Raw genomic sequence first — 70,623 nt, 5'->3', positions numbered from 1 at the left:
TCATTTTTGTTCTCTCATGGGTGTACCGTGGAGTTTTCTAGAAGGCTGCATGATATGTGATAGTGCAAAACACTGAATACAAAAGCAGATCTGAGACTCCAGCTGTTTCCCCACGAAGGCTTCTATTTAAAGCGGTTTTCAAAAAAAAAAGAAACGAGGAAAAAGGAAAGAAAAAGTAAAACAATGCCCCTCTTATACTGATATTATTTTTTGTTTTGGAAAATATGGCTCTTTTTCACAAATACATGTTAATTGTGTTAAGATGCAGGGTTTATTAGTTTTTATCCATTTATTTAAAAATGTTTTAATGTTTATTTATTTTGGGGAGAGACAGAGAGACAGAGCATGAGCAGGGGAGGGGAGAGAGAGAGGGAGGCACGGAATCCGAAGCAGGCTCCAGGCTCTGAGCTGTCAGCACAGAGCCCAACGCGGGGCTCGAACTCACGGACCGTGAGATCATGACCTGAGCCGAAGTCGGATGCTTAACCGACTGAGCTATCCGGGCACTCCATGGTTTAATAGTTTTTAAGTGAGTTAATGCGTAAACATTTCCGTAAGTTTCTCAGTGTTAATTTCTTTTTTTAAAAATTTATTTTGAGAGAGAGAGAGAGAGAGAGCACACACGAGCAGGGAAGGGGCAGAGAGAGAGAGAGAGGAACAGAGAATCCAGAGCAGGCTCCACGCTGTCAGCACAGAGCCCTACAGGGACTTGATCCCACGAACCGTGAGATCATGACCTGAGCTGAAACCAAGAGTCAGTCACTTAACGGACTGAGCCACCCAGGTGCCCCTCTCAGTGTTAAATTCTAAATTGGTAAGTATCTCCTGATGTAACCCACATGAGCAAATGTTCTTTGGGGTGCTCAAAAATTTTTTCAGAGTGTAAAGAGGTCCTGAGATGGAACTGTTTGAGGACAGCTGGTCTAGACTCTACCTCCCCTCTAGGAGCGGGAGTGGGGAAGTGGGGAGTGGGGATCTGAGGCTGTGGCCTCAAGTAAAGATGAGGCCATGGGCCAGAAGACTGCAGGGGCAGCTGTGCCCTGCAGGGGGCAGCCCACTGAGCCCTCTGGTGCTGGGTCCCCTCCTTTCCAGAGTCCCGTGGCTCCAGCAACGGCCAACCCTCTGCTGCCCGTGGGGGAATCCCAAGGTCTGAGCAGCCGGCTGGACACAGGATCCTCTGTGCTCAGGCTGGCAGTCATCGACATTGTCTCGGGAATTCATCCTCACGGGACAACGAGTCATCAGGACCCACCTCAGTTAGACCTGGACTGGTCCGGTAGCAGGCTGTCCTTTCCCCTCTCTGGGCCTCTGTCAACCCCGAGCCCTGACATGGGAGCTGATACCGCTCCCCTCCATTGGATAAGTCATTGGGTAACTAATGACTCATCTCTACATCACTTCATCCTGAGAGTAATAACCTCGGTGACACAAACGGCCAGGGTTCAGGCTCTGGGAGGGAGATGTTTGCCCGGCCAGAGAAGGCAGGTGGCCATCTCACAATTTTCAGCGGACCTTATTGTTGCTTACCGTGTGGGGGCCAGAAGCTGTGAAGCAAGCCGGGAGGTGCCCTCATCCCTGCCCCCAGTGACCAAGTGTCGCCCTGTTCATCCACCTGCCTGTCTATCAAACATTAGCAGGACCTAGAAGCCACTATGAATCTACAGAACATGCACAGCTTACTGTGTTGTTTTTTAAAAAATGTTCATATACATATATATATATATATAGAGAGAGAGAGAGAGAGAGAGAGAGGCAGAGCGGGCAGAGAGAAAGAGAGAGGGAGAGAGAGAATCCCCAACAGGCTCCATACTGTCAGTGCAGAGCCTGACGTGGAGCTTGAACTCACGAACCGTGAGATCATGACCCGAGCCGAAATCAAGAGCTGGACATTCACCCTACTGAGCTACCCAGGCGCCCCTGCTTACTGTGTTTTTGCATTGGGTGCTCGTGATCTCTTGACATCCTTATACATTCATTCCCCATTCATTCACTCCTTCCAAAATTCATTCAACAAACACTTCTTCGTGCCCACTAGAGGGCAAATGAATCTCTGTGAAACCTACAGAGACATCAGTACCTGCATTTTTTTTTTTTTTTCAATCATTGTCAAGATACCAACCTATTCTGGACCTTCCCCTTGGTTCATTGTGGTTCACTCATTCTGCAGCGGGGGTAATATGATCCTCGAGGTTATTGTAAACCAAGGCCAGAGATCTCTAGATATTCCATTTAAATCCTTTCCATCCAGGCAGTGAAGGAGGCCCCTCTCTGCTGATTGCGGGGAAGAGAACGGAGACCAGAGGAGGAGAAGCCGGCAGATTTCTTGACCTGACTTCGCCTCTTCAGACCAAATTTCCAGAGGTGGGAGGAAAGGCGGGGATAGCTGGTAGCTACACAGTTTGAGGGAAAAGCCAGAATGAAAAGGGTTAATTGCCAACGAACCTGAGGAGGGAGATCAGAACTGTGGTTGCCTTTGGGGGTGAGGTGGGGACGGGGATTGAGAGGGCAGGGGCGTGAAAGAGCTTTCTGGGGTGATAGTTTGATTGGGATTGTTGACTGGGATGTTTGTTTACACCGGCATTCGTTAAACTTCAACCAGCGTTCGCTTAAGGTTTGTATATTTCATTGTATGCACATTTAACATTTAGGAAAAGGAAGCTGTAAGCAAATTTCAAACTCTAGTCAGTGATAGGCATGTTGATTTAGAAGGAAGTGTATTGACATCTGGAATTTAGTGACGGTGCAATTGAAAAGCACCAAAAATGAGATGGATGGATGGATGGATGGATGGATGTAGGGACGTGTGATAAACCAAGTATAGTCACATGTCAATGGTAGAATCTAGGTGGTGGTTATATGGTGTTCACTATGAAACTCTTTGATGGGGCGCCTGGGCGACTCAGTCCATTCAGGATCTGACTCTTGATCTCAGGGTCATGGGTTCAAGCCCTGTGTTGGGCTCCCTGTTGGGCGTGGAGCCTACTTAGAAAAATCTGGGACAAAATTTTATAAAAGCTATGTCTGAACATTTTCCTAATAAAATGAAAAAGGGTTTTCCTTCCATGCTGTATCATCTTGTCCGGCTGCCCAACCCCTTTTGGATGCCTTTGCTGTGTTTTATGAATTTCCAGCCTCAAGAGTCCCAGTATTCGAAGGCAGAACACAGGACACTCAAAGCCTAGCCTCCCTTGCAGCTTGGGTGCAGGCCGGTGACCGGTACTCCTCAAACCGCATCCGGACTCCAGCTCAGAGCTGGAGCACCCACTGCGTTTGCTCGCGCGAATGGTGGCGGAGGCCAGCTTCTATGCCGGTTATGCTTTCCCAGACCTCGCAAGGGTGAGTTCCCGCCCCAGAGGCGGTCCGGGCAGGGCAGGGGCAGGGGCATCGGCAGTACCTACTCTTTCCTCTTCAGGCCAGTGGTGAAATGCCAGGCATCCTTCCTGGAAGCTGAGTGCTCCCGATGATTCTGTGAGTCCTCCTTATCCTTTTAAAAAACTCATTAAAAAAAATTTTTTTTTAACGTTCATTTATTTTTGAGACAGAGAGAAAGAGCATGAATGGGGGAGGGTCAGAGAGAGAGGGAGACACAGAATTCCCAACAGGCTCCAGGCTCTGAGCTGTCAGCACAGAGCCCGACGCGGGGCTTGAACTCACGGACAGGGAGATCATGACCTGAGCCGAAGTCGGACGCTTAACCGACTGAGCCACCCAGGCGCCCCTACTCATTGTTTTTCTTTGCTGAAAACAGCAGTTGCCAAGGAGGAGGCCTGAGAGGTGGGCCCGGAACAACCCTCTTGTAGATAACAGGTGGGGATCCAGATGTGCCCACGTGCCCCTGGGAAGCGGAGAAGCTGAAAGGCCTGGTGGAGGAGGCTTTCCAGTTCTAGAACCTGCATGTCAGGAGCTGGGATGCCCTTCTGCTGTTCTAACGACACGCAAACAACTGAAAACCAACAGCTCCTCTTAGATCTGTTGGAGAAGTGAGGCCACAGGGCAAGCTACTGACCCCTAACTTGGAGAAATAGACATGGAGAGAGAATGGCAATTTACTGGTGCAGAAACCTCCGTGAGAGCCAGTCCTGGGATTGGAAAACCCAGTCTGTTATTGATGAATGGCTGGAGGCTCGGTGTGGACAAGTCTGAGAGATTAAAAACCCCAGGGGCACCATCCTGAGGGGACCCCACACCTTTGTGAGCTTTACCTCCAGAAGCCCTACCTGGATTCTCACAGTGACGATCATCGATCATCAGAGAAAAACACCCCCGTGCTTCAGTCAGGGGGAGGGGGCAGGAACCATTTAGAAACATGCCTCTGTTTTTCTTAACCAAGCCTGCCCTCAAGAGAAACTACTTAACTTCAGCCTAAACTACTGTGGTTTTGTAGAAGCCTAACTATCTTGGGGCAAGGGAAATAGCCAACTCCGTCCCGCTCTAGTTATCCTCTAGTCCCCACCGAAGGGGGTGGAGAGGGCTGAGAAACGCTTGTGAAGGTCACAGCCCAGAGGATCAGGTTCATTAAAATACTGTGACCCAGGGGCGCCTGGGTGGCTCAGTCGGTTAAGCGTCCGACTTCGACTCAGGTCATGATCTCGCGGTCTGTGGGTTCGAGCCCTGCGTCAGGCTCTGTGCTGACAGCTCAGAGCCTGGAGCCTGTTTCAGATTCTATGTCTCCCTCTTCCTCTGACCCTCCCCTGTTCATGCTCTCTCTCTCTCTGTCTCAAAAATAAATAAATGTTAAAAAAAATTAAAAAAAAAATAAAAATAAAAAATAAAATACTGTGACCCAATCGTAGAATGCTTCCCCTCCCCCACACCTCACCACCACATCACTAAAGGCCTATTTACCAGAGTTATTTTATCCCCGACATCATGTCCAGCTGTCAACAAAAAATCACAAGGCACCCTAAAAGGCAAAACACAGTTGAAAGAGACAGAGAAAACATCAGAGCCAGGCTCAGACATAGCAGGGATGCTGGAATTATCGGTCCAGGAATTTTAAAAGAACTATGATTGGGCGCCTGGGTGGCTCAGTCGGTTAGGTGTCCAACTTTGGCTCAGGTCGTGATGTCACTGTTCCTGAGTTGGAGCCCCGTGTCCGGCTGTGTGCTGACAGCTCAGAGCCTGGAGCCTGCTTTGATTCTGTGTCTCCCTCTCTCTCTCTGCCCCTCCTCCACTCATGCTCTCTCTCTCTCTCAAAAATAAACATTTAAAAAAATTAAAATAACTATAATTAATATGCTAAGGGCTCTAATGGAAAAAACAGACAATATGCTTAGGATGGGCAATGTAAGCAGGGAGAAGAAAATTCTAAGAAAGAATCAAAGGGAACGCCCGAAACACCGTAACAGAAATGAAGAATGCTTTTGATGGGTTCATCAGAAGACCGGAAAGGGCTGACAAAGAATCAGTGGGCTTGAGGTTATGTCGATCGATAACTTCCAAAGAAGAAAAACAAAGAGAGAAAAAAATAAACAGAAACCAATTCCCCACCCAAACCAGCACAGAACATCCAGAATCGTGGGACAACTACAGAAAGTGTCACGTCTGCTTAATGGGAATGAGAGAAAGAAACAAGAAATACTCAAAGCGATCACAAACGAGAATTTCCCCGAGGGAACGTCAGACGCCCAATCACAGATGTAGGTAGCTCAGAGATCACCAAGTAGAGTAAGTGAAAGCCTGTGGCCCTGGGAGCCAGCCCCACTCCCAGGGGGCCGCATGGGGTCCGGCACACATCACCTGTCACGGTCAAGGAGCAGACAGCCTGTCTGTGGACAGAGGACTCCATCATATAAGCCCCAGGTACAGTTCTGGAGAGAAACAGGGAGAGAAAGAGATGTGAGAGACTGGGCATTCACCCAGTAGGGGCTGGATCATCACTCTGGACCACGTGGACTAGAAGAATAAGGAATGACTGACTCGCCTTTAAAATCTGTTGTTTCTGGGAGCAGCAGGACCAGGGCTCACAAAGATTAGGTCATGATATAACATTTAAGATCCTTCTTTTCTCTACTTTTTCGAGAAGCTACAACAGTCACCACGTACCGTTGTGCTTCCTATGTGCCGCTGCTCAAACCTGCTCTTATGTATTATTAGTCACCGGTGTTGTGCCCCCTTTTTAGAGGAGAAAACCGAGGCTCGGAAAGGATGCGTACACGTCTCAAGGTCACAAATTTGAATACTGATAGAGCCAAACTTGAACCCGTGCAGCCTGACTTTGGAGCCTATATTCTTAACCCGGGTTATGCAGCGGATCAACGTTCAGTCCGATGACAATTTTTTTTTGTTTGTTTCTTCATTTCTTCAGTAAATAGCTGCTGCTACTTATGGGGCGAGGATAGACACAGCAGGAACACAGCAGGCATACAAGGAGATTGCTATGTTCTTGCTTCTCCGGTTAGCACTATTGAAGACGCCCCATTTCTACTTGTCAGCTACTGAATGCATGTTAGTACCTACACTGGGCAAGACACTGTGCAAGATTAAGGAGTTAGACACACTCCTGCTCCCAGGTATTATCTTGCTCAGAAGCCCTTCATTCATTCATTCACTCCATCATTTATAAAATGTTTATTAACACCTGCTCCTGGCAAAGCGACAATAGGGGGGTGGGGAGAAAGAGATAAAAATGAATAAGACAGAGTCCCCAGCCTTAAAGAAACTCCGATGTTTATAAGAGAGAGAAACCAAATACCCCGCATAATTACAGCACATGTTAGAAATTGATGATTCCCAAGAAATGCATAAACAGAGAACGGGTTAGCCTCAGGGCTGGGAGAGGCCATTTTAGCAAAAGTTTCCCAGGAAATGAATTAAAGGTAATCTAATTCTGTTGGGAGAATGATGTTCTTCTTGTGAGTTCTGAGTGCTTTTATTTTTTATTTTTATTAAATCTCAAATGGAACCAGTTGGGAAAAATACTCCCACAACCGAATCCCCAATCTCAGCCGCCCCAAAGCATCCTTCAGACTCTCAAGGGAGCTGAAACAGAAAGAAAATGAACGATGTGTGAGAGCCTTCTGGTCTTCTGGTCTGGCTGTGTCCGGGATGGTCCTCAGGCCCATCACCCCAGAAAGCCAGCCGGGAATGCTCCTGCGCAGCCTTACTGAGAACTTTGCAGAACGAGGAGGGGTGGGGAAAGAAGGACACTGGAGCAGATACGGGCAGGCCTTTCCTGAAACCTCACCAAAATGGCAGGAAGGAACTTTTACGCAAAACGCATACATGCCCAGGAATGGGAGACCCCCGAGAGAAGGTGACAGCAGCAAAACTTAGAAATGTGGAGAGCAGAGGGAAGCGTGGCAAATCGCTAGCAGACCTGAAAAACACTTCCCAACCTGGAATCACCAATGGGGAGAGCCAGGCAGGGGTGAAAACCAACTCAGTAGTCACTGCAGAGCTCCCCCCGTCCCCCGCCGCCACCCCCCCCCCCCAAGGCTCTGGAACAGACAGTGGCAGACATCTCCATAATCGGAGGCTGGGGTGCAGGGGCTCCTGCTAATAAAATAAAAGTTGGTTGGAAGTCTGTTTATGAAGCTTTAGTCTTTGGAGAGAACACAGCAGAGACTGGTGCACAGACACAGCGTTAGGGGCTGGGGTACCGTGCTGGAAACAGGTGCTTCGAGGGGGCGGCTTGCACACGACAGGCTGAGATGCTGGCCCACCCCTCCTCCGCCTCCCTCTCAACTTCTGACCCGTGATGCTGGCCGCCAGGAGGAAACACCTGTCGGAAGCCTGACCGGCCCCAAAGGAAAGACTTCAAGACGTGGATTTGGAGTTTCCCAGCTAAACAGCCCAAAGCTGTCACGGCGCCCATGACGCTCCTGTCCCCAGGCCTCCCCCAGCACCTCCTATCAACCCTTCATGCCCCCATCCTTAACTATGAGCAGAAAAGCATTACCAGACATCTGCAGAAAACTTCTCACCATGAACGAGGGGAAAAAATAAACATACTGAAACAGGAAACTTGGACGAAAGAGCCTGTTTGAGGAGAAAGTATTTCAGAAGAGTACACTACGTTTGGGAACCTCAGAACCATGGAAGGATAGTGCAGTCATGGAACAAAACCAGGCTATGATTAAAAAAAAAAAAAAAAAGGAACGTTCAAAACAAACAAAAAGCTCTAGGAAGCTGCAGATTTGATAGCACAAACAAAAAACCAGAATGTAAGTCTTGGCAGAGAAAGTTGAAGATATTGCACAGTGAGTAGTATAAAAAGAAAAAACAACAAGGAAGTGTGCATGATAAAGAAAAGGTGAGAAAATTTCAAGGCCAGTCCATGAAGTCCAATATGCGAACAATGGGAGTTTCATAAGGAGATAGACGGGGACAGAGGCACCTGGCTCAGCCTGTTAAGCATCCGACTCTTGATCTCAGCTCAGGTCATGATTTGTGGGCTTGTGAGTTCGAGTCCTGCCTCGGGCTCTGTTCTGTCATCGCAGGGCCCACTTGGGATTCTGTCTCTCCCTCTCTCTGCCCTCTCCTCCCCCCCACGTCCCTTGCTCTCTCTCTTTCTCTCTCAAAGTAAATAATAAACTTAAAAAATATATTAAAAAAGAGATAGATGGGGGCCGACATGAATTATCAATGAAATACTTAAAATTTCCAGACCCAAAGGACATGCCTTTCCAGGTTGAAAGGACTTTTTTTTTTTTTAATTTTTTAAATGTTTATTTATTTTGGGGAGAGACAGAGTGCAAGTGGGGCAGAGGCAGAGAGAGCCAGAGACACAGAATCCAAAGCAGGCTCCAGGCTTCGAGCTGTCAGCACAGAGCCTGACGCGGGGCTTGAACTCATGAACCACGAGATCATGAACTGAGCTGGAGTTGGACGCTTAACCGACTGAGCCACCCAGGCACCCCTGAAAGGACTTTCTGAATGACAAATAGAATGGATGACAGCTGAATACGGACACCCGGACACCCGGACACCCGCTGGGTCTTGTGAAATTACAGACGACTAAATACAAAGACTAAATACAATATGACTAAATACAAGCCCCCAGGGCAAAGGAACAGAGCACATACAAAGAATCGGGAACAGAAGTGACTTCCATTTTCTCAATAACACTAGAATGCAGGAAATTCTGCTGGAAAATAATTTCCGCTGCAGATTTCTCGATCCAGCCAAGCTGTAAGCCAAGTGTGAGGCTAAAATAAAGACATTTGTAGACATGCAAGGTCTCAAAAGATTTTCCTCCAAGGACCCTTTCTTGGGAAATTACCGGAGCATATCTTGCAACATACAAGAGGGAGTAAGTCAGGGAAGGAGAAAAGATCGGCGATATAAGAAACAGGAACTCTAGGGGCGCCTGGGTGGCGCAGTCGGTTAAGCGCCCGACTTCAGCCAGGTCACGCTCTCGCGGTCGGTGAGTTCGAGCCCCGCGTCAGGCTCTGGGCTGATGGCTCAGAGCCTGGAGCCTGTTTCGGATTCTGCGTCTCCCTCTCTCTCTGCCCCTCCCCCGTTCATGCTCTGTCTCTCTCTGTCCCCCCCCAAAAAAATAAACGTTGAAAAAAAAAAAAAGAAACAGGAACTCCAACAGAGAAGAGGTACAAATTCCAGAATGAGCCGGAAGGGAGACCCCCAGGACTCCTGCTGGGCACTGGCCATAAGGGGCAACCAGTCCAGGGTCCAGTAGGTCAGCAGGCTGTGAGAAGCTTCTCCAGCATGATAAAATAGAATAGCTGAGGTGTCCATAAAGCTTGAGAGGCTATTTCAGCAATTGGCAGAGTGTTTGATTTTTGAAATAGTAGTAAGTACATAAAAAATGAAGCAAGCGTGGGGCGCCTGGGTGGCTCTGTCAGTTAAGCGTCCGACTTTGGCTCAGGTCATGATCTCACGGTTCATGAGTTCAAGCCCCATTTCGGGCTCTGTGCTGACAGCTCAGAGCCTGGAGCCTGCTTCGGATTCTGTGTCTCCCCCTCTCTCTCTGCCCCTCCCCTGCTTGTACTCTGTCTCTCTCTCTCTCTCAAAAAGAAATAAATATTTAGGAAAATTAAAGAAAGAAAAGACAATGAAGCAAATATAAAGCCTAGATTTTAAATCATTAACTCCAGAAAAAACAAATTTTGTGCAGGAAAGGAAGAGTAAGCATGGTAACTACATGGATATTATAATAATATAAGCACTACATAATAATCAAACCAAAGTTATGACATAACCACCCAGGGAGGAGGAGGAGGACGCGAAGACTGTACTGGGGGTGGGGTGGGGGGTGGGAATTAAGAGGACCTGACCTTCATTTTCCATGGTGGAAGTCAAGGGACAATTCTTACTCTATTTCTGGAAAATAAAGAAGCAGCAATTAAATTATCCAGAGCATGTTATCTGAAGATATGGATGTAGATTTTTAAATAATCAGGTACAAGAAAGGTGTATTTTGTTTTAATTTTTAATTTTTTTTTTTTAACATTTATTTATTTTTGGGACAGAGAGAGACAGAGCATGAACGGGGGAGGGGCAGAGAGAGAGGGAGACACAGAATCGAAACAGGCTCCAGGCTCTGAGCCATCAGCCCAGAGCCCGACGCGGGGCTCGAACTCACGGACCGCGAGATTGTGACCTGAACTGAAGTCGGACGCTTAACTGACTGAGTCACCCAGGCGCCCCTTTAATGTTTATTTTTGAGAGAGAGAGAGAGCGCGCGCGTGCCTACACACACACACACACACACACACACACGCACACGCACGCACAAGGGGGGGAGGGGCAGAGAGAGAGGGAGACACAGAATCCGAAGCAGGCTCCAGGCTCCTAGCCGTCAGCACAGGGCCTGACGCGGGGCTCGGACTCACAGACCGTGTGATCATGACCTGAGCCGAAGTCGGACACTTACCCGACTGAGCCACCCAGGTGCCCCTGTGTATTTGTTTTTTTAATTCTGCGTAGTAAATTACCGCAAAGAGCAGCTAACACAACACGTATGGAAAAGAGTGTGGTGGCTCGGCAAGAAGTTAAACATAAAATTACCATACGAGCCAGCAATTCCACCTCGAGGTGTGTATTCAAAATAATTGAGAACAGGTCCTCAAACGGGTGCATGTATACCATGTTCATGGCAGCATGATTCGCAATGGCCGAAAGGGGGAAGCAATCGAAACTGCATCAACGGATGCATGAATGAACAAATTGCGGGGCAGGCATACAATGGAGTAGCATTCGGCCATTAAAAGAATGAAATGCTAATGCGTGCTCCGGGGTGGACGAGCCTTGAAAGCATTATGCTGAGCGGAAGAAGTCAGACACAGAGGGCCACACGCTGTATGATTCCTTTCCTAGGAAATATCCAGGGAGACACCAGTGACTGGCGGTTGCCAAGGGCTGAGGGGAGGGGAGATAGGGAGTGACTGCTTCATGGGTGGATGCCCAACACTGTGAATGTACTAAAGGCCACTGAATTGTTCCCTTTAAAGTGGTTAATTTTATGTTACGTGAATTTCACCACATAAAGAAAAACAACCCCGTATAATCTAATTGTATGGTGTCATTCTGGATTAGTGTATGTAGCAACCCACTAACGTGATGAAGGGAATCTACCATGCTCCTCCTCCTCCCCCATTGGCTGTTCCATTCTGGTTTTTGATTTAATTCTATTGCAGAAAATGGAGTAGTACTTCACTTCTCTTTATTTAAAAAAAAGTTTTTTTTTTTTTTTAAGAGAGAGAGAGAGAGCACAAGTGAACAAGAGGGGCAGAGGGAGAGAATCCCAAGCAGGCTCCAGGCTCAGCTCAGAGCCAATGTGGGGATCAGTCCCACGAACTGCGAGATGACGACCTGAACCGAAATCAGGAGTTGGACGCTTAACTGACTGAGCCACCCAGGTGCCCTAAAAAGAACCTCACTTCTCTTTAAAGGATGGAGGAAGGGGGGGTGTGCTTATTAGCGTCTTTTGACAATGTTCTGAGTTCCTTAAACTTGAGTAGTAACCAAATATAACAAGTCCATATTCTCCAGCGTGGGGAGGAATAGTCAGAAATTATGACCTTGCATCTGTGAAATAAAACCGTTTTTTTTTTTTAAATTTTTTTTTTTCAACGTTTATTTATTTTTGGGACAGAGAGAGACAGAGCATGAACGGGGGAGGGGCAGAGAGAGAGGGAGACACAGCATCGGAAACAGGCTCCAGGCTCTGAGCCATCAGCCCAGAGCCCGACGCGGGGCTCGAACTCACGGACCGCGAGATCGTGACCTGGCTGAAGTCGGACACTCAACTGACTGCGCCACCCAGGCGCCCCGAAATAAAACCGTTTTTGAAAAAACAAACCAAACCAAAAGGACCCCGAGCCATTTCTGAGGCCAGTTTCTGAAGGTCTAGGCTGAGTGTGACTAGATCCTCTGCTGAGGGCCTCACCTGCCTGAAATCAAGTTGTTGGCCAGGCCTTCCCCCTCATTGGTGGCTTGAGGCTCTCTTCCAGACTCATTCGGGTTGTTGACAGAACGCTGCAGGGGTAGGACTGTGGTCCTTGCTGTCTTGCTGTGGGCTGGGGACTGCTCTCGGCTGCGAGGGGCCATCCACGCTTACTTGCTAAGTGACCCCACAGCCTACCAAATTAAATGTTAATCTCATCCAAAAAACCTCACAGAAACACTCAGAACAACGTACGACCAAAGATCCGGGCCCCGTGTGGCCCCGTGAAGTTGACACATAAAATTGACCGTCACCCAAAATCAACCAAGCTCGCAGATACAGAGAACAGATTGGTAGGTGGCCGAGGCGGGGGGTGGAGAGTTGGCGAAATGGGTCAAAGGCGTTCAAAAGGTACACATTTCAGGCGTCTGGGTGGCGCAGTCGGTTAAGCGTCCGACTTCAGCCAGGTCACGATCTCGCGGTCCCGTGAGTTCGAGCCCCGCGTCGGGCTCTGGGCTGATGGCTCAGAGCCTGGAGCCTGTTTCCGATTCTGTGTCTCCCTCTCTCTCTGCCCCTCGCCCGTTCATGCTCTGTCTCTCTCTGTCCCAAAAATAAATAAACGTTGAAAAAAAAAATATTTAAAAAAAAAAAAGGTACACATTTCAAGTCATAAAATAAATAAATCCTGGGAACGTAACGTACAGAATGGTGACTGTAGTTACTAACATCGTATTGCACGTTTGAAACTTGCTAAGAGGGTACCTCTTAGAAGTTCTCACCATAAGAACAAAATTTTGTTAACCACGTATGGTGACAGAGGTTAATGACTTGTGGCGATCATTTCACAATATATACAAATATAAAACCATTACATTGTATGCCCGAAACTAATAAAATGTTGTACGGCAATTATACTCCAATAAAAAGAAAAAAAAAATTAACGCTCACAGCGGCCATCTTAGAATTCTATTTACCACAAAAAGGGAAAGAAGTTGTCACTGGAGAGGGGGCAATTAGGGGAAAGGAAGTGGGTGACGGATGTTTTTCAGACAAACCTTGTAGAGTTTTTTGATTTGTCCTTAAGCCTGGGTCATGCACTGTGTCCCCTCCACCGCCCCCCGCCCCCCTCCACCAGGGAGACAATTCTTGGAAGCCAGAGGTCATGACCACATGGAACTTATGACGCCATCTTTAATTTTGACCAGGCTCTAGGAACGAGGAATGCCCTGATGGAACAGCTCCACGCCTGCCTCTGATTCTTTTCCCACGCTTGTCCCCAGTAGATCTCTCCCCCCAGGTTGGTCCTCTTGCTGGTGGACCGGACACCTGCTGTGTGAACCCCTAGATCCGCGAAGAGGACCAGGGCTGGCTCTTGGCAGATGGTGCCATGAAGCTTTTAATTCTGAGATAATTGCAGAATCACACGCAGTTGTAAGACATAACACAGAGAGAGCTCAGGTACCATTTGTCCCGTTTCTCCCAGGGGTAACATCTTACGAAACTCTAGTACAATATTACCGTCGAGATGCTGACATTAACACGGTTCATGGGCTTTATTTAGATTTCCCGTTTTACTCATATCGATGTGTGTGTGTATTTAGTTGCGTGCAAATTTTTATCACCCGTGTAGGTTTGTGTATCCACCACCACAGCCAAGATACAGAACAGCGTCATCTACATAAGGACGTCACATGTTGCTCTTTTGTAACCACACCCACCTCCCTCCCGCATGCCCCCTCCCCGTCTGTAACCCCTGGAAACCAGTAATCTGTTCTCCATGTCTATCATGTTGATGCTTTAAGAACGTGAAAGATGCTTAGCCATAAAGAGGAACGAGACCTTGAGACGCACGACAACTCGAAGTCAATATCACCCTGATGCCAAAGCCAGATACAGGCGGGCCGAGAAAACCTGAGAAGTGTTCTTTTCTCTATGTTCTGTAAGAGACGGCGCAAAAATCCGTGTCGATTCTACTTTAATGTTTGGTAGAATTCTCCGATGAAACCGTCTGGGCTTGGAGATTTCTTGGTGATGGTTGTGGCGGGATGTCCCTTGCTGAGGCCACCCGGCACCTGGCATCTCTGGGTGGGGAGGGAAGCCCCAGCTGCCTGTGGGATTAGGATGGGCCCCACTTGCTTGCCAGTGCTGGGGTCTGCTGGGTGGTGTTGGGGGGGACTCCTGTTTGATCCAGGGGAGGAATGAGCCTGGTTGGGCCACCTTCACTTGCTATGTTGGGGCCGGGAGGCGGGTCGCCTTCTTCTGCAGGGTGGCGGATGTAAGATGCCCTGCTGTTGTGTCGTTCCGCTAGTCCTGGGTCTCTAAACGGCTCGCCCTCATCTTACCGCCTTCCCTCTGGAAGGTTCTCTTTTGGTTACCTCTTGAATTACTTCAAGGGTTTCTAACAGTATTGAGTGGGGACAAGCAGGGAGATCAAGTCTACGTCATCTTGTCTGCACTGGAAAGGCCGAGGTGTCCTTTTTGCATGCTGACGGGTGGCCCCGGGCCACAGGTGGGAAGGAATGTGGAGCTGATGAAGGGGGCGGGGGCTTGCTCTTTCCACACCATCGCCTGTGGCACAAAATCAGAGATTCTGGGGGCGCCTGGGTGGCGCAGTCGGTTAAGCGTCCGACTTCAGCCAGGTCACGATCTCATGGTCCGTGAGTTCGAGCCCCGTGTCGGGCTCTGGGCTGACGGCTCAGAGCCTGGAGCCTGTTTCCGATTCTGTGTCTCCCTCTCTCTCTGCCCCTCCCCCGTTCATGCTCTGTCTCTCTCTGTCCCAAAAATAAATAAACGTTGAAAAAAAAATTAAAAAAAAAATAAAAAAAATCAGAGATTCTGAAATTAATGCCTGGTTTTCCAGGTCATCGCTTAAAAAAAAAAAAAAAAAAAAGGAAACATATCATCTCATGCAATTTTGCTCAGAGGCTGAAAAATGTGTAATTATTTTCATGTTGCCGATGAGGACCCTGGGGCTCAGAGAGGGGCTCCTTTGGCCAAGGACCACGCTGGCGTTGGTTATGGCAAGAGGGGGAGCTGTGTCTACCCCTCTCCCACTTTGCCCCCTGTCCCCGCCATCTCGGTGGCCTGGCCCTGGTTCCCCATCAGGACCACGGGTGAGGCCTCTCTTCCCAGACTTTGGTTGCTCCCCAGGGACCGGGCCTTTGGTGGAGCTGGGGTCTCATCCTGAATTTACAGGCGGCACCCTTTACAGGGGAGCAGGCCGGTGGCCTATCTTGGGGAACCGCCCCCTGAAACAGCCCAGGGGGACTTGGCACCTGTCAGGTATTAACTATACACAACAAATAAACGCTCTTTGCCTCCCTTGAGCAAATCTCGTGGCGTGCGGTGTTTGGGGGACCAGACAGGCCCAGCAGCATTAACAAGAGACTGGAACTGAGCCGGCGCACTGAGCTGGGGCGTGTGTTGGGAGCTGGACCCCCTCCTACAGGTGGGAAGCCGAGGTCAAGAGGAACATCCAGCAGGTGCAAACATGGGGGTCACCATGACTCTGTCTTTGGTCCTGTTCTCTCCTTCTCGACCGCTACAGGTACATTTGCCTAAAATAACAAATGGAAAGTGTATTTTTGAAAAAAAAGTGAACTCATAGGGACAGAAAGAATGATGGTTGCCAGGAGCCGGGGGTCTGCTGGGGGAAACAGGGAGAGGTTGGTAAAATGGCACAGGGGAGCCTGGGTGGCGCAGTCGGTTAAGCGTCCGACTGCAGCTCAGGTCACGATCTTGCGGTCCGTGAGTTCGAGCCCCGCGTCGGGCTCTGGGCTGACGGCTCAGAGCCTGGAGCCTGTTTCCGATTCTGCGTCTCCCTCTCTCTCTGCCCCTCCCCCGTTCATGCTCTGTCTCTCTCTGTCCCCAAAATAAATAAACGTTAAAAAAAAATTTAAAAAAAATCTGCTAAGAGAGGGGAATGTAAATATTCGCGCACACACACACACACACACACGCACAGATAAATCTGGGAAAGGATGGATGTCTTAATTAACTAGATGGAGAGGATCTTTTCACAATGTATACGTATAGCAAATCGTCAGGGTGTCCATTTTAAATATCTTACAATTTTATTTGTCCATTTCACCTCAACAAAGCTGCAAAAGAGAGGTGTCTGAAGTTAAAACAGACATTCCTTCAGAAAGAATAGAAGGACTCTTCGATAGAAATTCCTTCATTATGGTTAGAACCCCACCCTTCATGGGGTGCCTGGGTGGCTCATTCGGTTAGGTGTCTGACTTGGGCTCAGGTCATGATCTCGCGGTTCGTGAGTTCGAGCCCCACATCCGGCTCTGTGAGCACTTAGGATCCTCTGTCTCCCCCTCTCTCTGCCCCTCCCCTGCTCATTCTCCCCTCCCCCAAGTAAATAAATAAACTTAACAAAAAAGAACCCCACCCCTCAGAAATCACTAGTTAGATTGGAAAACAGTGATTCTGAAACTTCTGCTCTAAACATTCACCTTCACTGACCTCATCCAGGGCCAGGACTTTGAGTTGATCACTTATAGCTTGCTATCTTTTGAACATCTGTCTCCTGAATTCCAGAGACCGATAACCAACCTTCCCCAGGATACCCCTCAGGCGCCACAAACACCCATTGGAAACCAATTTTTTGATCTCTCCCCAGTCTGCTCTGATTTCCACCTTCGTCCCTGCCGGGAGCTCTGGGCTGTCTCCTCTGGTCCTCTTGGCCCCTGGACTCCTGCTTCCAGTCACCCTGGCCTGTGTATCACACTTTCATTTTACATGAAGTGTTTTAAATGTTGTATGAAGTCAAGGGCCTCGATCGTTTTCTTTTGGCTACTTTTTCCTGAGTTCAGATGGCTTCTTGGAGGTGAAGAGGGCAAGGCCACAGCAGTCGAGAAGCATGGGGTCTAGGGATGCTTGGGGCAATCAAAGGTTGTCATCCACCCAGGAGGATCCCCGGCAAGTGTCTGGGGAGGCCTGCAGGGGGCAGTGTTGAGCGGGGTCTTTGGCTTCCCCTGGAAGCAGAGCTTAAGACAAGGGCTTGGGTGCACATAGTTGATCTGGGAGATGATCCAAGGAAGCAGAAGGAGCACCCCGGGTGGTACGGAGGTGAGGAAGGTCAATCAAGCATGTGTTGGTAAGTGTCCCAGCCGAAATTCATATGTTGAAATCCTCATCCTCCGATGTGACCGTATTGAGAGGAGGGGCTTCTGGGAGGTCAGTAGGTCACAAGGACTGAGACTTCATGGACGGGATTAGTGCCCTAATAGAAGAGACCCCAGAGAGCTCCCTTGTCCCTCCTGCCACATGAGGACACATCGAGAAGTCACTAGTCTGCAACCCGACAGAGGGCCTTGACTGGAACCTGAGCACACAGGTGCCCTCCTCTCGAACTTCCAGGCTTCCGAAATGTGAGAAAGGAGTTTCGGCCAGTCCGTGGGGCTTTGTTATAGCAGCCTGGATGGACCAAGGCACCTCCTCTGGGCAACTGGGGCTTCATCCTGCCGGCCACTTTCTGAGAACTGTCTGGAATACACCTTAGGACCATCCCTCCAAAAGATGGGAGGCCCGATTCCAAAGTACGGGCCAAATGAAATCTTTCGTCGGCCTACTTCATACACCAACGGTCCTTAAACATCAGTGTTCAAGAGAACCTTCCAGAGTGAAGGTAAGCGTGTGTGTTTCTGGGCTTTGTCCACACAGATCCTGCACCAGGAACAGGCATTACTATGTCTCCAATGAGAATGTTTGTCTTTTTTTTTTATTTTTTATTTAAAAAAAATTTTTTTTAATGTTTATTTATTTCTGAGACAGAGAGAGACAGAGCATGAGTCGGGGAGGGGCAGAGAGAGAGGGAGACACAGAACCGGAAGCAGGCTCCAGGCTCTGAGCCATCAGCCCAGAGCCTGACTCGGGGCTCGAACTCACGGACCGTGAGATCATGACCTGAGCCGAAGTCGGACGCTCAACCGACTGAGCCACCCGGGCGCCCCAGAGAATGTTTGTCTTAAAGTCTATTTTGTCTAACGTTAGAATGGACTCCCCGGCTCTTTTGGTTGTTGTTTGCGTGGTATGTATTTGTGTATCCTTTTACCTTCAACACACTTGCCTCTTTGAATCTAAAGCGTGTCTCATGTAGACAGCGTAGAGTTGGGTCACGTCCTTTTATTCTCTTTACGCATTCTGCCAACCTCTGCCTTTTGGGGGGGTGGGGCGGGGGCGGGAATCACAGAGATAGACACTGAGAGCATTTAAGGTAATTACCGTTAGGATAGGATTTATATCTGCCGATCTGTTTTCTGTTTTGTGTCTTCCTTCCTGTATTACTGATTTCTTTTGTGTTGCGTAGGTGTTTTCCACTACACCATTTTCAGTGCCTTGTTTCTTTCACTGTAATTTTTAAACTTATTTTCTTAGTGATTGCCCTGGGCTTACAATTAGTATCTTAAAACAATCCCGTTTGGATGAATGCTGACTTACTGTGAATTGCGTGTAGAGACTTTACTTCAGGGACACCTGGGTGGCTCAGGCGGTTGGGCGTTAGGCTTAGGCTTAGGTCATGATCTCACGGTTCGTGAGTTCAAGCCCCACAGTAGGCTTTCTGCTGTCAGTGCAGAGCCTGCTTTGGATCCTCTGTCTCCCTCTCTCTCTGCCCCTGCTCCTCTCTCTCTCTCTCTCTCTCAAAAATAAACATTAAAAGTTTTTTTTTAAAAAGGGACGCCTGGGTGGTTTAGTCGGTTAAGCGTCTGAGTTCGGCTCAGGTCACGATCTCATGGTTCATAGGTTCGAGCCCCGCGTCAGGCTCTGTGCTGACAGCTTGGAGCCTGGAGCCTGCTTTGGATTCTGTGTCTCTCTCTTTCTCCCCCTCCCCCACTCATGCTCTGTCTCTGTCTCAAAAATGAATGAACATTAAAAAAACATTTTTTTTTAAATAAAAAAAAAGAAACTTTAGGAGACCTCCCTCTCCTCCCCAATCCATCGTGTAATTATTGTCATACAAATGACATTTTTATGCATTATAGATTGTATACATTATACATTTTTATACTTTTGTCGGTTTTATTAATTTTTTTCAATAAACCAATGTTTTGCTTTGTTGAGCATTTCTACTGAATGTTTTCTGCTTCATTTTTTTGTTTTTGTTTTTGTTTGTTTTTGTTTTGCCCTTTCTCTTATGTCCTTTATTCTATTTTTTCCCCCTTATTCCTTTATGCGAGGCTGTCTGGTATTGTTTTATGCTGTTTTCTTTTTTAAAAATCCATACCAGATTAATACATGCAGCTCTAAGAAGCTCCCAGTGCTGTGAATGCACTTTCTACGGTGCTGATTCTGTCTTGTGCCCATCGAAATCACCCGGTTTCCTGGGTCAGTCTTTTTGCTTGTTGCTGAATTTTAGGGAGGCTGGTTGCAGGCTAGGTCTCCCTCTGTTGGTTGTCCTTAAGATTGCAGCAGGCCATCCCCAGCCTTCGTCACCCGGGAGTCTTTCCTTAATATCCAGGCCACATCTCTCAGCGTCTACATCTGTGATTCTCCGGAGGAGAGGACCTCTTCTCTACTCCAGGCAAACCCTCAGAGCTGTGAGCTGAGCCTCAGCCTGGGTCTTTCCCCAGTGCTGCCAGTTCAGCCCTGATTAGACCACCCTGACCAAAGGGGAGATCAAATCTCCCCTCCCAGTTACCTCCAGGCAGAATGATCGAGTCCTCCCTCCTCCCTAATACCCTCGAACCCTAGCCCTTAGAGAGGGGTGGGGAGCCTCTGGCCAGGGCGATGCTTGGACCAGTGCTTGGGCCTGGCAATAATAATTAAAGCTGCCCTTTACCAAACACTTACTCTGTCAGGCACTGTTCTAAGAGCTCAACATGATTAACTCGGCTCTGTGAGGCAGGCACAGGTATTAATCTGCATCGTACAAATGCAGAAACGGAGGCACAGAGAGTTTAAGTAATTTGCCAAAGTCCTACGGCCAGTTGAGAGGCAGAGCTGGGGTCCCCCAGGCAGTCTGGTACGAGAAATAATATCATTTATTATTTTAAATAATTTTAATAATTTAATTCATTTAACCATTATTCATTTAATAATGTAATTTAATAACTTAAATACTTGGTTTGATGATTAATTTACTATTAATTTTTTAACGATACCGTTTCTGTGTCCAAGCACCGCTAAGTGCTTGATCGTCACGACCGCATGTAGTTTTGCAGATGGGAAGCCGGCATTCAGAGAGGAGGACTCAGAAAATGGCGTAGACTCGGGTTCGCCTGTCCCGAAGCTCCTCTGAGCCAGGGCGCCTGTGTTGGCAGAATTCATCGGCGATGCTCATCGAGCGCCTACATCAGATACATCTGGATGCCATAAAATGCATATGCCTCACGATTCTGAGCCAGTGAGTTTGGATGATGGGCTGTGAGAATGTGCGTTTAACAAGAACTCCCTGTTGATCCCGATTTATTAAAAAAAAAAAAAAAAGAAAAAGAAAAGAAAAAAGCGAGCAACCTTACTGCCCTGCTTCCTCCACCCATCAGAGCACATCCTATCAGTCATCTTAGACGTGAGTTACCTGAGCACGTGTCGCTTTCCCTCGATCACAGTTAAAAAAAAGTGCTTTTGCTGCCAGTAATAGGACCTCTGACAACAGTGGCTTAAGTTCTGAAGGGCTTTACAGTCGGCTTAATAAAATGGCCAGAATGAGACAGTCTCAAGGCGGGTGTAGCAGTTCGGCAGTGTCATCAAGGGCCTCGTTCTTTTCGGCTTTCCGTCACGCTCTCCTTGGCTGTTGGCTTTTCTTCTTCACGCTTGTGGTTTCTTTTTTTCAAATGTTTTATTTAGTCTTGAGAGAGAGAGAGAGAGAGAGAGAGAGAGAGAGAGACAGAGCGTGAGCGGGGGAGGGGCGGAGAGAGAGGGAGACAGAATCCGAAGCGGGCTCCAGGCTCTGGGCTGTCAGCACAGAGCCCGACGCGGGGCTCAAACTCACAAAGCATGAGATCATGATCTGAACCGAAATCGGATGCTTAACCAGCAGTGCCCCCCAGGTGCCCCCCACACTTGTTTCGTAGGTGGCTGCCGCAGATCCAGATATCTTGTCCAAAGTCCCCAGACTTGGATGCAGCAAGAGCATCATCATGTGACTTAGGCTCAACCAAGCACATGTGCTCACCTGGAATTTTTTTTTTAAATTTTTTAATGTTTTTATTTATTTTTGAGACGGAGACAGAGCATGAGCAGGGAAGGGGCAGAGTGAGAGGGAGACACAGAATCCGAAGCAGGCTCCAGGCTCCGAGCTGTCAGCACGGAGCCCGACGCGGGGCTCGAACTCACGGACCGCGAGATTATAACCTGAGCCGAAGTCGGACGCTCAACCGACTGAGCCACCCAGGCCCCCCTCACCTGGAATTGTTAATTGGGAGGTGGTGGCAAGACTGGGGACAGTGAGGACTCCATTCTGGGGGACGATGGTGATGGCTCTGGGGGCCCAGATGGGTTCTTCTATATCTTATTCTTAGGTCGGCGATCATGTGCTCATTCCGTGGGTTTTGTGATGCAATTCTCGCTGCGATGCTGCCTGTGTGGTCACCCTTTGCTCCTGCCGCTTTCTAAGCCTTGTCCTCTGTCTTCCCCACCCGGTCTGGGAGTATCCTGAGGTCCCTTTGAGATTGCCTCCTCTCCTGGGTCCAGCCAGAGTCGGCTTCCGTGGATTGGGGACAGGCCTACCAAGTGTGGCCCCTTCAGGTCTGAGCTGAAAGACGACTCCTCAGAGAGACATTCGCTGGCCACGGAGGGAAGGTGGCCTGTTATTCCCCAGGACAACCCCCCTGGCTTTCCTTCACCGCGCTGATCGCAAACGGTTTGTATTTTATTTGTTCGCTTGTTCTGTCTGGCTCCACATTACGGTATAGGCTCCAGGAGGCCACAGACCATCGTGTTCTCGTGTGTGGGGTGCAGTTCCGGACACACAGCAGGTGCTCCAGGTGGTTGCGATACAGACATGACTGGTGGATGGCGTGTTTGGGACGGGGCTGACGTGGGAGGCACCCGATGGGCAGATAAGCCCCCGATCTCGGGTCTCATCTCTCCATTCCCCCCCCCCCCCCGTCTCCTCCTTCACGAAGAGCAGGCAGGTCATATTACGAGAAAGCATCATGAAGAGAAAACCCTGCTCTTAAACAGGATCACAAGGGTTGTCCCTGCCTTGGGTGGGGAGGGTGCCTGCCTCCCCAACGCACAGGCACCAGCCAAGCACGATGGGGAACAAAAGTAAAATAACATTTAGATAAAAGGCCATAATTAGCCTTAACGCCTGTGCATAACGCCTACTCAGACATTGATAACCCTGGAAATAATATGGAGACATAAATGGCACTAGGAAATCATCCACCACGCTGACGTGTGTTGGGATGGTTCCAGTTGCTATCGATGCATAACAAACTACCCCCAGGCTTATCGGTATAAAACATCCATTAATAGTTCTTATGTTCTACTGCGCCCCGTTTGTGAAGCCGTCTCAAATGGCAACTCTTAGAAAGGGAGGAAGTTAGACTCCACCTTCTGATGGAGTCTGGAAGCGCATGGATGGAATTCTCACGAGCGCTGTGGCCCTTTCCGGAAAAATGGAAAACATCATCCGCTGCAGGGCTCCTCCCCCTGCTCCGCCCCGCCAAACTGTAGTGGACTCTGGCCAGTCAGGGTCAGGCTTCCTCTGGTCCTTGGCCACCCGCCTCTCCAGCCTCACATTCTGACCCTGAGCCAACATGGCTTCCTTCTCTTGTCTCCCCCTGCCAGGGTGAGGGAGCCCTAACATCCTTTGCAGGCCGGCTCCTCTGAGAAGTCCGCCCTGATTGCCCCAGCCTCCCAGCTGGACCTCAAGCTTTCTTCCCCGCTGGACCCTGCTCCTCCTTCCAGGACTAGCGTTGAGCTCTCAGCACCTGGGAACTTGGCTGAAGAAGATGCTTTGTGAGCTTAGGCCAGGGTCCCGGCACAGTGGCCAAGGGGGCTGGATGCAGAAAGGCGGCCGATGGGGGCGCAGGAGGGAGCCTGGAGGGGGAGGTAAAGAGCCTCCCACTTTACCGTTTCCCACGGCTCACATTGGTGGAGGAAGAGCAAAGCAGCCGTGCTGCTTGAGGTCTGGAATCATCAAACGGCTCGGACTATCAGACGATGTCATTCCGGTCTCCTTTCTTCACGCCCCACATCCAATCCCTTGGGACAGCTGGCGGGTTCTGCCTTCTCCACCACGTCTCACGCCACATTGCTGCCACCTTGGTCAGAGCCACCGGCACCCCTGCCCCGGACGGTTGGTTACGATCGCTTCCTCACTGGACGCCTGGCAACAGCCGGAGGGTTTCTTTAAAAACACGAGTCAGAGGGGCGCCTGGGTGGCTCAGTCGGTTAAGCGTCTGACTTCGGCTTAGGTCATGATCTCTCGGTCCGTGAGTTTGAGCCCCGCTTTGGGCCCTGTGCTGACAGCTCAGAGCCTGGAGCCTGTTTCAGATTCTGTGTCTCCCTCTCTCTGACCCTCCCCTGTTCATGCTCTGTCTCTCTCTGTCTCAAAAATAAATAAACGTTAAGAAAAATTAAAAACAAAACAAAACAAAACACGAGTCTGATTCTCTGCTCCTTCCCCCTCCCCCACCGCTCCTCCCACCCTCGGTTGCTCACAGCAAGAGTGGTGCTTCCTCTGTGTCCCCCATTACTCCTGCCTCGGGGCTTTGTCCCCACTGTTCCTGGAACCCATTCCTTTAGATCTTCACTCTCCCTCATAGTCCACACCGGGTTTCTACCCAGATACCACCTGTCAGAGGGCTTCCCCAACACATACCCACAGCCTGGATTTTGTTCATCCATTATAGTTCGTGTTTATTCGATTACTCCTTTTATTACCTATCTCCCCACACCCACCCCTGTACCTCTGCCTCCCCGCGATGACAAACTTCCAGAAAGCACAGATCATCCGTGCTGAATCCCTGGAACCTGCTCACGGTTGGGGCCCATGAATCATCTGTGATTCAGTGAGATCTTGGCCATGGAATTTTTAATGGCTTGGTGACCCTGGGAGGTCACAACTTCCACGATCAGGTGAGTCAGACTGCCGGTGTCATACACAAAAATACCAAAATCACTCTGTAGAGTGGTGCCCCCAGCCCCCAAGGGCATTTCAAGTTTAAATAGAAGGCTAGGCCTTCAGTCTGAAGCATTGGCCATCAGATGCTTTTAGAAAAGCCTGCAATTCCCACAGTGGACCAGTGGGAGGCACCCCACTCATCCCTCAAGGACTCAGAAAAATCAGGAAGGGCGCACACTCCAATCTCAAAACTCGGGTGTCCTCTCGGGGAAAAAGTGGAAGAGAAGTGGGGAAAGGGAACTGTCTATCTTTTCACTCTTGCATGCTTTTGTATTTAAGCAATTTTTATATTGCGAACATATTTGCATAAAAATATTTTAATAAATGTGTGTATATTTAAAATTTTTTATTTCACAAGAGAGAAAGCTAATTTACTATGGAGTGGCCATAAACTCAAAATACATAAGTAATATTATTTTATTTTGTTCCAGATTGAACCCCCTCGCATACACTTTCCGAGGCATGCTAAAAGTGTGGGCTTACTCGATGGAAATCAGAGACATAGATCATCCAAGGCAGCGTGCAGGATTAATGGAATCGCTGTGTTAACACTCCAATTTTGTCGCAGTTTTGCACAGCACAACGAATTATGCCGTGCAATAATTCAAACACGTTGAATTTATCATGCAATGTCACCGAATGTATCATATATTCTAATGTGATATCAATAAATCGTGTTTATGCATGTTTGCCAATGTTTGCGCCCTGCAGATCGGCAACCATTGGCAGATAAACGGTTGCCATAAAATCTTGTAGGTGATCATAAAGGCATGTGAAGGCTAGAATGAGAGAGAAGAATGGAGAGCGCTTGCTCTAAGCCTCTGCTTCCCCGTTGGTACAACGGTGGGTAAATACTGTCCCCTTTTTGAAGGTTGCCAGGGGGGAAAACAACATAACGAGGGAACCTCTCCCACTGGGCAGGCTCCGGGAGATGCTGGTTGAATCCAGGTGTTTGAAGCTGGCTTCTGAGGCACGTATGATCAAGATTGGGAGGAGGAGGGGTTGAGAGCCAGAAGCAGGGCTGATGAGGAGGCTGCTTCTGGGAAGAAGGACTCTGAGGTCCCTTGCTTATGGCACCTCCTTAGGTTGGGAATGCGAGAGCCAGGAGCCAAGCAGTCGCAGGAAAGTAGGCTGGGAGGAGGCATCCAAGAGTGGCTCTCTGGGGCTGGGTGCCACTGCACAGACACACGTCCTTAAGTTTCTGCATCCTTTAGCCCCTGTCTCTTTGCAAACCTGGGATAGAATTCATCACTGGATACCTTTTTAGAATTTGTGCATAACACCGAGGCGAGGCACTGGAGCCAGCCTGCCTGGGTACCAGCGCTGCCTTTGCTAACTCTCCCGTGACCCAATTCACTGGCTAAGTCTCGGTTCTCAGATCTGTAAAGTGGCGGCAATATTATTAGCCCTTTCCTCAAAGGATTATTGGAAGGAGTAGATCAACAAATACCTATGAGACGCTTAGAACAGGCTTCCGGCTTCCAGCTTCTGGTCTGGCACAAACGAAGCTTCAAAGTCGCCACTCCATCCTAACGAGTAGAAAGCTGAACAAACCAATTTTTCACGGTGCAAACCACTCCCCGAAATTGGAGACACTGACAGGCGAATAGAGAATCATAATTTACAGGAGCAGAAACCCACGAATAGCATCTTCTGTAGAGGCCAGTGCCGGGGTAGGGAAACCTGAATGGTTATTGATGAATGGCTAGAGGCTCGGTGTGGACAAGTCTGAGAGTTAAAATCCCCGAGGGGCCCCATCCTAGAGGGCACTCAACACCTCTGTGAGCTTTACCCCCCAGGAAGCTACCAGACTCTCACAGTGAAGATCAGAGAAAAATCTCCTCAGGCTTCAGGAGGGGGAAGGGAAAAGAAACTATTTTGAAATATGCCAGAACATTCTATTCTTCTTAGCAAGGTCGCCCCCCAGGAGAAACTAACCAGAGCTGGGCTTTTGTCAATGCCTAACTGACCCCGAGGAAGGGAAATACCCAATTTCAGCCTCTTTTAGCCTTCCATGTGGGAGAAGGGAAATACACAACTCGAACACATCCCCGCCTTTCAGTCCCAACCCCCTATGGAGGAGGGGCAGGGACTGAGAAGCCTATGTAAATTTCACAGGTCAGAGGCACAGACACACTACAAAACAGACCTGACCATAGAACTATAGAATGCTTCCCCTCCTCCCACACCTGATGACCACATCACTAAAGCTTATTTACAGTAGTTCATCTTACCCAGTGCATCTTGTCTTGCTCTCAAGAAACAAATTTACAAGGCATACTAAAAGGCAAAAACACAGTTTAAAGAGACAGTGCAAGCATCAAAACCAGACTTAGATATAGCAGGGATGTTGGCATGATCAGACCAAGAATTTAAGACAACTGTTAATATGCTCAGAGCACTAATGGATAACGTAGACAGCATGTAGGAACGGACGAACAATGTAAGCAGAGAGCTGGAAATCCTAAGGAAAAATAAAAAGAGAAATGCAAGAGATCAGAAACACTGTAACAGAAATTAAGAATGTCTTTGATGGGGGGCCCCTGGGTGGCTCAGTCAGTTAAGCATCTGACTTCGGCTTCGATCATGATCTCACGGTTTGTGGGTTCAAGCCCCACATCAGGCTCTGTGCTGACAGCTCAGAGCCTGGAGCCTGCTTTGGATTCTGTCTCCCTCTCTCTCTGCCCCTCCCCTGCTCGCTCCCCCCCCCCTCTCTCAAAAAATAGCTAAAATAAACTTTAAAAAAATGTCTCTGATGGGCTTATTAGTAGACTGGACACTGCTGAGGAGACAACTTCTGAGCTTGATATCTCTCAATAGAAACCTCCAAAACTGAAAAGCAAAGAGAAAAGCAAAGAGAAAGAAGGGCTGGAAAAAAAAAAAAAAGAAAAAAGAAAAAAAAGAAGAACAGAATATGCCAGAACTCGGGGACAATAATATATGATGTAACATCCATGTAACGGGAACACCAGAAGGAAAAGAAAGAGAGAATGGAATAGAAGAGATATTTGAAACAATCATGACTGAGAATTTCCCCCAAATTAATGTCAGACCCCAAACTATGAGCCAGGAAGCACGGAGAACACCAGATAGGATAAATGCCAAAAAAAAAAAAAAAAAAAAACCCCACAAAAAACAAAAACAAAAACAAACAACCCCCCCCCCCCGCCAAAAAAAACCCTACATCTACATATATCATTCTCAAACTGCAGACAATCAAAGAGAGAGAAAAAAGTCCCGAAAGAAGCCAGAGGTGGGGCAGAAAAACAAAAACAGAAACAAAAACAAATCCACCTTCTCTATACAGGAGCAAACATAAAAATTACGTCTGATTTCTCAGAAAACGTGCAAACAAGAAGAGAGTGGAGCTAAATATTTAAAGTGTCAAGAGAAAAAAAAAACCCATCAACCTAGAACTGTGAAATTATCCTTCAAACGTGAGGAGAAATAGCGACTTCCTCAGACAAACAGAAATGAGGGAATTTGTTACCTTGCAAGAAATGCTAAAAGCAGCTCATTGGAGAGAGGAAAAAACGATCTAGTTCAAGCACTCAGCTCTACATAAAGAAAGGAAAACCACTGGAGAAGGAATAGGTGAAGGTGAATAAAAACTTGTATTTTTTTCTTTTTTTGTTTTTATTTTATTTTATTTTATTTTTAATTTTTTTTTAAATGTACATCCAAATTAGTTAGCATCTAGTGCGACAATGATTTCGGGAGTAGATGCCTTAGTGCCCCTTACCCATGTAGCCCATCCCCCCTCCTACAACCCCTCCCGAAACCCTCAGTTTGTTCTCCAAATTTATGAGTCTCTTCTGTTTTGTCCCCCTCCCTGTTTTAAAAAAATTTTTTTTTAATGTTTATTTATTTTTGGCAGAGAGAGAGACAGAGCATGAGCAGGGGAGGGGCAGAGAGAGAGGGAGACACAGAATCCAAAGCAGGCTCCAGGCTCTGAGCTGTCAGCACAGAGCCCGACGCGGGGCTCGAACTCACGAACTGTGAGATCATGACTTGAGCTGAAGTCAGCGTTTAACCAACTGAGCCACCCAGGCGCCCCTCCAGATGGATTTTTTTTTTCAGCGTTTTATTTTTTATTTTTGGGACAGAGAGAGACAGAGCATGAACAGGGGAGGGGCAGAGAGAGAGGGAGACACAGAATCGGAAACAGGCTCCAGGCTCTGAGCCATCAGCCCAGAGCCTGACGCAGGGCTCGAACTCCCAGACCGCGAGATCGTGACCTGGCTGAAGTCGGACGCTTAACCGACTGCGCCACCCAGGCGCCCCCAGATGGATTTTTAATGTCACACCTTAGGAGTGTCACTCCGGGAGAAACCCAAGGATAGGGATCATGCTGTGGTTGGTTTTTAATCTCTCTTGACCCCATGCCCAGCAGAAAGCCTGGCACAAAGTAGGTCCCTCTGGAAATGCTTGCTGATAAGATGGCTGTGTGTGGAAAGTAAGGTCTGGGGCAGGCCTCCCAGGGATGGCAAGATACGGATCTCCTTCTTTCCCTCAGAGACCGGAGTAGGTGTCTGTTGATTTCACCCTCTCCTACCTCACTGGGGACTGCTGCAGAATTTCCGAGGAGGAACGGAACACCCCATCTTCAGGCCTAATGCAGGGCCAAGGCCCCCAGAACGCTTGGAGAGGGTGGCAGAACTTTTGGGAAGAGAGACAAGCCCCTCGCTCTGCAGGGGAAGCCTCTGCTGCGTTTAGACACGGGAGCCGGGGTCTGGTGATGGTTCCTTGATGTTGGGAGCAGAGTTGGGCCCGAGTGCTGGTGGCGGCTGCCTCCAGGACACCGTGGAGGTGGGAAGCTGAGCCCGGAGCGGCTTGAGTGGCAGGAGGAGGAGAGAGGCAGCTGGGGCCGGCCAGCTCACCCCTTTTGGTGGATCAAGGAGGTTGCGAGCGTCCCATGGGCCAGGGGACCCCACTAAGGGCAAGTGGGCTCAGGAGAAAGCAAGGACCTTCCAGTGCAGTTAGAGGTAGTGGGGTGAATCTCTGGGGGCTGAAATTAAGGGCCATGTTGCCCCCATCACGGAACACGTAGTGGCGAAAGCCTGCCTTCACCCGCCGGCCGACATCAGTGGATCAAGCCATCCGAGGGGAAGGGGGAAGGAAGGAGGAGCAGGTCGGGCCTGAGCCGAGCAGAAGGCAGACGCTTTGAGCTGGACGTTGAGGCAGAAGCTTCTGTTTAGCCAAGACTGGCGGACTCAAGAGAGCACGGTACGATTGCCGAAACGGAATCTGTCAGCACGAGGGACCGGAAAGCTATGGGCTCTGCTTGGGGTCATTTCGAGGGGCGGGGAGACCGAGGAACCACCAAAGCGTGCGCGAAGGCAGAGAAGGTTCCGGCTGAGTTAGCAGTGCTGTGGCCTCCTGGCTGCAGGAGGAGAGGTGCAGCTTTGAGGAGGGAAGAGCCCCGTGTGAGCAGAGGCTGGGCCTCTCCGGGAGTCTCCTCTGCAAAAGGGTTCCAGGGAGGACTTTGAGGTCCCTTCCCACGCGGCCCAGCAGCCACACAGAGAGCACGCAAAGCCTGCCTGGGACAAGGGGCTCCCTCTCCGGGCAACCTCGTTGATTTTTGGACATCCTATTAGAAAGTTTATTCACTGAACAGTGATCTGTCCCACACAAGCCCACACTCCCTTTGGACACTGGCATGTGGGGAACAAGATGTCCTTGGGTCATCCCTTCTCCAAAAGAACATGGCCGCCGCCCCCTTCCTCCTCCACCACCTTAGGCAAAACAGCAGTCTAGTACAGCCCGTGCTGATTGTGTTCTTTTTAACTTTTATTTTGAGTGTAAAGATGTGAGTGCCACGACAGTGTGAGTGTGGGACAGTGCCTCCCGCGGTGGCCCGAGGGAGGAGCGGGAATGTCCCAACTGCATAGGCTTGGGATCAGCAAACCGTCCGGACCGTCTCCTCCCCGACAGCCATTCAGAGAGTCGCTGGGTCAGATGCCACTCTGTCCTGCAGCATTGCTGGCCTTGAGGGCCGAGCAGGGCCACGGGGCTCATGGGAACGTGCAAAAGTGAATGCGTCTCAGGGCGGGAGGTAGCCAGCCCAGCCCGGGAAAGGGGGGGGGGGCGTGCGTGTGCCGGAGGCTGGGGGTCCCGTCCGGGCCGGCTCGGGGGACGTCGTGGATTTCCCAGGCTGGACATCATGGGCGGGAGGGCTCACTCCACAGGCGAGCGCCGCCTGCCCCGTGTTACCCAAGTTTGTATGGGGCCCCCTCACCCCCTTCATTCGGCCACGTCGATGGACAGCATGGCCTTGATCGCAGGGAATTTGTTGCAGGAGAAGTCAGCGAGCAGCTGCTTGGTGCCACTCCGGGTGGGCAGGATCTCAAAACGCACCCGGGACCGCTCCTTGGGGCGCAGGGTCGGCACGCTGGTGGGGAAGCGCACCGTCAGGGTTGATGGCGAGGTTCGCGGACTTCGGGCTAGAGGGGCCCCCTGCAGCCTCAAGTCCTGCGCTGGTGGGTCTCCCTCTGGCTCCCTCCCTGAGTCATGCCCCACCTCCTGCTAGCTTGGGGCCTCTCAGCCGGGGAGGGAGGGAGCCCCATGATCTCCCACATACGGAAAGTCCTTGAGGACCAGCTCCAAGCGCCGGTGATCTGGACTTCCCGGGAGTTCAAGTCTGGTCAACCCCCACACCAGATGCAAACGTGCGTGCCCGCGTGCGGACTCTCCCAGGGGCCCCACACTGGCCCCTCAGGCCCCGGACTCACTCAATCCTGAGGCTTCCCAGCAGCAGGCCGCTGCCCTCCACCATCAGCACGCAGTCCTTCACGGGCTCATCCAGCGGGTTGGAGAAGAGCATCTGGACGTTCACGGGCTGCTGCACCCGGGCCTGGTCCAGCACCTACGAGGAGAAGGGCTGCCGGAGTCAGGACATGGGCTGCTAGCCTCACCTGCCACTTGGTGAGAGCCCACGCAGGCTGGGTGGACAGCTCAGTGACGGGCAGACACCCCTGCAGGGGCTTCCTAGGAGACTGCTGCCAGGCCCCGTGCTTCCGACGGGACCCCAGGCTCAGAGGGAGAGGCGGCACATTGTAGTGACTGAGAGCACTTTGTCTTCTCTGCCCCTCTTCCTGGTCGTGCTGGGAAGGGCAGCCCTGCTTCCCAGGACGGCCCCGTTCCACGTGGGCTGCTCAGAGGGCGGGGGACTGTTTCATTCTGAACTTAGAACTTTCCTGGGGCGCCTGGGTGACTTGGTCGGTTGAGCGTCCCCCAGTCTTGGCTTCAGCTCCGGTCGCCATCTCACAGTTCGTGAGTTCAAGCCCCACATCAGGTTCCGCGCTGACGGTACCTGCTTGGGATTCTCTCTCCCGCTCTCTCTGCCCCTCCCCAACTTGTGCGTGAGTTCGAGCCCCGCGTGGGGCTCTGTGCTGAGCTCCAGCTCAGAGCCTGGAGGCTGCCTTGGATTCTGGGTCTCCCTCTCTCTCTGTGCCCCTCCCCCTCTCACACTCTGTTTCTCTCTCCTTCTCAAAAAATAAACATTAAAAAAATTAAAAAAAAAAGAAAAGATAAAGAAAAGCAGTATTTTCTTTGAGGCTCCCACTCATCGGTCTTTTTCTTCCCTTCCAGCCTGGAAGCCCCCTCCCTGGGAGGCCCGAGCCCACTCAGACCCCCACTCAGAGCCTCATGCTCCTCTCCACAGGACATGGCATTGGGCCCCTCAATTCAGGCCACTCTCTGATGACACCCCGGTCTATCGATGTCCTTTGAAACTTCTGGAGCCAAAGTTTTCCCTGTGTGTCATGTGTGGTCTGGCCGGGGCTCCCGCCCCGCACTGTCCTTGGCCAGAGAAGCCTCGGGTTCCCATCAGGAAAGCAACCTGGACTATTTGTTTGCTGTCGAAGAGAGAGCTGTGCTCCTGTCCCTCCCTGCCTTCCAAAGAAGGAGCCAGATGAGCTCATGGATACGTAAACACTGACGTAGTGTTCACACTGATATTCGGTTTTCGTGTTATTTGTTCTTTTTGCATTATTGCTGCTTACCACCCTCTCCCGTTGACCCAAATCTGTATGTGCACCCAAAAGGGAGGATAAGAGCCACCAGAAATCTGAATCTGATTATCAGTGGTTCACGGGCCAACGTGAGGGACATCACCCTTTGGGACAAAGTTCAGATTTCATGGTCCGATTCCACCGTACAACGTCCTCAATGCTTGCTGTGAATCCGTGCTGGATTAGAGAACTGGACTTCATCCGAATGGTTACCTTTCCATACAGATTACCCTCACGGGTTTAAAAATCCGCACCCTGCTCTGAGTGAGCTGTGCACGGATTCTTTCAAATCAAGGTAAGAGTGCGTGGTGCTCTGCAGGTTGATGTCAAGGCGAGATTGTTAGGAGCAAATTCGCACAGGGATGTCCGAAAGAAGAGGGATCAGATGCCCTTTTGAAAGATTAAGTAAGAGAGTTCTTGGTGGCGCATTTCCAGCCTATTTGTATTCTGACCTCCTTTCTAAAGATATTATAGTCTCTTCAAAGACAAAGGCCACTCGATATGGAAACCCAAAAGCAACAGTGTTGCACAACAGTGTTGAATAAAAGGGAAAAGACAAAGCTACAGGGGCGCCTGGGTGGCTCCGGTGGTTGAGTGTCTGACTTTGGCTCAGGTCATGATCTCACGGTTCTTAAGTTCGAGCCCCGCGTTGGGCTCTGTGCTGACGGCCCAGAGCCTGGAGCCTGCTTCCCATTCTGTTTCTCTCTCTTTCTCTCTCTGCCTCTCCCCTGCTCATGCTCTGCCTCTCTGTCTCTCAAAAATAAATGAGCTTTAAAAATGAAAAAAATAAATAAACATTAAAAAATTAAAAAAAAAAGATAAAGCTATAAGAATATTTGACGATACTGGATAAAGGAGTATAATGGGGGGGGGAAATTACCTTCACTTAAACACTGATCATTTTAACACAATGTTTTCATAACATTGTCCCCTCCCAGCTTCGGCTGTCCATCACGTCCACGGAGAGGATGTGCGGTTCTTGGAAATGCCTTGGGAAGCAGGAGAGGCTTTGGCACACAGGGGACAAGCACCGGCTGACGACGAGGACGCGTGGGTGGGGAAGAAGGCAAGCCAGAAGCCAAGTGCCCTGCTCTGCTCATGATTATTTTACAAAATCTGATTAGCTTCTAAGATGTGGCAGCAGGGGAGCCAGTGATGGGCCCAGAGCAGGGGCAGCGCCTCCCCGCGTGGAGTTTACAGACGAGTAGGAGAACGGAGCCAAGATCCAAGTGCACAAATACAGGTATAACTTCAACTAGAACAGATGCCATAAAGTAAGAGCACAGAAGGCTCTCGGGGACGTATAACTGGAGACCGAGCCTTATTTGGCGGGGCAGGGAGAGGGCGCGTCAGGAAACGCTTGTCTGGGGAAATGGCCCCTGCAAGGGAGGTATTTTATTATCTCGATGACAGAGTTAGAGCAACGGAGCCACAGAGATCAAGGGACTTAACTCAGGGTGGCTGCTGGTAAGTGGTGGGGCCCGGATACAAGGTCAGGCCCAAGGGCTGAACGGCTGCCCCTCTCTGCTTTCCCCTAAACTCCCTGGCCAGGACACGGGCTGCCCTTCTGAGGTGGGGGACCACTGCCCACTCTGAAGCACGGTCTAGACGATGCTCTGCAAACGTGGCCAGCGGCTAGACTGTGGGCTAGACCCACCCCTTGTGAGTCTCTGTGATTCTCAAGCCTGGCCTGGAACACGGCAGGTGCTCAGAGCTGAGGAACCCCTCCAGCGGCTTCTCAGCTGATGCCCCCAGTGCATCTGGAACCTGATCCGAAGAAGCCCAGGGGCAACTGTGCTTGTTTATTACCAGAAACAAGGATTCCGGTCTGAGTGGGAGCTCTGGGCCATCCACTTGGCGGAGGCTGGGCCTAGGTCCCTGACCCTCTCAGCGGGGAAGGAACTGCTTTGCGGTTTGGGGGTATTGGTAGGGCTGGGCTGGCTGGGGAGGCGCCCATTCACCGCCCCCCTTACCTCCAGGGTCAGGCTGGGGTTGTCCAGGATGATGTCCCTTTCTACCACCACCTCTGCCTCGTCGGAGACCTGGCACACGGCGGTGGTCCGGATCATGTTGTCTGCCTTCAGGTACTTCTCGTACTGAGCGTACGTAATCTTCACGGGATGCTGTATTTCTGGAAGGAGAAGCCGGGGAGGGCAGAGTGAGAGAGAGTGGGGTGGACTTCTGGAACCTTCAGCGCTGATGATACCAAGCCAAGGCTGCGGGAGCCGGCCGGGAATGTCTGCAGCCCGGGGCTTGACTGAGCCCTCCCTGCTGGGCCCGGTGGGAAACAGGCCCCTGTTCTGTGCAGCCTCTAGAGCCGAGGCTGGGGAGGGACCAGGACTCCGGCTGGCTGGGCAGCTTCCCAGGAGGATGGGTTGGATGGGCTGGAGACACTTCCTTTCCTAGAACATGTCAGAGGGCAGGGAAGAGTACAAATGTTAGCCGATTGCCTAATGACGACAATGGCGATGACAACAAAATCTTAACTAGGAAGGGAAGCCAGGGATCGGCTGAAGAAATCGAATAGCCTGGGATTCTATTGCGACAGGCCCCAGAGCCACCTCGCCGCCGCTGGTCTCTCCTGCTTCCGAGTCCCCCCCCACACACACCAGGCGGACGCGGCTTCGGAAGCGCTCCCCCCCCACCCCCTCCAAAATCATGTTCCTCCTCTCCCATGCCACTTCAAAAAACTCCTTGCTGGCCCAGAAACAAACAAATGATGATAAGGGGGAAAGAATAGGAAAAATGAGGTAAAAACAGAGAGGAAGGCAAACCGTAAGAGACTCTCAAACACAGAGAACAAAGTGAGGGTTGATGGGGAGGGGTGGGGGAAACGGGGGATGGGCATTGAGGAGGGCACTTGCTGGGATGGGCACTGGGTGTTGTACGGAAGTGATGAATCATGGGAATCCACTCCCAAAGCCAAGGGCACGCTGCATACACTGCATGTTAGCTAACTTGACGATAAATTAAACAGAAAAGAAAAGAAATAACGTTCCGATGCGTCAGTCTGGCCCTGCATCACTGAGCCCAACTCACCTCCCCCTTGAAAGAGCCCTCAGTGATGCTCATTGTCCCTTTTGACCACACAGGCACATGGTGGCCAAACCACGAGGTTCCTTCGGGTAGAAATGCCTCCCCCAGCTTCTGTCCATTCACCTGGCTTTTCCCAAGTCTCAGGGCCCCTCTCCCTCCTCTGTGGTCCAGGCCATTCCCGCCTCTCTCCCAGGGGTCAGGCTGGGTGGCCCGGGGTGCCCCGGCACCCCTACGCCCTTTGAGAGGGAAGCTGCCTCGGCTGTTCGCACTGGAGGAATGTACGGGGCCTGCCTCGACTGTACAGATGGATGTGCAGAGTGAGTTGTTGTTGTTTCAGCCCTTTCCCTCACGTGAATTCTTTCTGGTCCACAAAAATAGCTCTCCCCTAGAGCTTTGAAGGGAGACAGCAGCCTGGCGGTCTGCTTCTGGAGGGGGGAAGATTCTGCTGAAATTCTGCCAGAAGGCAGGTTGCTAGGGCTGCAGCCTCCTGACAGGTGTAACACATCTCAGTGTCCCTACAGACAGAGCTCTTCTTTCAAGACGGGCTGTATAATTAATCAGTTTTTATGATGGGAAGCAAGTAGCCACCCCACCCTTGTTAATCTGCTTTGGAAGTCCCAACTTTTCATAACAGCTTGGCGGATTTTGCCAACGTGGGCACGCCTGCGTTCTAATCCTCTCGGAGCGCCGGGCCTTTTTCTGCTCCGCCTTGCTCCTTTTCCATCTGCGCTACCCAGGACCGGGGAGTTTCTGCTCCTCCCAGATTCTCTGGCCTCCAAGAACACCCAGCACTGCCGAGGGAAATCGGGAAGCTTCCCCCGCGGCTACGGTGCGGGAAGGAACACTGGACAAGGGTTTAAGACCCTGCTCTGTATTGCGACCCGTCCGGGGGCAAATCTGGAAAGTGATCCGTTGTGGGGTGGGGGTGGGGAGCGCTGGGGTGGGGGTGGGGGTGAGGCGTGTGGGAGGGGTAGGCAGACATATAATCTAGAAAATGGGGGGTGGGCCTGGATTTAGCATCAGGACGCCCAGGGCTGAGACCCCCGTACTGCCGCTAGCTGTGACGCGTAAGCTCTTAAAGCAAGGTCCCAATGTCGCCAAGCCTCAGTTTCTGCCTCTGGGAAAGGGGATACTGAAATCTGCCCGTTTCAAAAGATCAAATGAGAGAGGATGTGAGGAAGCTCTCTGCACGCTGAGCGAAGTGCGTGTACCTGCAAGGGACGTCGCGGTGTGGCTATTAACTGCCAAAGCCTCCTTCCTTCCTCCCCCCCGGGGTGTAGAAGGATTTGGGTTGGCACCGCCCTGACCTGCACTGTTCTCACTGTGACAGCTTTCAAAACTTCAAAACCCAAGGCTTAACCACAGCGACCATGGGCTGCTGCTCTCTTAGTCAGCTGAATCCGTTCCAACAGGAACCCTCCAACCGCAAAAGAACACGAGCCGCCTTGGATGCATGGCGTCCCCACAAACCACAGGGCGAGTTACCTTCTTCGGGATCCAGGGATATTGTGACAGAGTCCTTCCACACTTCGTGTACCAGTGTGCCGTTGTAGACGATGGTCCAGGCCGTCATGTTCACGGTCACCGTCTTCATGTCGCTCGTCAGGTTTTTGAGTATCAGGGCCATGTTGACTTCTTTGCCCACCTCCAGGATGCCAGTGACCTTGAACTTCCCAGAGATGCTGGGCTCCCTCCCCTCTCTTTCCAAGTGTCTCGCAGACGTGGCACCAAAAGCCATGCGGGGTTTAAGTTTCCCCAAAGCCTTCTCAAACACTTGTCTCTCCTGGCTGGAACCTGTGTGGTTGGAAAAGAAGGAAACATCTCAGGGAGGGGGTGGAGCCTGGACAAAGGACAGCGCTCTACCTGGAAAGGCAGCCTGGGACTAATTGGCTTTGCCCACTGAGCCACGATTCTCATCGAAGCAAGTGGCCACGCTCTCGGGGCCTCCATTTCATCCTCCTTAACATCCTCGGGGCTCACAGACCCACCAGTCTGTGGCGCTTTCCCTTTCAGTGGGGAAACCTTTAGCGACACCTGCACCAAGTTACCATCTGGCTTGATATTTTGCTCAGCTTAATCAGTGTAGATTTCGTGCCCCTTTTCTTTGTTTTATTTGTTTACGTTTGGATAAAAGGTCCCTGGCGAGAATGAGCAGGTACTTTAAAAATAAGTGACGGGGACACTCATGTGGCTCAGTTGGTTAAGCGTCCGACTCTTGATTTTGGCTCAGGTCGTGATCTCAAGGCTTGCGAGTTCGAGCCACCCGCCTTGGGATCCTCTCTCTCTGCCCCTTCCCCTCTCACTCTCACTCTCGCGCTCTCTCACTCAAAATGAAGAAAGGAGCTTTTAAAACAGAAAAGGTAAGAAAAACGGAGTCAAAAAAGGTTCGAGTGAGTTCCTAAGCAAAAAGAGGGGGAAAAAGGTTATGATTTAGAATTGGCTTCATTAAAAAAAAAATTTTTTTTTTTTTTCCAAACCACTTCACCGTGTTATTCTGCTTTGTTTCTAGAGGTACTCTGGGGTCAAAGAGTGGCACTTCTGTCCATGTCAAAAAAGAACTTCCCGTGGTTGGTTTGGTTCCGTGTTATGACTAGTTTAAATTGTCGAGAGAGTCCAGGTTTTAAAACCCCAAGGATGGATTTTCTGACTCCGACTCAGATTGTGAACACTGCTAAATGTGACGGTAGAGATGGCCCCTGGAGAATGGCCATGGTGACCCTCAAGGTCGTGGCTCTTGGGCATTAAGGTGAGTAGCCACCTCCACACCTCTGGGCCAATGGTGGCCACACAGTTCACATAAGGCTCCCTGCCTTGACCTGAAGATAGACCCAAGATCAAGGAGAAGGTGCACTGACCCTCCAGGAATGTGGGCAGACATACACAAGGAAGGATTCCCATGTTTGTATCTGCAGACCATACTTAACGGCCCCCGTCTTCCCCAACCAACTTGTGACATTTTTAAGACACCAGATGACTTATCGTAAGCACTTTACAACTTAGCGAGTCCTTTCCTGTAAGTTACACGTAACAACTGGCTGAGACCTCAGAGGCCAACCCATCCAAGGCCATCGTGTTAAAAGGAAGGCCTTAAGAGAAGACGTGACCGATCCAAGCAACTGATCTAATCATGGGGTTAGAAGCAGAGAAGAGGGCCAGTCCCCACGTGTCTGTACCCGTAGTCCAAGGTTCCCCCCGAACATCCTACTGAAAAGGAGACAGGCAGCCAGATTACCCAAGCTGAAAGCTCCTGGTGGGCTGGGTTCTTTCTGGTGCCTTCCCATCTTCTAGCAGAATTGTAAGTCCACACCCAGGGCTGGTGTCTGTGCAGGGAGCTGAGCCTTCTGTCCCCAGGACCTCAAAGCAGGCGTGTTTGCACAACGAGGCGCAGAGCCCAGATACCTATATAGGTCACCTGCTGAGCTTACTCAAGACTCAGCTTCCTGCTACTGTCTTCTCCCTTGGTGTTGACGTTGCGCAAATGCTTAGCCACCCATTTTATGAGCTTTTCCTCCCCGGGGCCCTCGGAGACGGGCCGGCCGGCATCATTAGGTAAGGAGAACCGGGGACAACAGTCATCAGCTCTGCTGTCACGCAGAGGCTGGGGCACTGTCCTGCATGGACTCACCCCAACCTGGCCACGGCCCGGCCCTTCTCCATTGGTGAGGAGGTTTGGCTGGGACAGGCAGAGCCCCTCAGGAGGCAGAATCAAGGCGTGACAGCAAGGTAAGGAAATCCACAGGACATGTGTCCAAGGAAGCAGTACCCTTCAAAAGGCACCTTGGGAGGGCATCATTTCAGTGCAGCGACAGAAGTCCAAGTTGATAAAAATCACCACTATTTAATACATCCTCACTGTGCCAGGCACTGCTCTTGGCCCTTCCTGTGCACAAGCTCATTTAAATCCTACTGAAGACAGGCATTGCTGTTCTCACGTTACCGGGGAGGGAGCCGGGGATCAGAGATCCTAAGACTCCTGCGTGAGGTCTCCTGGTTATAGGCGTATGATGAGAACCGACCTCCTGCCCCCCGGCCCCTACCCTTGTTTCTACGTCATGACAGTGTTGAAAATTATTCGGCATCTCCCTTCCCCCTGGCCTGTGAGCTCAGGGAGGGCAGGGCCCCCGTCCGCTGTGTCACTCGTTGCCTCCCCGGAGCCGATCACGCAGCGGGCACCAGCTGGGTCTCAGTCCATGTTTATTGACTGAGAGAAGGGCTGTCTGGTCCCAGCCCTGGGGATGGCCTGCAGAGGCAGCTTGGGGACCAAACTGAGGCTACCGATCTCATTGTCCTAGGCCTATGCTTCCAAATGCCCATAAATACCACTACCCGGGCAGGTTCCCCGCCCTCCGCCACCAGACTTGGGAGTCAGACCCCGTCTCCCGTGCTCAGCTTTCCTCTTTTGTGAGCTGCAGCCGACACCAACAGCCAGCATTTGTGAGGGTTTTGGGCTTCACTCCAGGGCGTGCTCTGGGTCCCTTTAGGGGAGCACCGAGGCAGGGACCCACATCTTCGGGGGCTTTGCCCATTTCGGAGTCCGGATAGTGTTTCCTGCCTGTGTTTCTTGGAGGCTAGCAATTTCTCCTAAAGTCCCCAGGGCAGCCTCCCACGGGAGTTCGTGTTTCTCCGCGTGATGTCCCATCGCAGGGCTGTCACCCCAGTTGTGGGAAAGGGACGCGGCCGGAGAGGAGCCGCACTGCCAGCTGCCAGGCCCCGCGGCAACATTCCACGGGCGCCGCGTCTGCCTGTGATGGTTCCGTCCCCACTGGAAACAGTCGGAGGAACTGGGCGTTAGGCGCCAGGGAGCAGTCCTCCCATTCAGGCCGAACGGGCTGAGAGCACAGGAGGAGGAGGAGGAGGAGGAGGAGGAGGAGGAATTCTCTCCCTCCTCCGCCCTCCAAGCCGTCTTCCCACCGCCCAGCCCTGGGCGGCGCAGCCCCCGGGGGCCGTGCCCCCTTCCTACCTTCTGGATACTTGTACTTCTCCGTGATGTCCATGCGAGAGTTGCTGCCCACGGCCTTGGTGCTGATGTACCTGCCGATGCTGCGGGCGTCCGTGGAATTCTGCTTCTGGGTGTTGTTGCGGGCGTCGTGGATCCAGGTGATGCGGTCGGCGTTCACCTCCGCGAAGACGAAGGGCATGTCGAAGTCCAGGTTCACGTCACCCTCTCGCACGGCGGTCACCGAAGCGGGGCCGCACTGGAACACCCCTGGTGGCCCAGGCGTAGAGATTGGATGCGTGCCAAAGCCAGGCCAGGCGGGCGAGAGCCCACCCCGGGGAGGCCGCCCACGGCGACGCAGCTTCTCTGCCTCTACCCCCTGAGACTCCTTCGGCCCCGGCTGCCTGCCCCACTCCTTTGGCCCTCGGCCCGGGCCCTCCCGGGGGTGCTGTTATCTGCCGCGGCGACACCCCGCTCAGACGGCACTTCTCCGGAAGACTGGCCAGTCCCGCAACCCGCTGGCCGCCCCGGGGGCTATCTCCTAAAGAGGAAAATCTTGCCGTCTTGTGCCCTTTTCTACCTTCCCCAATCCTCACCCCCTATTCCCAGAAGAATACCCTAAACCCAGCCCGCAGGGGTCTTGCTCCTCTGAGCTCCCCAGCCCTGCCTGTCCCCTCGCGCCTCCGGCACTTGGCCGAGGTGGATCAGCTAGGTAGAGACAGGTGTAGATGTGGATACACAGGATACGGTTTCATGTGACACTCAACATGAACGTAGCCCGCGACACACGGCCCCGCGGGTCACAAGCGGGAAGAAGAAAACTTCCTGGAGAGTCTGGGGCCCAAGCCGCAAAGGGAGAGGCCGGAAGTGGGAGCCGAAGCCCTGGGCACCGGGACAGGGAGGGGGCCAGCCTGCATGAGGAGAGCCTGGCTTGGCAGAGGGGCACCGTGGAGGGGACAGAGGCGCTGGGGGCCCTGATCACGGAGGTCTCCAGCTGAGCGGGGGACTCTGGGCGAAATCCCTGGGCAACAGGGGACCGGAAGGTTTCTGTGCTGGGAGGGACAGGCTCCTTGAGGCAGTGTGGGGAAATCCCTGTTGGCAGAGCGTGGCGTCTTCCCCCTGTCGCCTGGCACGTGCCAGGGCCTCCACGGCAGTGACAACAGTCGCGTGGGCGCAGGGAAGCCACTCGTCCAAGTAGCAGCCTGAGCCAAGGAAAATTAGGATGGGAAATCTATGCTGAAAATATTTTGTCTTCGTTCCATGGAGCCTTCCTGACATCGAGCCTTCCTTTCCTTCCATCGAGCCCTCGGATGGCTTTCCTGAGCCGCGTCCACTGCTGCGCAGAATTGAGAGGCCGGGACATAGGGCGAAACCCAGAGGAGGGGGCGGTAAGCAGGGCTGCTGGAGGGTTACCTTGGCTCCTCTCCTGGGGGGTGGCGTCCAGGACCTGCCATCCACCGTACGAGGGGCCCAGGTCAGTCCGCACAAACCAGCCTTCGTTCCAGACGTGGAAATTCCTGCGGACAGAACCCCAGATTGCAGAGCTGGCCAAAGGCCACGCAGCAGGAGGCGGCAAAATGCCACGCCTCTGCCTGACAGTGCGGCGCCCCTTAGTCACCGAGCGAGTTTCCCCTGCGCCAGCTACTGTGCTAAACCTCGCCGAGCACCTAAGTCCTCACAGCGCTAGGAAACAGCGCCTTGATGCCGATCTCATAAGAAGGAGAAACTGAGGCTCGGGGAAGTTAAGCAGCTTCCAACGGTACGGTCAGAGTTTGGATCCAGGCACCCCTAACCCCCAAACCTGGGTCCTCGACCACGATGCTCTACTGCCTTTCTGAGGAGCAGAATGGCCCCCGGTGGGAGCGAGCATCCAAGCAGGGAAACCCACACAGCTTTTTTCCTGCGCGTCCTGCTGGGAAACACGTCTGTATCTCACGCCAGCTGAAAATAAATGGGGCTGCAGCAAGAGTGACAGGTCTGGCGAAGAGCCACGTGCTTCTGGGCTGAGGTCTGGCTGAAGAATGACACACGCCAGCGCAAAGATGTTCTTCGTCAACCGCGTCACCTCGTCTCCCAGTCTGCGGGGCTCAGTCACGTCTCCAGGGATAGCCAATTAGCCGATGTCTCCGTCATCCCACCTGGTGGTTCTGCCCTCTCCTGTCCTCTCTACGCCCACTGCAACTACATTAGCCTTGGCTTTGGCAGCTTTGATCCAACTAGAAGAAACTGCACGTCGGACACGAATCCAACTTCCATTCGACTTGGAAACACAGTGTTTTATGCTCGTGAGGTGGAGAGAGTTTGAAGCCGAGTGCCCACTCAGAAACCATAAAGGAAAAAGATCGATACATTTGACTAAGCAAAGATATTAAACTTGCATATACCAGCCAAGCAAGCAAAGTGTAGTTCCATTTCCCGTATGGAAGAGGAAGCTCCTGTGGTCCCTTCCGCAGGTAACAATAAACTCGGAAAAGGAAAGCAAAACAAAACAAGCCTCCCCCCCCCCCAAAAAAAACAAAAAGAAAATAAAAACCAAAAAAACTAGACAACTACCTGAGCGTGAACAAAACAGAAGGATTTTGGAAAGGAGTCTGAACTTGGAGGAAGGAGCCAGCATGGGGCAAATTGCACTTCGGGTGACTTTGCCCTAAGTCAGACCACATCTGGAGCGAGGTGCGGGGCAGTAAAAACTTCAACGGGTAACCCACATGTTTCTGACCCGAGTTGCCAAGAAGCAGCCTGGGTCAACCAGGGCCACTAGACAGTGAGGGGGAAGCCCTGGAGGGAAGGAGTCAGAGAAAGAAAATCCCAGATATGTATATAAACTCTGCCCAAGCCTCTGGGCGACTCTGACCCATGCATGTATACAGCAGACAGCAAGCAGTCGGCTAAAGATAAAAGACGTGAGCTGAGATTCGAGTTGTTTCCTGCCATAGGGTGAGACGAGGTTTGCAGTTTGGACCCAGCCCAGGCAGGCTGCTGAAATAAAATAACAGAATCCAGACATACTCAATGCCCGGGATGCAGTCCCAGATGACTCAACATAGGGAGAACCAGAAAAACATGACCCAGTCTTCAAGGGAAAAGGCAACAACAGAGAGTAGTAACCTTAAACCAATATAGATGTGGGAATTATTGGACAAGGACTTTAAAGCAGCTCTCGGGACGAGGCTCAGTGAAATACGGGGAAATACGGCAATAGCAAGTGAAAAGAGAACTTTTAGCCGAGCAAGAGAAACTATTTGAAAGGAAAAAAAAAAAAAGAACCAAATGGAAATTCTCAACGGAAAAAAGACGAATATCTTAAATTAAACCATTCAATGGATGAGCTTATTTGTGGAATTGAGAGGCCAGAGGAAAAGTTCTGTAAACTTGAAGGTAGACCAGTGGAAATTGTCCAAGCTGAAGAAGAAAGAGAAAAGTGGTTGAAAAAAGATCAATAAAATAGGGAAAAAATATGTAACACATACATAGACAGAGATTTACTATAATTAATATTATGAAGTACTTATACATCAGTAAGAAAAACACAAGAGGACGGGTCAAACACACCAAGAAAGGACAATGAGCAGGCAATTTGGGTAAGAAATACAAACGATTAGGGCACCTGGGTGGCTCAGTTGGTTAAGCGTCCAACTCTTGGTTTCAGCTCAGGACACGATCTCAGTTCGTGAGTTTGAGCCCCACATCGGGCTCTCTGCTGTCCTCGAAGAGCCCGCTTCAGATCCTCTGTCCCCTCCCCCACCCCCGACCTTCCCCTGCTCATGTGCTCTCTCTCAAAAATAAAAAAATAGGGGCGCCTGAGTGGCGCAGTCGGTTAAGCGTCCGACTTCAGCCAGGTCACAATCTCTCGGTCCGTGAGTTCGAGCCCCGCGTGGGGCTCTGGGCTGATGGCTCGGAGCCTGGAGCCTGTTTCCGATTCTGTGTCTCCCTCTCTCTCTGCCCCTCCCCCGTTCATGCTCTGTCTCTCTCTGTCCCAAAAATAAATAAATGTTGAAAAAAAAAATTAAAAAAAAATAAATAAAAACTTAAAAATTAAAAAAACAAACAAACTGTCAAGTAAACATATTTAAAAAAAAAAGAAATACAAACGATCACTGAACATATGATTACCCTAGCGTATGTTTAATCCCATGACCACGGAAAGAAAATTAAAGTGACAAAGAGATACCATCACACCCATGCACGGAGAAAGACAGGCCCAGGATGATGCGTGTGGTTGTGTGATGCTTGTTTCCAGATGTAGGAACACAGGCACTGTCAGAGCTCACTGGTGGGAGTTTAAATTGGGGTGACATGTATGGAGGGCCATTGGGTAATGGGTACGAAAAACCTTTAAAAACCTACATACCCACTGAGCTGGTAATTCCACTTCTAGGGATTTCTTCTATAAAATAATTCACACGGGCTCACCTAGGTACACGTGGAAAGGCGCTCACCGTGGCATTGTTTGCAATAGCAAAAACAATGGAGGAGAAATTCGTCAGGAGGGAAATTGCCAGAGAAGTTGCGACACAGCCATGCACCAGAATATCAGAAAACCGTCCAAAAGAATGAGCAAAATCAAGCTAGCATTTACGTGGAAAGATGTCTAAGATATATCAAGTAAGAAATGGTGCATGGTCCCTGATGTTTAACCACCACACGATCCTATCTGTCTCTCTAAATTTTTACTTGTTAAAAAATTTTAAGAAAAGAAAATGCAACAAAAAGAAAGAGAAAAGAAAAGAGAAGAGAAGAAAAGAAAAGCCAAGAAAAAAGAAAAAGGGGCACCTGAGTGGCTCAGTCGGTTAAGTGCCTGACTTCAGCTCAGGTCACGATCTCATGGTCCGTGGGTTCGAGCCCTGCATCAGGCTCTGTGCTGACAGCTCAGAGCCTCGACCCTGCTTTGGATTCTGTGTCTCCCTCTCTCTCTGCCTCTCCCCAGCTCTCTCTCTCTCAGATATAAAATGAAACATAAACAAATTTAAATTTTTATTGATTGACATAGAAAGATATAAAAAATTATAAAATAGACAGTTTAACTTGATCCTATTTGGGTCATGAAAACCACCACCCATCCATCTAATGTGTGTGAATAGAAACAGGACAAAGGGTCTGGGAGAATCCATCTCAAAATGTTATTAGTGTTTTTCTTTGGGAAGTAATTTTGCGCATTACTTATTTACTTCTTTGTTATTATTTTATAATCGGGAAAAATTTGTTTTCATGTTGCATGTTTGGAAGAGGCTTCCTGTGGGGCCAGACGGGAATCTGTGTATGCTAGGCAGCTACCGGAGGAGTTAGAAGCACCCCGTCAGTACTTATGGGGGGCCACATGACCGTGCTAGTCCTGCAAGGAACGAGGGGAGATATAAAAAGTCAGCTCCAACACAAGGCAGAAGGGGATAAGGCCATAAGAGGTGAATAAACAGATGAGTAAGAATAATACGAAGCAAGGATACGAGTGAAGAAAAACAACACTCTTATTCACGACTGCAGTGACCATAGGTCATCACAATCTTTCTGGAAGGCAACAGTAGTAGATGTCAGAAGCCTTAAAAATGTTCCTTCCCTTTAATCCAGGACATGCCATGTCTAGGAATCTTTCTTATGGGACTAATCACAGATTGTGCTCAAGATTTATATCTGAGAATGTCCATTCCTGTGTTATTTATAACAGGGAAATAGATAGGTAACCTAGGGAATAGGGATTATAGTAATAGCAAAGGTAGGAAAAGAAATAATGGTTCAACCATACAGTGGAATTTGACACACTCCAAACCTTATTTTTGGAGACTATTTAAAGACATAGGGAAAATGCTCATCATATAATGTTTGGGCGAAAGCACAGGACTTTAAAACAAACAAACAGGGGGCGCCTGGGTGGCTCCGGCGGTTGAGCCTCCGACTTCGGCTCAGGTCATGATCTCACGGTTCGTGAGTTCGAGCCCCCGCGTCGGGCTCTGGGCTGACAGCTCGGAGCCTGGAGCCTGCTTCGGATTCTGTGTCTCCCTCTCTCTCTCTCTGCCCCTCCCCCACTAGTGCTCTGTCTCTCTCTTCCTATCAAAAGTAAATACATGTAAACAAAGAAAATAGGAAACAAACAAAACAGCGAGGTTCGTTTCCAGGTGCGGAAAAAAGGAGGATGCACCTGTGATACGCTCCGTCTTGTGCCCTGCCTCGTAAAATGTGTAATCCCAATTCCATAAACAACTGATGGAGGAAAGATTGGCTGGAAAACAATCAACTACTCAAAGTATGTGAACAATGGGACTACAGAGGGCTTGCATGTCTTTATTCTGAAACTGACTGTAACGGGGGGGGGGGGGGGGGGGGGGGGGGGGAAGGGCCATCATAGAAAGGATTGCTAGGAAGGTCCACAAGTCTTTTGGAACGGGCCTCCAAGATCAGTGAGAGTTCGCCCGGGGAGAAAGCAGGGGGTGTGAGGTGATCAAGGGACGGGACAGGGATGGGAAGGCAGTAGGGAACACCAAGTTTCGCGTTCGTCTACTTCCTGGCAGAGAACCCTAGGGGAAGGGCGGGTTTGTATCAAAAATCGATAAGTCGCTGGATTTTAATATTTATTTGCAGGGCGGGAATTTAAGAGCAGATAACAGATTACACCCTGGTCCCTCCCTCATTTGGAAGCCAGGACTTTACGCACGATTATTTGCGATGCATGTGCCTGTCTCTCGAGGGGTTTCAGGAGGAGCGGGGTGGGGGGGGGGTGCTCAAGAAAAGGACACACTGCAGGTGTTAGAACTACCTGAGGCGTTTACTAAAAGATGCGAATTCCCCTATCTACCCCCACCCCCCCCACCTAAGTCGGTTCTAATATAATCTCGGAAGTTTGTAAACCATTGCCTTAGAGACGGCGTCTGCCCTCTGCCGAATTCATGGGGTCAGGAGACCCCATCTAGAAAGGGACCCCCCAAAGCCCTCTCCCTTCCCCTGGTAGACTCCCATTTGTCCTCAAAGCAGTCCAGACACAACCTCCTCCAAAAAGTCTTTTCCTGATGCGGGGAGCCAGTGCCGGCCGCACGTCTGGGCTATCTCTGAATCTCGCTCAGGATGCGGTTATTTGGGCTTTTCTCCTCCACACCTGCCAGTCTCCTTACGCAGCCGCGAGCTCCTCTGGCCCAGTGCCTGCGTCTCGCTCCTCTTGGGGCCCTGGGCCCCGGGCAGGGCCTGGCACGGGGGACGCACTTCATCGTGTTTTCTGGGGCCCGGGCCATTCTGGGAGCCTTGGTTGCCTCGCCACAAGTGTGAGCGAGGCGCGTTGGGGCGGCCGCGTGTTAGTGGAGGCTGGTAGCCATGGAGAGATTGCATCACCAGCCAGCTAACAGGCTGAGGTGTGGTTGCCAACAGCTCTGCCCCAGAACTGGGCAGCTCTACCTCCCTGGGACCGGGCAGGGCGGGCCCCACGTGCCTTCTATCTCAGAGCTATATAAAGTCTGCAAGCAGAGTCAGGTCTGTGACTCCAGAAATTGGGGAATCGAGTCAGGCGAATTAAGAAAACAGGCCAGAGATGTCAAGGGAACGATAACCTTGGCCGTACTTGTTCCAAATCTTTTGCTTAGCGTTCAGTGACAGAACAAGGCCCCACAGGCCTCCTCAGCAGTGGCTCGGAAAGCAACCGAATGAAAGAAGCATCTCAAACTAAGCTCCCTGCCCCCACCCCCAGAGGAGCCTGATTCTCGCGAAGCGAATACTCCAGAACCCTGTCCCTCTTAAGCCGAACCACTGGCATGAGCAGCATGGCTTGGAAGAAAACCTACCCCACTGGATGCAGTTAATGTGATTTGAAGAAAGATCTGGAAGAAATTGCTGAGGTCCCCCGGCCTAGCCCTTCGTTTTGCAGATGGGAAACTGAGGCACAAAAAAGTTAAGGAACCTATGTAAAGTCATACACTTTAATTTAGAGAGCCTGAATGTCTCTCTTACTTCTCTCCGGGCCTTTGTTTTCTCATGTAGGAATCAGCAGGTCCCTCCCCAGGATCCTTCCAGTCTCCTAAGGTTCTCTGACTCGGGAGAGTCCCTTTGACAGGGCTCTGTGTTCCACCCCTCACTTGGACCCGAATTCACAGTTTGACTTTGGGCAGGCCATTTCCCCTCACTGAGCCCATGAGATAGCGTTTAGTCTTTTTAAAAGATGTTTAGTTTTTAATTTTGAGACAGAGAGAGAGAGAGGGAGAGAGAGAGCACGCACCAGTGGGAGAGGGGCAGAGAGAGAGGGAAAGAATCTCAAGCAGGCGCCTGGTTATCAGCGCCGAGCCCGACTCAGGGCTCGATCTCACCAACCGAACCGCGAGATCCTGACCTGAGCCGAGATCGAGGGTCAGACACTTAGCTGAGTCACCCAGGTGCCCCGAGAGAGAGAACGTTCAGTCTCCCAGAGAAGGGCCATCTGCCACCTAAGTGTGAATCAAAGAACCCGGCCCCTCCATCTGCACGGGTTGGACGGCACCCAACCTCACCGCAGCCCTGCTTGGCATCCAGCCAAACCGGGAAAATCTCAGAGTCAGCAGGGTTCGATTGCTCAAGGTAACATTAATCAGGAATAATAACAATGTTCTGTGGCATGTCTCTGGTACCAAGTTGCCTGGGTTCCAAATCCCACCTCCACCGTTTGCTGGTTATGTGCCCTGGGCGGGGGGGCGGGGGGGGTGACTCTGTGTCTCAGTTTCCTTGACTACAGAACGGGGGTGATGACGATACCGCCCTACCTCATTGTTCCCGAAGACCCCGCGTAGGCCCCGAGAGAAGTGTCCGGTAAGCAGCGATTGCTCAACAGGCTATTCGTCGCTGCTGGCATTATCAGGCACTATTGGCCATTTCACCTCACTTGATCCCTACCTTCTATTTTTTACCTGAGGCGGATCTGGGCAAGGTTCTCCAGGCTTTCAACATTTGCAACCCGCAGAGATTCAAATCAAGGTTTATTCTGTCCAAACCCAGACTATCCTTCTACTAAGAGGTTAGCGAAGTCCCTCCAGGCAGAGGACGACTTGTGGTTTGTCTCCCCCCCCCCCCCCCCCGCCCCACCGCCAGCATCTGCACAGAAGGGACAGCACGGGTCCCTTGGGAAGGGAGACAAAAAGTGGGGTGAGCCGGAGTTGCAGGGAATCGAAACAACGAAAGCCGGTGAGAGTCTTAAGGGAGCGTTAGTCTGGGGCCAACCCTCGTATGTCACTGATGGATAAGCGTGGAACCAGAAAGATGAGGTAGCTTACCGAAAGTCCTCGGGCAAGATGGTAGTCGGGCTGGAACCAAGACTCAGGCCTCCCTGTCCTTCTATCAACCAGTCCCCACCTACAACCGGTAGGGAGTGGGGTGGGGAGGGACCCCTGGTTGCCACTGTTTTCTGAGGACACTTCAGAAGAAGCTGGTGGGGGGTGAGAGGGTGAGGGGTGAGGGGTGAGGAGACCCCCAGCAAGAATAAGAGCTTTTGGGGCCTGACACCCTCCAACAAGGCCCCCCCCAAAAAGACAGCAGAGACACCCTGGAATGCCTCCAGGGGCCCATGCTTGTCCTAAGATGGTCGCATTTGGAATGAATTATAATGTGGTATGGTAGTGTGAACAGTAACCAAGAGGGCTGGATCCTAATTCCAAATTCAGCTTAAAGGCCCCACATTTCTGTTCTCAGGAAGCCTCCTTTCCCGAGCTCCCACGGTGCTTGCCATCTGATGTGTTTCCCTGGCATACCACACACCATCCTGTGTCGCTAAACGGTCTCGACTAATGGCTTGCGCCTTCCCTGTCCTCTGACAGCAGCAGAGGGACCGAGTCTCGAGCTCTCTGGTCCCTCGGAGGTTCCTAGCATGTAGGACAATCACAGAAGGGTTGTGCCCAATGGGACCTCCCCTCCCAAATGGTATTGGGCCGAGCGTCAACTCTTGTGAAGGAAACCAAGGCCAGGAGTGACATTGCCCCAGCGATGAGAACAGGTTGCGGTGGGATTTTGGACACAACAACAAAAAGGAGAAGAAACCCAGGGAGAAGAAACCCAGGGAGAAGAAAAGGTACCCACTTACGAGAAGCTGGAAAACAAAATCTTGCTAACGCCGCAACGCCATTAGAGAGGAAGTTGTACGTGCCCAGATCAAGAAAGGGCATCCTGAAATGAGTTTTCTCTCCCTCATTACTCCCTGGAATCCACGTGACCTTGGGTGAGCTCCATAAGCCTTACTCTCCTTCCGAGGCGAGGGGATATTGATATCACCCAGTTCCATTGTTGGTGTGGGGGTTGTTGTTGATTTGTCCGAACAACTTTTCCCATTAGGATTGAGTCCCCTTTGACTCATTCACCCGGTTACGCTAAGCGCATTTCAGAAAAGCTGGACTTTCCTCTTCTGAGAATATTAAGTAACGGGGAATATTTAATAAGACTGTCTCAGAATTGAACGTCTGGAAATAGATCGCATCAGGTTATCTATCTAGCCATATGTATGCATGTGAGTGATTGTGTGTGTGTGTGGGGGGGGGAAGATAGCCTTTGAAATGGATTAAAACGGTAGATTATTGACATGGGCCTGTAGTTCTTTGCATATATCGGCACAGAGATATCTACGTGTATGTACAGATATAGACATAATTATTTTCGGTTGCCATTTGGTAACAACTTGGCTTACTGCACGATCTCAGATAGCTGTAATAATATTTATTGCATGTATATATATTGCCGTATGAAGTCATAGGTCTATGTCTATAAGTTTTACATAGCCTGCCTCCGGGGGCCATCTATTATACATTACATGTGTATGTGTATGTATAGATACACGTGCACATGCCATATATACGGTTAGAAATGTATATGTTCAATTACATACCAAGCTTCTTATGTTCAGCTGGAATCCAGAATAAACTAGCTTTTTATCGTATCGATCCAGGTACACGAAAAGTACATATGCGTAAGAGAAAATGTGTTGCTTTCCTTTAAGAAAGCCCCTAAGTCATACGAGTTGCCTGAAATAAGGTAAATTTATATTTATCAACGGAAAATCAATAGTTTCAGCATTTACCGTTCTCAAGTACAGAGGGTCTAATGGGCCCTGTAAATTCAGGGCGATTGCACACAGCCCGTGAGCCATTGGCTTTCACTGGTAGCAGAGCCTTCATCTGAAGGCAGGGGGGGTGGACCGCCAGACTTCCCAGGACCCTGGGAAGGGGTGTTTTGGATCTTCCTAGACGTCTAATCAGCACTGCCCACGTTTCCATTCTAAAGCTTGTGTCGATGCGTTAACTTGCCTCCCAGCTCCTGTTGGGAGCTGGGTCCCAGAAGCTGCTCAGGGCGGGTGCTCAGAAACGGTCGACTACTCACCACACGCTATCACTGCCCTTGTCCATGGGTCTCCCATAGGCGTCATAGTACACGTCCACGCTGAGGTTTCGGTCTGTGTCATGAGCCGAGTTGAAGTTGGTGACCACCCGGGAGGGAATCCCGAAAGACCGCAGCACTGCAAGTCAAGGGGGCCGTATGAGGACCCAGGCTGCTGTGGAAATGACCCTCCTGGGGCCCCCTACTACGGCCCACCGACGCAGAGTACCTGTGTTGAGGGTCCCAGCAAAGACCCAGCACTGGCCATATCGGACTGGCCTGAAGCCAGACCTTTTCCACTCCTTGAGGATCTCCACGCTGCCATTCCAGTTCCGTGGGTCCCGGCCACCCGTGTAGCTGCCGCTCCAATTCCCAGAGATCACACCGTTGTCATCATTGCCGTTGACCTGGGCAGGAGAAACCCCACATGAATCAGCGTAGAGTTCAGGGGACAAGGCGGGGAGATGAGGAAGGAAACCGGGGAGATGGTCTAGTGGTTTCTCTGTGTCTTTCTGGCTGATTTGGGGATGATCATTGTAATAGCGATCCTCTAGGGGCACGGAACAGTTTAGCAATTTAAAAGTGCTTTGGGCCATGATCGATGGCCCATGACCCATCTATCAATCCTGTGAGCGGACTCACATGGCCAACTGAGGCTCCACGGCTTTTCAGTGGCAAGGCAGAGTCAGGACCCCAGCCTGCCAGAACTCAGGCACTGTCGTTGATGTCTGACTTGGAAGTCTATGAAGCAGCCAACTTCTTCTTGGAACGCATAAAGACGGAATATTGCTTTTCATTCATTCACTTCATTCATTCATTCATTCATTCATTCAACTTAAGACGTGATTCTTGGGGAAGTAACAAGCAAGATGCAATGTGAACAGGGCACCCGATTAGGAATCAAGAGACCAGAGTTCCATGGTCTTTTAGAGACACATATTGAAGTCTTTACGAATGAAATGATGTCACCAAACAATCTGCAAAGGAGGGGGTCAGAGATGACACAAGACTGGCCTTGGGTAGAGTAACTACTGAAGTTGGGGGTGGGTCCACGGGAGTTCAGTTTACTCTTTCCTCTACTTTTGCGAAGGTCTAGGCTTTTCCATGACAGAAAAGTTAAAAGAGAAAGAAAGGAGAAACCAAGTTATAAGGCCAACTTTGCCACTTGTCAGCTGGGTGACTATGGGCAGGCCATTCAACCTCTCTGGGCCTTGGTTCTTCACCTTCCTTCCCCTACAGGGAAAGTTAGAAACAAATGACTTCTAGCGGCCCAAGTGTTCGAAGTTTAGGAAACTTTGACCGGCATTTAACCCAACCATCGAGGCTGCGAGGCCTGCTCCCTCTCTTTGTGGGGCTCCGCGAGTGGCAAGACCGGTGAGAACAGATAGTCTGGACCCAGAAGGATCTTCACCCAGCCTCCCGCAGCCCCTCCGTATGAGGGATGCGCTCTTCGGCCCAGCTTCCGGGAAGGCCTGGGCTATAATCGTGGAATCAGGCAAGACGGGCCTCCTCCAAGATGGAAGATTGCACGGCCCAGCCCATCTCCTGAGTCACAGGTACCCCTGCCACCGGAGTGGTAATCAGCAGGGTCATCTCCAGCTGAAAACAGAGCATCTCAAAGCACTGCGCAGGCCATAATTAGCTCTAAGCCCAGCCCGACCAGGAGGTCTGGAGAGAGCGGCAGGGAGGTGCAGCTCAGGAACTTGGCACTGAGATACAGTGCCTTGTCCCCAGGGTCAGAGTGAGTCAGCAGCCGCCAGAGCCAGCTGGCCTCACCCATCCTCTCCTGGGCCTGTGAGGCTCAGCCTCCCTTAACCTGGGCCTCAGCTCCGTCCCACCCCTCCCGGGCCACTTGGTTTTCAAGGCTCAGCCCAGGCCCCACTTCCCTGGTTCTAGCCCACCGCCTCCGTACTCCCTGGGCCTCTCCTCTCCTTTCGTGCAAGGCTCCGTTTTAGACTCCATGCTCTTGCAGGAAGCCCTTTGGTTAGTAAGCAGTCAGAAGATGGTTCCAATTTCTAACAACGTAACGAGCTCATTAACTCAGGCTCCAACTCAAAAGTAGAGACCAGGAATGCCTCGTCCATTAACAACAACCAGAGAGGGGGACACCTTCTGGGCAATTCGTTTCAGAGGATTAACGTTCGAGAACTCTTTAGCTTTCAGCTTTTTAAAAAAAAAAACATTTTTAATGTTTATTTTCGAGAAAGAGAGAGAGAGAGAGAGGGAGACACAGAATCTGAAGCAGGCTCCAGGCTCCGAGCTGTGAGCACCGCGCCCGACATGGGGCTCGAACTCACGGACCGTGAGATCGTGACCTGAGCCGAAGTCGGAGGCCGCCCAGGCGCCCCAACTTTCAGCTTTTTAACTGGTAACTTTTGAGCACATTGACTCCATGTTTGGACCCTTTCGAATGGAGGCTTTCTCTACACAGCCAGTACCTGAGAGAGAGAGAGACCTCCAGGATCCAGCCTGTGTGTGTGTGTGTGTGTGTGTGTGTGTGTGTGTTTGGGGAGGGGGCACAGGTCTTCCCCGTGGAAGAACTGAGTGAATGCCAGAGGCCGTGGGCAGGCAGCTTGCAGACTTGTTCTGGTTTGACTCAGGCTGTGTGCTGTGAGCAAGTCACTTCGGTTCCCCCGTGGGTTCCCACTGCGGTTCCCACTGGGGTTTCCCCATCTAGATAAAGAGCGGGTGGGCCTGCTGCCTTTCCAGTCTGACATTTGAGCCCTCTGCTGCACAGGATGGAGCATAGCAGAGGTGGGCTGATACCCCGGACTCACTTGGGAACTCACCTTTTCCCCCCCTGGGGGGCCCGGTGATGGAGCAAAGTTTCAGTTGTGCACCCTACTTAGCGTGGGGGACAGCCAAAGGGCAAGTGCCCTTATCATCGGAGAAAGGCCTCAGGATACAATGGAAACCACCCTGGGGCCCGGCCAGTTTCTGCCTCGGCCATTCACTCACCATGTGCCTTGAATTTAGAGGAGCCTCACCTCCGTATGTGCCAAATGGGATGGTTATAGCCACCAACTAGATTTTGTGAGTCTTCAATAAGATGGCAGGTGTAAAGGACGCAGGTGCCTAACCCATAGCTGGGTTTGATCTATGGGCGCCACGAGTTATTATGGTTCTCCTGTCACTCACCATGGCACTCAGCACTCGGCCGACGTATTTGGGGTCGCTTCTGCGGGCCACGTCGGTAGCAGGGTCCCGACGGAAATTCAGGCTGTGATCCAGGATTGAGAGGCAAATGTCCAGGATGCCTTCTTCAAACTGTTCCAAATGGGACCATCCGTTACGATGAGACAAATGACAAGCAGTGTTCACTGTTGAAGGGTACGGGGGCTACATACCGGTGGGAACCACAGGAATGACTCGGGCCCTTTCACTCCGTGGCCTCTGGGACACGGAGCTCTCTAGGAGCAACCACCTCGCCCAGCCTCTAACCTGCAAACTCGTCCGGAGCCCTCGCCATGCACGAGGTCCCGTGCTGAGGTCCCGAGAGGGGACGAGACCCCCCCTCACTGTCATGGCCTGGGGAGCAAATCACTTAGCCTGCCTGGGCCTCAATTTCCCCATCTGTACGACAGGGGATCGGGCCAAGCTCATCCCAAAGTTTCCATCTGGCCCTGACTATGATTTTGAGCATAGTCTTTAGACTCCGGGGAACTAGTTATAAAGATAAACTATCTCACTAAAAGGTTTTGAAGCCGTGTTCCCCAAATAAGACTTATTTGTTGTCACTGCTTCTCAAACAGAGAAGGCCACGCTCTCTCCTGCCTTAGGCGCTTTGTGTGTGCTGTTCTTTTGCCTCTAATGTGTTTCTCCAAGATATCTATCTGGCTCCCTTCCCTTTCTCAGGTTTCTCATTAAAAGTTCCTTCCTCAGAGAGGTTTTTCCAGACCATGCCGTCAAAATCAGCCTGCCTTCCACCCCTGGGTGCACTGTATGCCCTTATACATTTTTTCCCCTTTTGTCTTCCTTCCAATGCAATTCGACCCAAAGGGCCAACATCTAACTAGGCTGAGCACAGCTGAGAACTCTGTGGACTCAGATGGGGGGGGGGGGTGGGGGTGGGGGGGTCACGGTAACGAAGGACCAAGAGGCTACGGCTTTGAGAGGCCAAATGCTCACACTAGGGAAGTTTCGTCGTATTCTTATGCGGAATTACGATTATCAGAAAGTGTGTGGTTAACCCGAGCGTCTCTACTAGGTCTTGTCCTCATTCGTCTGTCATGACACCAATAATTCCTCAATGTGTTGATTTAGCTGTATATTCGTTTTGCCCCCCTAGACTGTGTCCCCCTCAGAGAGACAGAAAATGTGCTTTTCTCCACCTTCCGTGTCTCGAGTGTGCGGCTGGGGCCTGGCACACAGCGGCTGGTCAATAAATGTCTTCCGAACGAGTACATGTGTGACTAGCAGGGCAGGCAGGTAGGCGGGTTTGGGAACTTCCGCCTCTCCGCTGGGACTGCCACAGAGCTTCTTAAGACCCTTTTACCTGCCCGAAGTTCCAGCCGACCATGCCAATTCGATTTGTGCTCCCCACATAGATGATGCCGGCATCTTCCTGAACGTACTCCTCTCTCTCCGCGTGGTTGCTCATAAAGACACCATCCTCTGTTTGATACAAAAGTCAGATCCCAGGAACTAGACTCCTACAGAGGACTATGGAGACCCGTTCTCCCATTCCTGAGGGCCGGCCTGGTGGCTGGAGCAGGCCACGCCTGCAGCCCGTCCCCCAACCTCCACCGAGGAACGAAGCCTGTGAGCTCTAATGTTTCCAACTCATATTGTGGGAACTATAAACTTGTAAGAGAACCTGAAATGACCTGGAGGGCAGAAAATGAGACCCTAGGAGGGAGATACTTGCTCCTTCGGGCAAGAAGCAGCCTCCAGGCTGTAGAATTATACTGTGGTCATTGTTTTTTATAGTTACACCACGTGCCGCGCTTTGTAAAAGCTCATGGGGTCCCCACAGTAGCCCCGGAGGCGACAGCAGGATTTCCACGTAATGGCAAGGAATTTGAGGCTCAGAAGGATAGAGCCACTGCCCAGACTTACAGAGCTGATTAGGTGGCGGAGCTGGGATGAAAATCCGTGACTTCTGACTTCTGGCTTCTACGCTATTTCCATATCCCACGCACTCCTGCTACTCAAACTTGAGCCTATAAAAATCATCCCCCCATCTCCTTTCCATCGGTGTTGCTTAGCTGATGGCTAGGCGTGTGGCTGGTTGGATGCCTACCTTGCACCCAGGGGTTAAAGAGCAGTATGAACGTCCCAAGTTTCTGAACGAAGTCATTGCCCTGGGAGGAGATCTGGGTGCTCAGCGTGTACCATCCGATGGGCGCATTGGCAGGACTAGAGATGGAGATGGTCAGAACATTGTCCTTGTTGGACACGAGCTGTGCGCTCCAGCCACCACGACTTAGCCCACTGGAGAGCGGAAACACAGCCTTTGTCCTGGCCGACTCTGAGGGGTAAGGCCCTGTAGAAGAAGACAGAGGGCAATGAAAACCCAAGAGTGCTGGCCAGACAGTGGGGAGCGATCAGATTCCAACCTAACCACAGGGGCGCTTTGGAGGGGGACGTCATCCCCCGAAGCACCACAGAAGAGGGCCGAAAGCAACGACAGAGAGCAGGGAGGCCAAATCTCTCTTGATTTGAAGAATAGGACTCTTGGGCTCGAAGACCATCAGAGGCTTGCCCAAGGTCACACCAAGTATCAACGGCAGAGCGGGGTTAGGACCCAGAGCCTAGTGGCCCAGTGTGACACCACCGAACCCTTGGAAGCACAGCCCCACGGGCGTGGGGGAGCGGGGAGCAGGTACCTGTGGAGGCTACGAAGCCCAGACTGTCTCTACTGTCAAGACTTCGGTTCAAGATCATGGAGAAGCTGAAGGGTTGGCCTCTGCGCACGGTGAGCTGCTGGCCGGAAAACCTGTCTGTGCGATGCGCCTGCCGGTTGGAGGTCACCTGCCAGTTGATACTCTGGGGTTCTAAAGCTGGAAGACAGGAGAGGGGACCTAAGGTCCTGGAAGGCGAGGGAAGGTGGCGTGGGGAAAGGCGTACGTTACCACAAGGACAAGCTTTTGGGTGGGGCCGGTTGGGGGAGAGTCCAACTTCTAGGAAGCACCCCATTAAAATGCAAAGACCTTGATGGAGCGAGGTGAGCCCTTCACACCCTTTTCCCCATTCTGAACCTTCAGGCAGCTGAGCCTCTCTGCACACGCTGCCCACAAGGCTTGAGAATATCCTCTCTTCCCCTCGATCACCCGTCACTCGACCCTGAAAGAACAGGCCACGCGTTCAGCGTAGCTCCACCCGACCAGCCAGGAGAACCAGGTAACCAGCCCTGGGTAATCACACTCCGTCGCGGGAGCGGCATTGCTTTGGGGGTGGGGGGGCTCACGCCGGACCGGGAGGGGGCGCTGTCTCTCAAATCCGCCACGCTGGTTTGCCTCGCTTTGCTTTTTTCCCCCTTCGCGCCTTCCCAGATACCAAGTGCCTTTTCGCTCTCCAACACCCAGCAGATACTGACCCGTGTATTTCTGGCTTTCCCTAGATGTGCAGCACCCGGATGTCGGCCTGGGTCTCTGCTGCTGGCTGAGGAGGACAGCAGGACTCCTTAGTGCTCTAAGGAGCACTTCTGGGCCTAGAGATGGGGCGATCACTGGTCCGGAGGGGACTTTCAAATGCTCACCGAAAACAGTGGTAGATAGCAACAAGTCAAAGAACTCCAGGAGTTCTCTGGATAAGATGCTGAGGACAAACATCTCGGATGCCTTCTTTTTTAAAAAAAATTGATTTTAATGTTTACTTCTCTTTGAGAGAGAGAACGAGACAGAGCGGATGAGCAGGGGAGGGGCAGAGAGGGAGGGGGACACAGAATCCGAAGCAGCCTCCAGGCTCTGAGCTGTCAGCCCAGAGCCCGATGCGGGGCTCGAACCCACGGACCGCGAGATCATGACCTGAACCGATCGGATGCCCGACCGACTGAGCCACCCAGGCGCCCCCAAACCCCTTCTTATGTGATTGTGGAACTAAACTGAGAAGGGTTTATGACACACGCCATGATGTACAAGGAGTGTCACCTGCATAAACCTTCTGAGAAAGTTTATTCCTTCAAGCAAGAATCTGAGATGTTTTATGATCCATTCCTCTGCAAACCAAACCGTTTTTCTGGCTTTATGATGGGAGTGTGGTGACGCATTCCCATAGACGTGCCGGGCACAACTTTTTTTTGTTATATGTATGTGTCTGTCTCTCTCCATCAGAAAATACCTTCTTTTTTTTTTTTTTTTTAAATGTTTATTTATTGTTGAGAGAGAGAGAGAGCTCTTGAGCAGGGGAGAGGCAGAGAGAGAGGGAGACCCAGGATCCGAAGCAGGCTCCCGGCTCCGAGCTGTCGGCGCAGAGCCTGACTCGGGGCTCGAACCCAAGAACCGTGAGACCGTGACCTGTGCTGAAGTCAGATGCTTGACCAGCTGAGCCACCCAGAATGTGCCTTCTTGGTCTTCCCGTTCTGATGCCTGGCGCCTTGCTTGGTGGTGTTAGGACAAGTAGATAAACCAATGGATGAAGGAATAACCGAACAAATAAAAAAACCAGTCACGCAATGGCCCTGAGGACGACAGCTCAAAATTTAGTCCATAAGGAAAGGTGCGCAGGGGGCATCCACTCACCAGACACATCTAGAGTACCTAGTGTTTGCAGGACATTACATTAAGCGCGACGCCGGGGGTGTAAACATGTATGGAAAGCAGTTTTAACCCTCCAAGAGCTTCAGCCGTGGGTAAGACAAGCCCAAGTGGGACTGGATGATGGGAAGGGGGTGAGTCCACTCTCCCCCGATAAAAGGTGGCTAGGAGAGGCAGGCAGAAAAGAACCACTTCCAGTCATAGAGATCAGAAAAGGCTTCGTTGGCAGTGCCAGGTCTTGGAGAGAGTTTTGTTCGAGGCGAAGGGATTCCGGAAGGTGGGGAAGGGAATCCGAAGGCAGGGCAAGCAGGGGTGTCGTTTGGCTAGCGCAGAGGCGCTCCGCACAAGAGGAAGGGGAGGCGGGAGAGGGTGGGCCTCCGAGACAGGCCTGGGGCCAGGGGCTCCGGCCCCAGCAGCTGGGGAGGTGGGTACAGGCTCATCAAAGACACTCCCAAGTGAAAGGCAGGCTGTCCGGGCTGGTGTGAGCCGAAGACAGCGGGTCCGGGGAGGGATCTTGCCACCAGCTCAGGGTTTAAACCCCCGTGTCCTTCTCTGCATCTCCCGACACCAAGCGTGAGCCCCGGCACGAAGGAGCCAAACTCCGCAGCAGGGTGCCTGCGGGATGCACCGGGGCCTCTCTGAGCGGGGAGGTGAGGAGAGCGGGGCTCGCATGTGGCCTCGGTCTCCTGCAAACGCCAGCTGCTGTTAACAATACACAGAGCACATGGCCGACATCATGGGTGGAATCCTCATACGCGTTGGAAACTGACGCTCAGGGGGATAAACTTCTGAGTTGGGGTCCGTAGGCCTAGCAACTGGCAGAGCCAGGTTCTGAACTCAGGTCTTCCTGGCACCGTCCTGTTGCCGGCGGCCCTGCAGGACCTTCAGTCCAGAAGTTACCCAGGGGGGTGAGTGGACCTCACCATGCATTTTCCTCCCCGTGGGCATGTTCATTCCGACAAAGAGGAGAGAGTGAGCAGGGCAGGGAAGGGAAATGTGTTCCCAAACAGCATTCGCTCTGCACGGGGGGGTGCATAAAACGGGAGCAGCCTGTCCCTGCCGCCCGGAGTGGACAGGGCAGCTCGAGTGCCTGCTCGTGAAGCCTCCGGTGTGGTTTCTGGAACCTTTCTCCTTCCACTGGCTGCCACCTTCAGAAATTGTCTTGCCTCTGAACCCTAGGACTGGCTCTGCCAGCCCCCAAATCGAGGATCTGGTCATCCTGTCTGTGGATTTCCTCATTTCCCTCCCCCCTCCACCCCTTCACGTCCCCCTAATCACAGCCCCCTCTGCCGGAGGGGAAGGGAGGGGAAGGGCAGGGAGTGGGGGAGGGACACAACCATGTAAGGTTCTTCTCAGGTTTACGAGCCTCAGGGCAGTTTTCTGCACCAGTCTAGACAGAACAAAGGGAAGAAGGGAGAGTTGCGTGATGTGACTCCGACAGTGGACTCATTAACACACACTCTTAAAAAAACATCAGAGGGAAAGGAACCTTGGAGACGGATCATGTGCTCACGTCCTTATTCCGGATGCGAGCACAGGGAGGCCCGGAAGGTGGCTTGCCCGCAATGGAACACTCTGGATTCTCATTCCCGTGTTCTCCTGGTCCCATGCCACCTCCCTGAGTTCTGCTCGCCTCTCGTGTCAGGCCTGGGGCCACGTCTCCAGCTCTTTCTCCTGAGAATAGCATTGCCACCAGCAGTCTCAATGGGGCAGAGATTACTAAGTGTCCCTCCCGATATTTCCTCGCCCCTTCTTTCTTGGTAATTAAATCCCCCATATAACTGGGCACTACATTTCCTGGCCCCCCCCTGCAGCCGGGGGCGGGGGCGGGGATGGGGAAGAGTAGTCACGTGAATGAATTCTGGCCAATGACCCGTAGGCAGAAGTTCTATACGTTAACTGCCAGGACACCTCTTTTTTTTTTTTTTTTCATTGAGCTAAAATTCACAGAACATGAAATTGACCACTTTAGCTGTTTTAAAGTGGACACTTCAGAGGCGCTTAGTACGTTCACCATGTTGTGAAACCATCACCACTATCCGGTTTCAGAACCACTCATCAATCCCCGTTCCCCCTTGGCGACCACTAACCTGCTTTCTGTTCCCCATGGACCGGCCTCTTCTGGACATTTCGTACAAAAGGAACCACACAGAGGGGTGGTCTTTAGGGTTGGTTTCTTTCGCTTAGCGTTACGTTTTCAAGGTTCACCCATGTGATGGCGTTTTGGGGGAGTTCATTCCTGCCTCTGGCTGCATGATATGGCTATACCATATTTCGTTCAGCCGCTCATCAGTTGAGGGACACTTGGGTTCTTTCTGCCTTTTGGCTCTTCTGGATAGTGCTGCTATGAACGTTCATATGCAAGCATTTGTTTGAATACCTGTTTTCAGTTCCTTTGAGGAACCCTCTTTTTAAAAGCAGTTGGCAGGGGCAACCCCGGGTGGCTCAGTCGGTGAAACGTCTGATTCTGGCTCAGGTGAGGATCTCACAGTTCGTGAGTTGGAGCCCCGTGTCGGGCTCCACACTAGTGGTGTGGAGCCTGCTTGGGATCCTCTCTCTCTCCCTCCTTTCTCTCTCTCTCTCTCTCTGCCCCTTCCTCACTTGCATGCTCGCTCTCTCTCTCTCTCTCTCAAAATAAAGAAATCAACTAAAAAAATGAAAACAAATAAAAAGAGTTGACAAACGCCCTTAATCTGCTTACCTCCAGAGCCCCGGGCCCCCGGGGATCCGTGCGCCTGCCTTCCGCACCCAGAACTGCCTACATCAAGATCAATTGTTGAAGGAAGAAGTCAACTCCTGTCTTGTGTCTCTAAGCCATTGCTCCTTGGGAACTCGGTGTTATTCATGACCAAGCCTAATCGCATACACCCGAAAGGTGACTCCCACCCACTCATTCTGTGGTCTGCCTTTGGCAGGGATAGCATGAGAAGCACAGAACAGATTCCAGACTGTGCTACTAGTCAGCTGTCTCCATCTTTATCAGACTGGCTCTGTAATTGAATCACCCACCGCAGACAGGACAGCAGCAGAGGTTGCCAGCTGTGTGGCTGGGGTTCTTCCTTCCTATTCCTGGGGGGGCCACACCATGCAATTGCTGGTCGGTCATCCAGCAGGACATAATTGATACTCAAGTGGTTAGGTCTTCCCCACCTGCCCAGGTCCTGTCTCTAGACAAGACAGATGTTTATCGTACAGATTTCTAGACCTAATTAGGTTGATAGATACACTAAACACCGTCTAGCTGAGCGTCTTCAAGCATTTTGTTAGAGACCACATTAAGAAGTACATTTTCCAGAGTGTGGGGTGCCTGGGTGGCTCAGTTGGTTAAGTGTTCACCTCTTGATTTTGGCGCAGGTCATGATCTCACAGTTCATGAGTGTGAGCCCTGAGTCGGCTCTGAGCTGAGTGGAGCCTGGTTGGGATTCTCTCTCTCTCTGCTCCTACCCCACTCACTCATGCTCTCTCTCTCTCTCTCTCTCTCTCTCTCTCTCAAAGGAAGGAAGGAAGGTAGGAAGGAAGGAAGAAAAGAAAAGAAAGTAAGGAAGGAAGAAAAGAAAGAAAAGAAAAAAGGAAGAAAGGAAGAAAGAAAGAAAGAAAGAAAGAAAATAAAAGAAGGAAGGAAATAAGAAAGAAAAGAAAGAAAAGAAAGGAAGAAAGAAAAGAAAGGAAGGAAGAAAGAAACAAAGAAAGAAAGAGAGAGAGAGAAAGGAAATTTTAGAGTGTTTAGATACATGGGTCTACAACTAAGTTTCACAAAACAATACTAACCTTTACTATGTACAATGTACCAGTATTTTCTCTTCTACTTCTTCCTTTTTTTTTTTTTTTTTTTTGGATGGCTGGTCATAATCCACTAAACTGATTTTACAGTCTTCTAATGAGTGACAACAGGCAGCTTGAAAAACAGTGATGTAATCCCATATTCCCGTCTTACAGGAAGAACACTGAGGCCCCCAGAGGGTTATAGGGTAGTTTAGAAGCAGAGCTTGGCTCAGAAACCAGGTCTGAAATCCTGGTCACTGAGGGGCTGTGAACCACTCCCAGTTCTCCCTCTTCTCCCTGTCACTCCCCTCTGGGCACCCGGAACACCCCCTAGTTCCTGGCCAGTCTCCCACTGGCCCTGGGCACACAGGGCTTCCCTCTCAGATCTCAGGTCTCTTGAGCCTGGCCCATTTTCCTTCGTTCCCCCCCACCCCCACCACGTTCGGACAAGTTCAATCCCTGTGCAGCATGGGGGGTGGGGGATGGGTACTGTCCCTTGGCACCCAGCTGGTGGGGAAGACGGGGTTCTGCGGGCAGCTGAACAAGGGGCTGGTGAAGCTCCCTGGGGTGCCGGGGCATGAGCCCTGCACTGGCAGTCTGGAGGGCCTTGGGCCAGCTCCCCACATCTCCATCTGTAGAAGGGACAGTGACACCTGAACATCCTCCCTTGTAGGGTTATTATCGGGATCCAACGTGTGCCCTTCACTGACGCCTGGGCCCCAGCGGGGGCGGGGCAGAGGGACAAATCCCTTGGGCTCCTTCCCACACATAATGGCAATAGCAACACAGGATAGAAGAGGGCTTGAGCTTTCTCATGGGCTGCCATCGAGGGCCTCGGATGCACCAGGCACCGTGCGTTTTTTACCTGCGTTACGTCCTTCGATAGTTACAAAACCCCTACGATGGCGTTATGCCCATCTCACGGATGAGAGATTTGAAAATCCAGTTGGCTGACGTCATCTGCCAAGTAGCACGTGCTCAGGCAGCTCCTGGACCCAAGCCCAGACTGGAAGCCAAGTTCTGCCTGACCACACGTGACTCCTAGCTGCCACCCACAACTTCGGCACGGTGCCAGGAAGCTGCCAGAGAGAAGGGGCCCCCCCGTGGCCTACTCCCTGCCTTGACATTACATGGTCAGGGGCATGGGGAGGAAGAAGGACTCCTTGGCCCCTTCACTTCCAAAGACAGGTGAGAACCTCTTGGCCCCGTGGGTCTCCGGCCTGGCCGCACATGAGAATGGCCTGGAGAGTCTTATTGGCCTGAGCCCCTTCCTAGACCAACTAAATTAGGATCTCATGGTTAGGGTCAGCCTTGGTGGGTTTTGTGGGTTGTTTTTTGCTGTTTTAAACCCTGCTGGTGATTCTAACACGCCAGCAGGACTGAGAATCGCTCCCGTAGGCCTGTGCGTCATTCGACATCCATCAGAGGACTCTCACATCCAAGTGCCTCACCGGAGCCACACGGCAGCTCTGGGAAGCAGGAGGGAGAAATCGCTGCCTCCTTTTTACAGGGGGAGGAAGCTAAGGCTAAGAGCAGGGAAGGTCAGACACCTTCTGAACCCATCCCTCAGCCCCTACCAAAAACCCTGGGGCCTTGTTCCCTCCGCTCCGCTCCGAGGTGATAGGGAAAAGAATTTCCTGCCTTCAGCTCACACCCCAGGCCGGCATGTGGGCCCTGGGGAGAGGGATTGCCCCATCCGTGGAGCACAGCCCAGCAGGGTGGAGACAGACTGAGAAGTTATATGAGGTGAATAAAAACGACACAAAGACAAGAACTGGGGACTTGAGAAGGGGCTGGTGAGGGGGTCGGGGATGGGGGTCTTAGTGGGAGAGGTTCCTTGGAAAAACTCCTCGATTAAAAAAAGGGACTTCATCTCATAGCGTCTGTCTTCAGACCCCAAGGCAAGGAGGAACTAGGCTCAGGAAAAGAAGTTCCCAAGTAATAATGAACCATGCGGCCTGAGCATCTAGAAAGGGGATATTAAAAGAGCCCCATTAAAAAAATTTTTTTTAGTGTTTATTTTTGAGAGAGAGAGAGAGAGAGAGAGACATTGAGCACAAGTCGGGGAGGGGCAGAGAGAGGGAGACACAGAACCTGAAACAGGCTCCAGGCTCTGAGCGGTCAGCCCAGAGCCCAACGCGGGGCTCGAACCCACGAACCACGAGATCATGACCCGAGCTGGAGTTAGACGTTTAGCCAACTGAGCCACCCAGGCGCCCCTGAAAGAGCCCCATTTCAGAGAGGAGACAGCTGAGACACACGGTTAAGTCAGCTGCCCAAGGTCACTCAGCTGGCAGAGACAGAGCTGAGACGCAGCCCAGGGCCCCTCTCTGGATGTGAGCCTGTCACCCTTCGGCGATTCGACCTCCCCGTGCAATCTTGGGTAGCAAAAGTGGAAACGGGCAGCCTGCGTTGCAAGGGGATACAGCCGCTGGCAGGTCTGGGTCCGACGAGGGCAGGGGGACAGCAGCGGCGACCCCAGGTGAGAGGAAGCCGCTGGGCCTGAGGCAGGCCTGAGGCAGCTGTCCTCCTCCACAAGCTGAGCCTGAGGGCTGCGACCCTGAGCCCCGGAGCCTTACAGGGCGGCTCGGCCTGCAGAGAGAGCCTAGATGTTTCTCTGGTCCCGGGGGGCTGACACACCAAGCGAGGGGCCCTGCGAGGAGAGTCCTGGACGCTTCCGGGGCTGCAGACGGAGGCAGGACCCCAGCAGGAATGCCCGACTGTTTCTACAGCAGAAAGAGCCGCCGGTGTCCCAGCTCCGGGGGAAAATGCTTTGCGGCAGACCCACAGCCCAGAATGGCACGGGTCCTTTGCACATCGGGAACGAGGCCTGGAAGGTAGTGGTCTGCCCAGTAAAGCAATTGGCAAGAAAGCTGACGGCCCCAGGGGCACGGAGGGTTTAGTCCCCAGAAGGTCGGTCCTGGCCTCCGACAGGTTTGTACCCTGAGGGCTCTGCCTCTGACCCCAGGCCCCCAAGTGGCTCTGGGGGAGAGGGAACAAGGCTTCCCCTGCAGGTGAGCCCAACGTCCCCAGTGGTGGTCCCCACCGCAGCCCAGGCTGCTCTCTCTGACCCCCTGCAGATTCCAACTAGAACCTTAAGTTAGGAACAGGACACAGAGTCCTCTCAAACCAGCACACGTGGGACCCTGCCGGTCCCCTGGGTCACGCCTGCCGGCCCACCCGCATTTCTTTTCCTGTTCCCTGTGCCCAGAACACTCCTCACCCCGCGAAACTCCTCGCCATGCCCGACTCCTTGTGACCAAATGCCGTCTGCTTCGCTCCCCCGGCGCCATCCCTGGCTGAGTTAATCTCCTCCCCCCCTCGGCCCCCACAGCACGGGGGTCCGATTCGCCATGCAGCCTGGTGACAGTCCACCTTGCGGGTCACTTGCCTACCAACTGGGGTTTCCAAGCGCTGTCAGGCTGAGAGCTCACGGAAGGCAGAGACCACAGTCCATTTGTCTTTGTCCCCGTCTGCACCTCCCCTTGGCTCCTTTCCCGAGGTGTCCAACAGGTAAAATTCATTCATTCGGAAAACACTTTCTGAGCACCGCCTGGCTGGGGGACTAAACGCTGAGCTAGGAACTGCCTGTGTCACAATGTGACACGTCGAAGGGAGTGAAGATAATTCACCTGTCTCTCCCCTGCCTTTTTAAAAAATTGATTTTTTTTTCCCCCCCAACCGGCTATTGTCTCCCTTCTGTTGTGACCTTAGGACATCTCTGGTCGATTTAGATGCTGAGCTCTTAGAGCTCAGCGTCTCCACGAGTCACAGGCACTGACACGCTGGGCCCACACGTGTGGAGCGGCCTCACGGCGGGCAGGTTTGGGGGGACGGGGCTTGCAGGGCCTGCAGAGCTATTGGGGGGGGGTACACTAGGCCCTGGGGCCCGTGCTCCCCCCCCCTGGTTTTCCTCTCGTGGCACAACATTTCCTACTAGAAGGAGCCTGGAGTCTACTCCAGGCCTTTCCTCTTGCAAACAGAAACCTGAGGCTCGGTGACGTTAAGGAACACAAAAGCAGCTGGGGAGGAGAGTTCAAGTTCGGTACCGCGTTTCCGCGCCACAGAGGTCACACACGGCTCATCTAGGAGCTCAGCTCTGGTAACAGGACAGAGTGGAAAGGGCAGTCTGGCTTCTGCTACCAACTTTCTGTGCGGCCCCGACAGTCCGCCTAGAGGGAGGGAGTCGGCCCAGGGGACCCTGACATCCCCTCGTGCTAACGTCTACAGGATCCAGGGCTCTTCTCGTCAACCCAGCAGTGCTGCAGGTGCACAGGAGGAAACGGGGAACCGTGGGGGGGGGGTTCACGTTTGCAGCCCCCTCCCCCCGTCCTGCTCTTTGGGATTCCGAAGTAACCGGCCTTCGCCGTTTGCATCGTGCTGAGCGATTTCTTTGGCAAAGCTTCCCCAGGTCCTAACCCCCACTCGCGGTATTTTACAGGTTTGACTCATGCCTTGTTTGGGTTTGGCGTCTCTGGCAACCCACTAGGCTGAGCACCCATGACAGGCAATAATTAGCACGCTGCCTGGCAGGGGTGCTCACAAGAGCCCAGAGCCTCCACCGGCGACCGGCGACCGCAGAACTAAAAAACCTGTACTTCCTGTAGCTCCTTTTCACCTCCTTCCCCAGTGCTGCTTGCAGGGACGGCCCGTGGTACACCTGCTCCTTCCGCCCCGGGGAAGTTTCAGCTCATCAAGTCCCTTTCAAAAAGAGCCTGCGGTGCTTCCGGATGTGTGGTTTACTTAGGAACATTCCAGCCGCGCTAATGATTTTTTTTTTTTTTTTTTTAAATCAACTTACACGCCATCACTCTCTCTCTCTCTCTCTCTCTCTCCCTTGGAGCTCTGAGATGTGCTTTTCTTTGCCGACATGACTGACAGCTGGGAAAACCGCACCGAGAAATACGGGAAGCAGGTCTCAGCCGGCTTGAAAGGGGCGAGACTCGTCCATCTGTCCGAGGGATGTGAGGTTGAATACATGGCCCATTACTCTGGACTACATTCCAAGCATGTTCTACCCCTGGAACCACGCTGGAGGGACTAGGCAGCCACTGAGGAAGAGGCACCTTTGAACGCCCTCCTTAAATACTAAGATCTAGCCTTCAGAGCCCCTGGGGCAGCTGTCCCGAGCTGAACACTGGCCTCTCAGGCTGGTCCAGGAGAAGCTCCCAGCAAGGACCTGTAGAGTAGATGCCACGCACTCACCCGTCATGTTCGCCTTCCTCTGCCTCTTCTCTGGGAATGGCGCGGACAGACGGACAGAAGGTGTGGGGAGACAGCCGGGGATCTCCTTACCATTTATAGCAGCCTCTCCTATACATCCAATTAGAATTCTAATGAGGTGGGCGAGGCACCAGGTCATTCCTGTCGTGCGTGTAAACGTTTCACTTACGACATACTTGTCACCCAATGGAAGGTCATCCTGCTTGTGCAAGACCAGCTTAGGGAGAAGAAGGGAGATAAGAAACACCAGGCGTTCACTTTTATGATTTTTTTTTTTTTTTTTCCCTAAGACAAACTTCCTGGATTGTAGGGTTTAGGAAATGATATCATGCTTTTCTCCAGGGACCTTGTCCAGAGTGGGTGCTAAGAAGTCCTCCGGGAGGTCAAAGAAATGTTGCTACAGAACCCAGAAGCAGAAAACGGCTTGGTCCTTCTCGGGGTACACGGTGCTGGTGTCTCCTCCTTGTACAAGAGGCAGGAGACGCTCGTCACAGCCTGCTTGCTCAGAGTTGCAGCAGAAAGAGCTTCGATTTGGAGCTCGACGCGGTAGGTTCTGAGGCCGGCAGGGCCCCGGGGCCATCACGGAACCTCAAAGCCCTGGAAGCCCCACCATCCGCGGCCAGGGGGTGATCGTGTGCACCCTTCTCTGCTCCCTAAGTGGTGGAAACAATCAAATGAGGTGGTGCAATGTGAAGTGCATGGACGTGGACCGGAATGGGCGAAACCAGCTTGAAGGGAAACTGCTCTTTCTTTTAAAAAAAAATTTTTTTTTAACGTTTATTTATTTTTGAGACAGAGAGAGACAGGGCATGAACGGGGGAGGGGCAGAGAGAGAGGGAGACACAGAATCCGAAACAGGCTCCAGGCTCTGAGCGGTCAGCACAGAGCCCGATGCGGGGCTCGAACCCACGGACCGTGAGATCGTGACCTGAGCCGAAGTCGGACGCTTAACCCACCGAGCCACCCAGGCACCCCGGAAACTGCTCTTTCTAAAGAAGCAGCAGGGACAGCCACAGAACGCGTAGTCGTGACATGGTTTCATGCCACTTCTGCCGCGTGCTCTCTGTAAGAGGGAGGGTAGGTCCTGCATGGTCTGTCTCTGGGCCCAGGCTCCACACTGGTTTAAAAAGGGTGGAGGGGGGCATGGGGGTGGGGGGGACTCAGACAGTCTACCTTTTGTGTGTGCTTGTTTGTCATTTACGTATTTTCCCCAAAACCCCTCTTGTGGGTATTTACAAGCACCAAAGTTTCCTGTGATCGACAAAGGAGTTTAAAAACATCATTAAAAAAAAAAAAAGGGGGGGGCGCCTGGGTGGCTCAGTCGGTTAAGTGTCCGACTTCAGCCAGGTCACGATCTCGCGGTCCGGGAGTTTGAGCCCCGCGTCGGGCTCTGGGCTGATGGCTCAGAGCCTGGAGCCTGTTTCTGATTCTGTGTCTCCCTCTCTCTCTCTGCCCCTCCCCCGTTCATGCTCTGTCTCTCTCTGTCCCAAAAATAAATAAACGTCGAAAAAAAAAATTTTAAAAACATCATTAAAAAAAAAAAGGGGGCGCCTGGGTGGCTCAGTCGGTTAAGCGTCCAACTTCAGCCTGGGTCACGATCTCACGGTCCGTGAGCTCGAGCCCCGCGTCGGGCTCTGGGCTGATGGCTCAGAGCCTGGAGTCTGCTTCCGATTCTGTCTCCCTCTCTCTCTGCCCCTCCCCCGTTCATGCTCTGTCTCTCTCTGTCTCAAAAATAAATAAACGTTAAAAAAAAAAAAATTTAAAAACATCATAATGCCGGAGCGCTGGGGTGGCTCAGTCCGTGAAGCATCCGACTCGTGATTTTGGGCTCAGGTCACGACCTCACAGTTCGTGGGTTCGAGCTCGGCTTCGGGCCCTGCGCCGAGAGCGAGGAGCCTGCTTGCGATTCTCTCCCTCTCTCTGTCTGCCCTCCTCCGGCTTGCTCTCTCTCTCTCTCTCTCAAAAACAACGAACCGAATAAATAAACAACCAAATAAACGCTAAAAAAAAAAAAAAATGTAGCATAATGCTTCAAAGATTCATGACAGAGCAGAGACGATTCAGGGCCTCCCCCAGAGGTGGAGGGGGAATGGAGACCTAGCACCGCAAAGACAAGATTCAGTCTCTAGGGACAAGGTGGGCAGGCTGGGCCTTGAGAAAGCTGAGACGGAGTAGACAGGTGGGTTGGAAAAGAGAAATCGGCACCCTCTGTCCATCCTCTCAGC

At 51.6% G+C, this 70,623-nt stretch overlaps 1 protein-coding gene across 1 annotated transcript; it reads right to left on the bottom strand.

Annotated features, from left to right (window-relative positions):
• Positions 1–30,200: 30,200 nt before the first annotated feature.
• TGM3 (transglutaminase 3) lies at positions 30,201–68,509 on the bottom strand. The gene is made up of 13 exons (XM_003983751.4): positions 68,381–68,509; positions 57,545–57,718; positions 56,959–57,201; positions 56,212–56,330; positions 54,855–54,983; positions 51,946–52,123; positions 51,720–51,855; positions 41,829–41,932; positions 40,440–40,685; positions 36,965–37,273; positions 34,417–34,574; positions 31,163–31,296; positions 30,201–30,822 (listed from the first exon to the last, which is right to left on the bottom strand). The coding sequence occupies exons 1-13, from the start codon at positions 68,385–68,387 to the stop codon at positions 30,675–30,677; spliced, it is 2,085 nt and encodes a 694-aa protein (XP_003983800.2). The 5' UTR covers positions 68,388–68,509; the 3' UTR covers positions 30,201–30,674.
• Positions 68,510–70,623: the final 2,114 nt, after the last annotated feature.

Source organism: Felis catus, chromosome A3 (assembly GCF_018350175.1).
Source record: "Felis catus isolate Fca126 chromosome A3, F.catus_Fca126_mat1.0, whole genome shotgun sequence".
NCBI lineage: Eukaryota > Metazoa > Chordata > Mammalia > Carnivora > Felidae > Felis > Felis catus.
The sequence above is the reverse complement of the archived record's forward strand: the minus strand, read 5'-3'. Positions and strand labels throughout refer to the sequence as shown.

Coding starts and splice junctions, on each gene's coding strand:
- TGM3 (XM_003983751.4), bottom strand. Junction 37,274..40,439: donor GAAGTACAAGTATCCAGAAG/GTAGGAAGGGGG, acceptor CCAACCACACAG/GTTCCAGCCAGGAGAGACAA. Junction 30,823..31,162: donor CTGGGAAGCCTCAGGATTGA/GTGAGTCCGGGG, acceptor CTTCCCCACCAG/CGTGCCGACCCTGCGCCCCA.